Raw genomic sequence first — 63,552 nt, forward strand, 5'->3', positions numbered from 1 at the left:
AACTTTGTCATAGCAAGGACCTAAAAACCATGACAACTAGAAATGTCCATTGCAATTGTATTCCACGACACTAGCAACAGCTTTTCCTTCATCTTCACATTTGAGTGAGGGACAGAGATCCCCTCCCCTTCTTCAAACATAAAGGTGAATATTGTGAAGACCAGGCGCAGCTTCACAAAACAATATTTATGTATAAAGATTACCGTAAAATGGGGTGAATAGGGACAATTTTAATGTTCTCATGACTGTATTTTTTTTTTTTTTTTTTTTTTTTTTTTGGATGCAGCTCAAAGATTCAATCTTATGTTGGGATTTTATGTCCACCTAAAATACCTTTAATTTGGTATTGTGAAAAAAAGTAAATATTAAGCGGATAATCATTTAAAAAAAAAATAATAATAAAATGGCGTTGTCCCTGTTGACTCCGAAGTCGGGGTCAACAGAGACAACACTAGTTTTGATACAAAAAAGAAAAAAAAAAATCTGTATAGAGGCAGTTTTTCCAATCAATCCAAATAGATTGGATTAAGGGAACACCTAGAGAGTTTAAAAATAATATACAAACATTTCATTCTTTAATAAACATAAAAAAATAAAAAAATAAATTGCATCATGAGCTTAGTACAGTTGATTTGAATTTGGACAGCTGGTATTGGAATACTAGTACTTTACTTGTGTCCTCATTTTCTTGAGTGGGAGACAGCAGACAACAAACATGTGGTACTCTGACCCAAACATGTCCCATGTTTGAGTATGTGAGTCCTGCAATTCAAACCGGCACATCTTGTGGAGCTATTCAGACAACCTTTCCTTCCATCCAATGTCCTTGTGAGAAGAGATCTTATACATGATCAATCCATTGACAACTTTCTCGCCTCTCCGATGAAGGAAGTTTTTGCATTTTGGGGTATTCCTCTCTCATCCTTGTCAAGACCAAGAGCAGATTGTCAATGGGGCAGGTGTTTGTGAGGGTGATTTTTTTTCCCTTTGTACATAGCAGTGCCACCCCACTTTGGGAGACTGTGTACTTTGCCTGTCCTTTGATGTCTTTCCTCTGCTGCTCTGTGCTCAAATCCACACATTGGTTGGTAATTTTGGGTTGCTGTTGTTTGGGGGTGCCTCTATGTTTTTCCATACTTCTTGTTGATTGGGGTCATCTTCAACTGCTTTGGTCTGTGTCATCATATGCTTGGCTTTAGGCTTTGGCATCTGGGTAGGAGTAGAAAAATACTTCCCACTTTTCAATTTGTCATTTGTCTCATTCTTGAGGGGATTATGAGGCTTCAGTTTGGTTTCTGCGATGCGGTCTTTCAGATTGACATACAATTTCCTCACAAATTTCCCAGCTCGCAACCATTCCCCTCGGTAGGTGCCATGAAGGAAGGAGCTTTTGCACACTTTGAACCAATTTTCAATGCGATCATTTGTTAATCGGTTTGAAGTTTGTAGTTGGGTCTGTTAATGCTGGCCATCTTTGCTATAGCGATGTAAATCACCAAGCATAAGAGCACTCCAAAGCGGATAAACATGCATGAAGTTTTGAAGGAGCATGTTCCAGGGATGTAGTAGGGATGCTCTTCGTTGTCTTCAGCGTTCGTTCCTTCACTGTTGACAGCTTCCTCCACTTCAGCAGAAATTTTGGCAAGTGCTGAATGCCACGGTGATGAATCCCGGATTGTCTTTGAATGATCAAAAGTGTGATCATCTTCTCCAGATTGTGAAAGACATGGGTAGCTGCCAAGATCTTCGACATTATGTACTTCTTCTTTCACATTTCTCGTCTTGATAAGGCTTTCTAGGGCCTTAAGTGATGCGCACACATGTTCAGTTTCCTTCTTGGAGTTAAGCACAATGCACATGTGGCAAAAGATCATCTTGGCATCTTCAAAGGAAGATGCAGTTTGCAGCATGCCAAAGCAGTGGGGAAAAAACTGTTTTCCTCCCTTGTCGGATGTCAGAGCAGCGACTTTCCTTGAAGCATCCTTCAACATATATGCTGCACATATGTGTTGGTAAGTGTAACCCTTCTACCTTCTTCTTTGTTATCTTGAGCTGACTGTGTGACATGTGCCCTGACACAATCTTCCATGCCCTGGTCAGGTATACCTTGCAGTCTTCAGAATTGAAAGCAATGAGAACGGACTGTTCCGATTCGTCGAGATGGCATTGAGGAACCTGTCAAGAAAGTGATTAATTTCGGAAGCATGGTTGTCATTGGATAGCATCTCTGCGATAGGAATGCCTGCTCTACCTCTGCAGGGATTAGGCAGCAAAAGTGCCATCGTAGAAAACATGCTTCTTATGACCTGGAACTTTTTTGACCACAGAGCCTGTGGCATCTAGATGAAGAACTACACGTCCCTTTCGACGTTCTTGCAAGTACATCTGTTCTTGTTCATCCAAATACAGGTGGACCTTAAAGGGATACGCTGACATATACTGAATAAATCCACCATCAGTGAATGTGTCACAGCACACTGTGTCAACTGACACACTTCACAATTTTGGCACTACTAAAAATGATTCTAGTCAAACTTCGACATAATTATCTCACAAAATCTGGACAAATTCTTCAACTTTTTAATACTCCTACTACTAAATAATTGATGAAATTTAATAACGTTAGGACGACATGAGAAATACTTCTTAATATAATGCCTACGTGTTTCACTGAAGAAGGGACAAACCAACAAGTAATGAAATTCATCCCCTTGAACCTGCAAATTACATAAAGTACATAATTCAGGTGATTGATCAGGTAAATATCGACAATTAGCAATAGGCAGCTTGTGGTTCCCGCAATGAAATTTACACAGAGTTATTCTATCCACTACATCCAACTTTAATAAATAATTTTCCAAGCTAACCTCCTGTTTAAAAATTCTATAATTAAAACATAAACTGTTTCTATTAACTTCAGCAATCCAATTTTGCTTATCCATATCATCCAACCTAAGATTCAAAGATGATTTTCACCCATTTTAGATTCAATGGGTCATCCTCTAACCATAAATTTGACATACCACACTTATCTAAAACACCTCTAACTTTCTTGATCCACTCTGATTCAAACTCGCCACAATCATGTAACTGACGCAACAATTTATAAATAATGTATGAAAGCATAGACTTTTTTTCTTGACTAATCCTCGCCCAAAAATTTACCAAACGCTTCTCTACTGTACTAGTTAAAGAGAACCTGCCCAATTCCCCATATACCATACAATTTGCAGTACCATGCTGAAGCCTAAGGATACTCCTTAAAAACTTTTTATGAAACATTTCAATGTAATCCAGCTTACAAAAACCCCAAATCTCACTACCATACAGTAAAATTGGAACAACAAGCTGGTCAAAAAGAGCACATTGTATATCTAAAGGTAAGCATAACTTTTTAGCCTTCCAAATCAAATTAAACATAGCCCTCCTAGCTTGATTCACTTGTCTTTTAATAGCCTTATTAAATGATCCATTATAGTTGAACACTGTTCCAAGATAAATATAATCATCCACAACATCAAGCTGACTTTCACCAAAAGAAAAAACAGGGTATTTACGAACTTTACCTCTCGAAAAAATAACCACTTAAGTCTTACTTGTATTAACTGATAGCTTCCAAAAGTCACAATATTGCTAAACAGCAGACAAAGCGGATTGCAATTCATCAGCTGACTCGGCCATGACTATTGTGTCATCAGCATATAATACGTAAAGGCGTAGAAAATTTCCACATCATCATTACTGAGATGTTTCCTTATCTCAGATGCACACATATCAAGACCCTTATAATGTGTGCTAACAAAATATTCAAAATCATTTAGATACACTGCAAATGATAAAGGAGATAGATTTTCAATAATACTGTCATGTTGTCTGTCCTACTGGTTGATGATCTTTTTTTTATGTTGGCTAAGTATGTAGTGGCGGTACTTTCTTTTTCAGTGTTATAACACGCAAATATGCAATAATTCTGTTAAGAAAGAAAAGAGAACAACAAGATTAACTCATCTGTAAATATTTCAGTGTTGGATGTACAGTTGTAGTACATTTTTGGTTGTACATGTATGATGATTTTGTCTTTATCTGTGATGATAATGGAATTGGTTCTTTGCTCAGTGACAATATTTTTTGTACTTCTGTTATGACTGCAAAGGTGCCAATGTTAAGGAAGTACCTATATATACCACTGGTTCTTTTATATGTTTAATGTACTTTATATGTTTAATGTACTATATCCATTACCTATAGTTGTTCTACTCTGATAAATTAGTATAAGATGTATGTTAGATTGAGCTAAGTGTAGGGATCTCTGTCACAAGCATAAATTTGAGAAGACTTGGAGACATGGTGGGTAGCTATTATGGTACAGGAACAGTATAGGAGTAATGAATGTGATTCTTATTTGACAGCTTCACTCATTACACTGACACAGACACTCATCTCTGCGATGAACCAGTGCTAAATATTTATCAATTTACTCTCTTTTTGGGAATTCTTGTGCTGCATATTTTTTATCTCTTTGTCTGTTTTCAGAAGTGCACAAACATATATTCATTCTTTGAATAAGCAAAACTAACTCAGGGATTTTCTACTACAAAGATTTTGTTAACAATATGTGTATATAGTTTGTCTTGAAGTTGTACTTGCAACATGTGCTTTCAAGATTATACTTTGTTCATATATTCAAACCTGTGTAAAGTAAACTTATTCTGCCAGAAGAAAACAATAAGTTTTTCCTCTCCCCTCATATGATTATCCTGTGTGGCTCATTATCCAATGATATTTGTCTGACATTAGCCATTTTGATATCTTCTAGCATATGTTGTCTTTCATAATGTTCACATTTTTTTTCTGTGTAGCTAGTTGACAGAGTCATGAATGTACTGGAATTTGCTTTCTGTTAATGACAATTTCTAAGAAACTTGCCCCCATTTCTCTCAAGTAGATCATAATTGTCAGATGCTTTCTTTGTCCATGACATTTTGATTACTCAACTTTGTATGTGCCAAGTTATTGCTGTTTTTTGTTTGTTTGTTTTTTGGTCAGATGAGATATGGAAAGTGATAGTAAGTGGCAATCATTTTATTTTTAGTGGAGAAATAGGCTTTCATTTAACATGCATTAAACACATAGACTGCAGGTATTTGTGATGGGAACTACTGCCATGTGTGCTAAATTTGCTTGTATTTTACCCTCCAATGTCTATGACTAACATGAGCATAACACATGAAAGGTGATTGTTGGTTGATTTATCTTTAAATAAAATAAACTCCCATTATCCAGAGACCATGCTCAATGAGAATTGGGATCTATGATTGATGACAAAAATGCACACTAGCTTACATCAGACAATAGTAATGCTTACTGGAAGAAAGAAATTTCATAGAGTTGACAAAAGTTACCATTATCTTGATATGTACGCACTTATTCTTGAAACATAGTATACATGCTCAGCTGAAAAATACATTTTTAGTTACAGTGTTGTACTGTGAACTCTGCAGCACATATGACAAGTAATTGATGAATTAAAAAATGAAAAGTCCCAATTTACTAGTACATAATACAAATAGCCTTACATGTTTCTACCTCTCCACTGTACATGCAAAAGTCAAATATTACCTGTAAGTCGATGCATTTTCTTTGGTCCTGTCAATATTAACTTATGTGGAGTTGACTGTCGGTTACATTGCAAAATTAAGGACAACCTTAAAGAAATATTATGGCATATTTATTATTATTTTTTTTTTTTTTTTTGTATATGTGCTTGTGTCTACGTCAGGAAAAAAAAAACACAAAAACAAAACAAAACTGATATAAGTTGCTCAAATGGACTGTTCCAAGATGTATGGATGCAACAGTACGGCCTTGACATTTTTTGTCAATCATTTAATGTGTTTATACTTATTCAACATATTGTATAACTGTAGTTGTCGTTAGTTTTTATTATATGTCCATCCTGGCCTTCTTGAGAGAAGAAGTTTGCCTTCTCTAAAAAGAAAAGATAATGTCCTACTGATATAGGGCCTACTCTGTTAAGATGTGATGGAGGAACAATAAAAATAATCCAAAGGAATTCTGAAGACATTTCTTCAGGCCTCTGTTTGTCGAAGTACATGCAAATTCTGATGTGATGTGAACAGCTATAACAGCTGCCCAATGTGTTGTAGCTCCATAGAAAGACTACTGGTGATTATAGCTCATGAATTAAAAGATTATGAGAGAAAGAATAACTGTTAATCTTCCAGACATAATTATGATAACAAATCACATTTCTATAGTGCATATCACCACATGACTGTGTGACTCCCTTGTGCTTTGTAAATAGAGAAAAAGAAAGGAGCAAGAAAAATGGACATGAGAGAATCACAAGAGAAAACATGCAAAATAATTCAATTTTGGAAAACACAGATACAGTGACATTAATCAACACTGATTATATCTCCAGAGGAGCAAATATCTGTGGAAAGAGATGCCCTGCATTAAAGTAATGACAGTGAGAGATGAAGAAGTAGATAAGGAGAGATGAATGAAGTGAAAGAGGTGCACATGGATATCAGCATGGAAGCAATTATGTAAGAATCCCTGTATATCATCATTTGCTTTTGTAAATCACTTACTATTTGTAGTGGTGGGTTTTAACGATCGACTTTTGAATTAATTGGTCCATACACAAGAGACTTTTAGCAAAATACAGTCTATATTATAGTTGCCCTTTTTTCGATGTGTTTTTTAGTGTGTGTGTGTGTGTGTGTGTCTGTATCACATATCTGTCTGTGTCTGTGATGTAATGGTTGTTATTATATGATAATGTGCTTTTTCTGTGTATGTTGTGCAATTGGTGATGATTGATGACTGGTATATCAGCCATCTTGGTTGTGATATAGATGCCAAAAAGGATGGATGGATGTTTGAAGAGAATATAGGGATGAGTTGTTAATAGAAAGGCTTAAAATTTAAGAAATTTCAAGGAAAAGGAATTAGAACAAAAAGTTTATTTTCAAAATTTCTATCACACAAGGCAATGCATAGACGCCTACATGACTAAAACAGGGATCAAGTTAAGTGTGGAACTAATGAAAGAAATTTAGAAACCGTAGGGCCTATACCTGTGATCCTTGATAATAGAATACCATGCAAGCTCCAAAATTTGCCAAAGAATGGTGTGGAACAGAGATTTTCCTTGAGATCAGTGCATGCATGTTGTCAAACATCCTCAATTATCACATTATGTAGTCCAATTTGTAGTTATAGGAAAGCAAATTGTCACAAAATAGTATCAGGCAACCAAGATGACATATCCCAGAACTGGAGACCTACATTCAGACTAATCACTAAAATTAAGGAACGAAATACATGGCTAACTCTTCTCGCACATCAAAGCAATAATTTGCCCTAAACTACATCTTTAAAGAGATAAAATAAGAAAATATTAAAACTATTCTATTCAATTTCTGTATTCAGATTTATCAAATTCTCGAACAGTCTGCATTTTTTACATGCTTACTATATACGTCAGGTTTTGCACAGAAGTACAAGGTGTATCTTAATTAAGGAAGGGGGATGAAGGGATAGTTAACAATGAAGAAAAGGGGGAAGCAATGGGGACTTGGAAGAGGGCAGATTGAAGAAAATAAGATCACAAGAAAACAGATCCTTATACAGCTGTATTATATCCTCGCTCTGTCAACACGAACTTGCACCCCCGCCCATCCCCCGACGGTACCCCGCCCTTCTCCTGGATACATATACCAGTCACCTCGCTCCTCTCATCACAAAGCACCACCAGCTTTGAGCACCACCAACGGCCGTCCAGATAGTCTTATATCTAAGCCCCTGCATATCAATTGTGGTTTGACGCATGAGTCAAAACTGCAGAAAGCTGATTAAATTTATGATATTAAGTGATATGACAAAATTTACATAGCACAACGAACCATTTTTTTCAATAATATAGTTCTTGTAGATGTTCTGAAACACAACATTGTAATAATATTTCATGTAAAAAACAATCATTCTAGTCTATAGTAGACTAACATTGGCACGAGATTGACAGTCGATCGAGAGAGCGATCTGCGAGTCCAAGCTGTGACGTTTGTATTCGTTGACTTTTTGACTTGCTCGTTAGTCCCATAGTATAATAGGTGGCGTTTGAACAGCCGCGAAGCGGTAAATTCGAAGATGTCGCTAACTATAACAGAGGCTTGGATCCGAGAAAGAGTCCAGCTGACTCATGATAACCTGGGTAAGTAGCAGTTTATACGTGTGAAATAGGTGATCATTTGAAAGCTAGATGATACTGAAAATATGTTCGCTCACTTTGCCAAGCTGCCAGTGTAGTGCCAGCTGCCAGTGGCAGTGTAGTGCCAGCTGCCCTTTTTGCGCAGAGTGCAGTAGAAGAGTGGAGCTACGCAACCGAGCTACGACTAACGTTAGATCTAACGATAACGTTAGATCTAATTTAAATGATATACATGTACGTCGCATCGCAAAGCACAGCAAAAGTAACATAAAGTACTAAAGTAGCAGCACCCACTGATTGTGTAGTCACAGTGTCAGTGATGTCCATCCTCGGTAACGTTAGGGGTCTAAATCCGAGGATGCAGCTGCAGTAGTGCAGTGGGGTGGCAGTATCCCCAGTAATCGGTATACAGAGTCACAGCAGAGTGACATAACTATACACAGCCCAGTCCAAAGACCAGTCTGTGGTGTATTTTGTCTCGAGTAGATCTAAACAACTCTGCATGTTTGCGGCAGGGGCACTTTCAGTCATCAATGACATCAATAATACAGCTAAACAGGGTCAGGGAGGTAAAACAGATAAATCTCATTTGTGCTTAGTCCCACTTCAGAACACGAGCAGGAGAATTAGCAAGTGTTATTCCTTAATCTTTATGCATGTTAAATGTCAGTGACACCTGATTTTGACAGAAAGATACTTATCTGGCCGTCGGGGATATGTTCCTTGGAGACTGCGTCTGGCTTCACAGATCCCCTCCTGAGCCCGAGGAGAGCGATAACGTCCAAAAATAAAAGATTTCTCTGGACAGATGGATCTTTCTGTCTACTGACACCTGATTGGGCCTTTTCATCGATGAATAAAACGGCCCCTGCTGCAAATTGGCACCCTTTACAAAGCCTGCCTCATGGCCTCAAATGGCGTGTTTTTACTTTTAATCTGTCCATGTCATCGGGGATATTTTCCGCAGAGACTACCGTACGCCACGTATGGCTACATTGAATCCTCAGACTAGCTCAGAGTCAAAAAATGATTTTAAAAAGAAAACCCTCCGGGTAGACAGATTCTTTTTTTTTTTTTTTTACATTGTTAGATGTTTTCTACATATACTGTACTGTAGACTAAATCTATATTATGAGATATTTTGTCTGATATTTTTTCTAATCTGGCTTCAGAATTAAAAGCGCGCTTCCTGAATCTAATTTGTACATTGCATTTCTTTTAGACAGCCGTGTGTGGTGTATAGGTGCCTACTGCAAGAAATCCCTACACTACAGTTTGCAGACTCTGTAACCTAGCACTAAACAGCCCTCGGTTTGTCATACTGTTCTTCAATTGAACATGATGAGTGACTGAATCCTAGTATTCCTACCATCATGATGGCTGCTCAGCCTTCCAAGTAGGGCAAGCAAGTGAGAAATTACCAAAGAAGACTCAAGACAAGACAAGAAGACAAGAATCCTAAGGAGGCTGAAATCATACTGGGTCAATCCACGTCAAATCATCCAGTGCTTGTCACCCGACCCCCTCCGATTTTCTTTAAAATCGCACCAAATGTTCCCCAAAGTGTCTGACGGAAAATCCCAAAATATTTTGCCCCAAGGTCAATTGGTTGCTAAGATACAGCCTCACATAGCAACCAATGCGCATTCCAAAATATTAGTTAAAAGAAAATTATGCATTTTTGATTGATTGTGGTAGCATGGATATTTATGCAAAAGGGTTCATTATCTGGAAATTGAGAGAACTTTATAGTCTTTGCAAGAAAAACTGACTGTGACGCGAAATTGACTTTTCGTTAACGTGCACGAGGTCACCGAAAATGGTGTTAAATGTTAATTTTGAAAATTTTAATGCACATTTAGAGGCTAATATCTTCCACATTTCATCACCTTAGGTTCTTAAATATTATGCTGTTGAAGGCTTTGACTTGCTCAGTAATTTTGAAAAAAATCAGCGGATTTGTGCCCACCGTTTTTACGGAGAGCGCCCTCAAAGTTGACAAAAATGAAAAATGTGCCAAATTCAAGGTCACGGATCACCCTTCGTCCCACCTAGGAATGGCATCATTTTTTTTTTGTATTGATAGACATTTACCTATATTATCTTGGGTTACCAAAGAAATTTTGCTACCGAAATGTTCAATGGTAAATTTACCCCACTGAAAATGGTCGTAAAAGGCCAAATTCCCATGTAATATCACATATTGGGTTTAGAAGACATTTCAAATGCCCATGCTTTCAAGATGAAAAGCCCTAGCCCTGTGATATTTGCTGTAGGTGTAGTCTGTTATACATATTTTAGTAATATATGCCACAAAACACCTGTACTACATAATAATGACCTTGAAATTTAATCCAAAATTTGATAAAAACAGTAAGTCGCTCCATTTTCCTCATTGCACTGCGTGTAATATGTGTTTTGAAAGACTTTTCACAGAGCAATATTTCAAGAATTATGAAAGCTGACAGCCTACCTTATTAAGGTTCTAAACTATTTGTGCTCTTCTTTCAGATTTAGTGTCAATTTGATCATGAATGTTATACCCTTGACCTTGAAGTGCTTCTAAAAATAGCTGGAAATTTTTTTGTTAACTACAAATTACACACAATAGGTCATGACAGGTGTTTTATGGCATGATATACTTGTGATTCTTTCACAAACACAAAAGCTTTTTATAGTGTAAATGTTATATGCTGGTATTAATCTATACATGCTTGCAAGATATGTTACAATTAATTACTTTGTTCTGACAATGACCCTCAATTTCAATCACAAAAGGGGACAGTAATATTTTGTGATTTTGTGTGCATTTCCTATGGAAAACAGTGCTTTGTGGTGAAACGCATAAGAACTTGACCATTTTTACTATCTATCACATGATTGATTAATTCTATTCAAATTATGGTAGAAAAAGTGGGCTATGACAATTTCCAATTAAAAAAAAAACCCACAAATGCTGTAGAAAATAAAAAACAAAGAAATACATAACAAATATTCCAAAAACAAGAAAATACATAAGAATGGAAATGATTTTGCAAGTTGTCATAAGTTACAGAACAAATCCTCCCAAAAGAAGACTCTCAGTGCTTTTAATGTGCGCTTCACAGGCTAGAATAAGAATCTTATGTGTTGGGCGCAATGTCCATAATATCAACTATTATTATGTACTTAAATACAGGTCTTTATGGGCAGGAGTAGGCATTTCTCCTGATTTTGAAGGTCATAAATTCAGGGTCATTGTCAGAACAAAGTAATTAATTGTAACATATCTTGCAAGAACCTATAGATTTATTCCAGTATATAAAATTTACACCATAAAAACTTTTGTGTTTGTGAAAGAATCACTAGTACAGTGTATGTTATGCCATTAAACACCTGTCATGCCTGTTGTGTGTGTAAGTTGTAGTTAACAAATTTGCAGCTATTTTTAGAAGCACTTCAAGGTCAAGGGTATAACATTCATGATCAAATTGACACTAAATCTGAAAGAAGAGCACAAATAGTATAGAACCTTAATATGGTAGGCTGTCAGCTTTCATAATTCTTGAAATATTGCTCTGTGAAAAGTCTTTCAAAACACATATTACATGCAGTGAAATGAGGAAAATGGAGCGACTTACTGTTTTTATCAAATTTCGGATTAAATTTCAAGGTCATTATTATGTAGTACAGGTGTTTTGTGGCATATATTACTAAAATATGTATAACAGACTACCCCTACAGCAAATATCACAGGGCTAGGGCTTTTTATCTTGAAAGCATGGGCATTTGAAATGTCTTCTAAACCCAATATGTGATATTACATGGGAATTTGGCCGTTTACGACCATTTTCAGTGGGGTAAATTTACCATTGAACATTTCGGTAGCAAAATTTCTCTTGTAACACAAGATAATATAGGTAAACGTCTATCAATACAAAAAAATTGATGCCATTCCTAGGTGGGACGAAGGGTGATCCGTGACCTTGAATTTGGCACATTTTTCATATTTGTCAACTTTGAGGGCGCTCTCCGTAAAAACGGTGGGCACAAATCCGCTGATTTTTTTTCAAAATTACTGAGCAAGTCAAAGCCTTCAACAGCATAATATTTTAGAACCTAAGGTGATGAAATGTGGAAGATATTAGCCTCTAAATATGCATTAAAATTTTCAAAATTAACATTTAACACCATTTTCGGTGACCTCGTGCACGTTAACGAAAAGTCAATTTCGCGTCACAGTCAGTTTTTCTTGCAAAGACTATAAAGTTCTCTCAATTTCCAGATAATGAACCCTTTTGCATAAATATCCATGCTACCACAATCAATAAAAAATGCATAATTTTCTTTTAACTAATATTTTGGAATGCACATTGGTTGCTATGTGAGGCTGTATCTTAGCAACCAATTGACCTTGGGGCAAAATATTTTGGGATTTTCCATCAGACACTTTGGGGAACATTTGGTGCGATTTTAAAGAAAATCTGAGGGGGTCGGGTGACAACTTTTCTGAAAATTGGATGATTTGACGTGGATTGACCCTACTATCAACTCTTTGAGTTGATTCTGTGCAGGAGTGGCGTGTTATTCATGATTGACTAGAATGTAGTTGCTCAGGTTGAAGATGTGTGAATTGCCTCATATGTATTATAAATGGAAAAACAAACAAATAAGCAAAAAACATGCTTTTTGGCAAACCAACCCTTCCAGTATTATTTCTGGCTTGCTTCATTTCAAATTGCAGAGGATGTGAGGTCGCTGTCTCTCCCAGGAACCTACCAGGAGAAAATTGCCAACCTTGGCAATGCTCTGGCCAGTTTCTCCCGCCTGAAACAGCTGGACCTATCCCGCAATGCTCTCCAAAGTCTTCAGGGCTTGCAGTTTCTCACGCTCCTGGAAAAGCTTAACCTGTATCCTTGCTCTACTTCGTCGGGTGAGAGTTGAGAAGGGCGTTAAGTTGCCACTAAACCCATAGTGTTCGAGACAACTTAACTCCCTTCTTATTCTCAAAAGACGACTTGGTTATGTTGTTGTTGCTTTTTGTCGTGGTTGATGCAACTGTACACTGTAGATAGTAGACGGCTTTGTAATATCACACTGTTTATGGGAAATGTATGTCGTGTCATATTGACTCTATAGGGAATAACCGTGTGTTGGACATAAGGGCTTAGAACAAGCAAGAAGCCACTTTGTTATTATGCAGAAAAATGTCTTGTACCACATGGAATGTTTTTATCAACTTATCATTACTGCTTTGGAGTTTAGAAACTAGAGGCTGTTGAATGTTAATCATCTTCTGAATATTTTCTGATGAATAGAGATGATTGATTATAATCAGCAATAGCCGCCTCTATGATCCTATGACCATGCATACCTTATGAAAAAAATTGTGTGCATTTCACTGTTACACTAATCACACATGATGACACTAATTGATCAGCTGCTTTAGTAAGTGTATAGAGTTAATTTCATCTCTGAGCTGAGTGAATGCTAGTAGATCCAGTCTCTCCTCAATTCCAGTATGCCTTGAATGACCCTTGACCTTTGAGTGGCACAGGTACTACAACAATGTAAGCACCCTGCAAGAGCTGAGTCGGCTGCGACACAACACCAGTCTGCAAGAACTGGACCTGAGGCTCAACCCGGTAACCAAGAACGAGCCAGACTACAGGCTGTATCTCGTCCACATGCTACCCAACCTCAGGAAGCTTGGTAAGATGGGTCAGTGGCATGTTTAAAAGGCTCATTTGTCTCTCAGTTGGGGGTAAATAGTGACAGGTGGTGTCACAAAGTGACCAATCACATGCCCTCTCTCTCTCTCTCTCTGTTCTGTTTTGTTTGTTTGTTTGTTTGTTTGGGGTTTTTTTTGCTTGTTTGTTAAAAGTTTATTTGAGGGGTAGATATTGGGATGGATTAATCTGATAATAGCAGTCTAATGCCGCAAGTAGGCAATGCACTGTTAAACAGCCATCAATCTATGTTTGTGATAATTGATAGTACAATTGTATTGTAAGTATTGATATGTCTCTGTCACTGATAAGGATTATTTCCCCTTTTTTTTTTTTTTTATAAGTTAAAAAAGTCTGAAACAAGCAATCAAATAACCCATAGGATTTGTTATGGTCGTTTGAATGCTTGTTTCATGATTGTATTAGTGCACAAACACTTTGTCACAACCAATAGCCATTGTGAGATTTATTTCTGTCTTTATTCCAGTGAAAGGTGTATGTGTGTGTAGATTTTGCAGAACACCAGTGTATGGTACCAGTTATCATTATTTGTCATTTTCTTTCAGATGACCGTTCAGTCAGAGAATCAGAGAGAAAGTCAGCTCTACTCCATTTTGATACTGATCAGGTGAGATATATAGCTCTTTTGTTCATTAATTTGTTATTGACAAGTTGATCACAAATGGAAGAAAGTGTGTAAAAGATGTTTCTATATATATGTGGGCTGAATGCCCCTTTAGTTTGTGTGTGTGTATTTGTGTGTATGAAATATGTTCTACTGTGCTTTTGTTGGTTTGTCTTTTGTTGCAGGCAACCAGTATGACGGAGCACGCCTCCTCCCCAGCCAGAGAGACAGGGAGAAGTGAACTGCCCAGGACCAAACACATCAGAGGACTCGGAGGGAGATCAGGTAAGCAGGTCATACTGACACCTAGTACAACTGTCACTACAGACACAGGAAATGCCACCTTTACTTGTAGACTTATAGAAGTATATGAAGCCCAGACAGGAGTACAATCTGCACGAGAATATTAAGTAGAGGGGTGAAGGTTGAGTAGTACAGCAGTAGATGACAGGTTCAAGTCCCGGGTTTCCTTTTTCCGACATGTTTGTTAAATTACAGATCAGCAGTTGCGATCTAACAAATTTCATTATTTGTTAAAGGGAGACGAACTGAAGGAAATTCAAACCTCAGGAGTACAATCTGTTTCCTGATATGACTACAAAGTACAATTTACAAGTCAGACATCTATCCAGACTGGCGATCTTTCTCAATACACACTATGTGTGATTTGTTCAATTTTGTCATTTTCTTGTCTTCTCTTTTCTAATCCACTCAGCCATAGAGGAGGATGACAGTGACCTCCTTGACCTTTTGGCCAGGACTGACGGAGATCTGTCCAAGCCGCGGCCAATCACAGGCTCTGCATCAGGACTCCCATCAGTGGATGTACAGTCCAGTCAAGGTAGCAGTCACTTCTTGGGTTGATACTAGGGCCATTTTCTTTCTTGTCTGTCTTATCTTTAGTTCTTTTTAATTCAAACTTAACCTGATGAGGACGAGTCCCAAGTATTCTCGGGCAAATGTCTATGGGAAATGCATGTTGTAGCAAAAATCAGCCCGTCCTCAACGGGTTAAACAAATGGAATGCGCTTTTTTAGGATGAATTGATACTGATGAGCCAACCTGTCAAACCAAGTCATGTTGTTCTCGCTGCAAATATTCACTTTTGTATGCTATTCAAGGGAGTTCTGGTGTAACAGTGCTCACACCAGTCCTCCTGTGTTTGCTACAGAGATGCTAATGTACTGAAGTGTTTTACTCACATGATTAAAAATTAATTGCTGTATGATGCACAAAACTTTCATCGGTTAGGCAAAGTGTTACGACAAAATTAAGCTTCAACCAACCTTTATATTTGATTGACAAGCTTCAGTCCACTGCTGGAGACTTTCTCAGTCCAAGTGAAACCTTCACAATCCAAGTGATCCCTTTGTTGTCTGTCTGGTGATGCTTTGGGATCACTGGAGCATACCATGGTAGATACAGTAGGTGACAATGTGTATCCAGGGTTCCTATTCAAAGCAGGATTAGTCTGCCTGATCCAGATCCCTTCTTTGACTTGCCTTGGCCATAAGTAGGCTTCACTGTCAATTATGAGGGCATCATCCCACCCAATGTTATGGCTAGTGTCAATGGCTTGCACTGCAACAGCTGAATGGCTTGGCTAATTAAGTCTACATGCCCTTTTGTGTTCTTCCGATCTGTTGTTGAGCGGCCTTCCAGTTTCTCCATTGTAGGTTTATCACAATCACTGGCACAATCATGATGCATCATGATACAGTGATGCCATGCATACTGGCCAAAGAATTGATACTGGCACCATCAATCTTTGCTTTTAATGTACATCACTGGGCTGGTTTGAACTCTGTCATTTCAGATGTTGTATTATTCAATAAGAAATGGGCCCCAAAATATTGCCATCTCATCTGCATGATCATCTTTGATGTATGGTGTTAATTTCTCATGTCTCTACAAAATACTTATCTTCCTTCCATGTCAGTTTGTTTCTCCTAGTATTGGATGGACTACATTTTTGTTGTATTCCCTCTTCATTGAACAACCTGGTAATTCTCAAGCTCAACAGACTTTGCAGACTATTCCTTCTTCCAAAATTTTAAAATAAAATGTAAACTGTTCCATTCCTTCCCCCAGCCTTTCTTTTATCTTTAAAGCCATTACTATTTTTTGTTTTGTTTTGTTTTTTATCATAGCACACCTTTCATTCTTTCAATTAATTAATATTTGTAGAGGGCTTTATGATATAAGTTTTCTTCAATATATATTCATATAGTCCAGTGTGAAGAACATTTGATAGTTCGAGTACAGTGGACTACCGTTTTAACGAAGTCCTCGGGACCGGCAGTTTTCTTTCATTGTATTGAAATTTCGTTATAACTGAACAAGCAAACAATAAAAATACATAGAGTGGATAATGTTGCGGCCTGAATTTTTACTTCGTTATAACAGGAATTTCGTTATAACCGTGTTCGTTATAACGGGAGTGCACTGTAGTAACAATCCCATTTATTGATTGTTGTAAACAGACTACCCAAGACTGTACAGCCAGAGAACCCCACCCCACAGGAGTGTTGGTCATCAAGCACCCTCCGGTCAGTTTACTGAGAGGGACCGTGGTTCATACCATACAGGTGAGTCATCCATGGTCATTTTTGCTCTCACCTCAAATTTGCAAATTGAACCATGTTAGCATTTAGCTTGTCAATATTCATGCTCATACCTTGATAATGCAACATTAGGCTTATGAGGTACCCTCCCCCCCCCCCCTTAAACCATCCTTATCTACTAAACTTAACTAAAAAGTTGTACATTCAATATTTGATTTAACAGTCATAGTCTGCTGAGTGTAAGTTGCGCCATATATCATCAGTTGTTAATTTCAGTCCATTTTAGTCACTCATTCTGCAGAAGGCTCCCTAAAAGAGCTACCATTTTCTTCTCATCCTGTCAAGAGACCTGAATATAACATCCTCTGAGATTTCCGGAATTATTTCCACCTAATGAGATGCATGTAACACACAAGCATCTCCGCAATAGCTCTTTGGAATGGCGAGGCTGATATTGATTTGTGAATGTTGGCAGCCTTACAATAGCAAAGTCTAGAACAGCAGAGATTGTTGTGATGGTGATGAAACTGGTTTTCACCTTCATTTGCAAAATCACAACTAAATACAATGTTCCTTCTTCTGAATTTTTTGTGGGATATTTTTTATGGTTGTTTGTACTCTGGGTGTGTGTGTGTGTGTTTTTTTTTTTTTTCCTTACTCTATATTTGTGACCCGCCACAACAAAAAGATCCGAAAGTCGTTGACGGCTGAGCCAAGAAAATCGAGTTTAAGTCAGATCATCAAAATCGGTCTACACCATCAAATTTCTGTTGTTGGCATAATGTTGTAGTCTAATGTTTCGTCTATCATCTGCCGAAATTTCGAAGCTAAATGATCAAAGCAAAGGCAAGAAATTAACGTTTTTCTGGGCCATGCTTTTCTGACTTTTCAACGGAACAGAAACGTGTCCGAAGTTTTAGATTTAGCGCTGCAGATAGACTGCTTCTAGAAACGAGGGAGTGATCTTGTTGGTCAGTGCAAGGTATCCTGATTACTGATTGGTCGTGTGTAGACCGTTGGCGCTAAGCTTGAATGAACATCATGGAGGTTGCTAGGAGCATATCTTCTATTGTCAAGAGATGAAAACTGCCTTACCTCCCTTTGATCACAATTGCATTGGAAAGAAATCTTTAAAGGTGGTTTTCTCGAAACGTGATTTCCAAGACCACTCAACATGGTCTCATAAAAGCATCAATATCTCCACAACTGAGTACTATTATGAGTCGTGTTATACATGAAATGAAAGCAGAAGAGTAAGGGAATATACCATGTCATTTTCAGAAAATTGACCTCCCTGGACTTTCGGATCCTTTTGTTGTAGCGGGTCACTTTTGTTTTGAATTTGTAGAGTGACTGTTCAACCTGGTTCAATAAATCATACAACTGGGGTTTTTTTTTAGATCATAGATTACAATTAATGATACACTGTCCCAGTCAATGGCATTTCTTTCACACAATCAAGAGGAAATCTGGACTGGTGAGAGATTGTCAAAATAGCTTTATGCTGTGGGAGTTCAAGTGTAGCATTGCATGTAGTTTCACAATTAGTATTATAGATATGAATGTCCTGACATTATTCCTTGGTCATGAGGGTATACTACACTGAGAAACCACCATTTTTATTTTGTACCATTATTCAAGCATATCTAATCATAGTCACCTATTAGATTTACACATACATCGGACAGACCAAGGTCCCATTTCATAAAACTTGTTATCAGAAACAACTGCCACATTTCTATGACAAGTTTGCTCTCAGCCAATCATGTGCATGGATTTCTATAACTTGTAACAACTATTGTAACTTGTTATTGATAGCAAGTTTTATGAAACGGGGCCCAGATATTCATTCTTTCATAGAGTAGCATGCATACTGAATGATGACTTTCTACTAATCATTGGCTTTAATATCCATGCTTATCGCATACACTGTATCTCTACATATATTAACTCTTGTGCACACGAGAGAATTTACTCTGTGGTTTTTATATACCATGTAGTAAGATTCAGTGGACTTTAATGGTTATATTCACTATGTTGAAAACCATATTTGTTGATAGATTTATCAAGATTGAAAGGTAAATGCTACCTAAATTTTAAATTGACGCTAATGAAGAGAATATCAAACAATGAAACAGAAGCACCATAGGACTCCCGTAGTCAGGCATAAAAGTGACTCTACTTTCATGTTTCAATTTCACATGTTTTCAAGAAACAGTAGTGTTAGTCCAAAACCTCATACAGATTAGAGGAGTTTGTGATATTATGTCCTCATTGGTGTTCTACTGATCTGCCCACGAGTAGTCACTTAATGTGATATTTTGTAAAGTGCTAGCAATGAGTTCTGTTGCATCAAATGACTGCATTGTTGTAAAACTTAGCTTTGGTGTTTTAACCCTAAAAAGACGGGGGGGGCCTAAAAGGCCCCCCCCCTCGACATTTCGCGCGATTACTCTGCAACACACAATGCTCTCGCCGCGATGCTCTATGACTTTTTTCTTTCGAGTTTCCCGCATATTTTGACACCAAATTTGTGACGCCCGGGGGTACGGTTCTGAAGTTACATAACTTTTTGTATATGCATACGAGGCCGAAAACGGCTCAAAAATGTGATTTTGTGTACAAAGTCAATGCAAATTGAGTTTTTATGCCTCCGCCACGAAGTGGTGCCGGAGGCATTATGTTTTCGGGTTGTCCGTCCGTCCGTACGTACGTCCGTACGTACGTCCGTACGTACGTCCGTACGTCTGTACGTCCGTACGTCCGTACGTCCGTACGTCCGTCCGCTTTCGTTTACGCGATAACTTGAGTAATATTTACTGGAATTTTACCAAACTTGGTCCAAGTATGAAGTATGATGGGGCAACGATTTGATAAGATTTTGGGTGAAATCGGCTAAAGGTCAAAGGTCAAAGGTCAAGGTCAAATCATGAAATTGTATCCGTTTACGCGATAACTCAAGACTGTATGGAGCAAATTTCACCAAACTTTGTTGGAGGATGATGTATGATGGGACAATTACTTGATTAGTTTTTCAGTGAAATCGGACAGAGGTCAAAGGTCAAAGATCAAGGTCAAATCCTAAAATTTATCTGTTTATGTGATAACTCAAAACTGGATGAAGCAGCTTTCACCAAACTTGGTCCAAGGATGATGTATGATGGGACAATTAGTTGAGTAGATTCTAGTGACATTGACAAGAGGTCAAAGGTCAAAAGGTCAAGGTCAAATGCTAAAAATGTTGCCATTTCCCCCATATCTATGCAATGCCCGCAGTTATTTTCTTGAAACTTAGTGTAGACATGTACTACTGCGTAAGGATTCTCCAGAGAGAGTTTCATGTCATAAGGTCAAAGGTCAAAGGTTAGGTGAAAATGTTGCAATATCACTTTTCTCGCAAATGGTTCAATGTATCTTCATGGAACATGGTACATATGCATGTACTGACTGGCAGGGATTATCTAGGGAATTTAGGGGTCATGGGTCAATAGTCAGGGGTTCAAAGGTCAAGGTCAACTCCTCAAAATGTTACTACTGTATTTCCCTCATACATGTATACTAGTATATGCAATGATTGCATTATTAGTTTTAAAAGTGTTTAATATATGTACATTTATTACTTGATGGAGATTCTCTTGGAAATTTCCAGCCAGAAGGTCAAAGGTCAGGTTTAAATGAAAAAAAAAAATATTTTGTACTGTAATTACACTCTTTCTTCATACCTTGAAAATTATACTCAATGCATAAACTTATAATAAGGTCGGTCAGAAGTCAAGTAAAAATTTTCAATTCCCCAAATATGTGTACCTGCACTCTTTAATAGACAATTATAGCAAACCCAGTTCGTGGAAAGTGAACATTCAAGATATTTCTGACAAACCTGTTATTTCGATATTTTGCCAGTTATGTGAAACTGTCATCACACATTGTCAAGACATTGTACTATACACCTATTGGGAGAATCATGCATTATGGCGGAGGCATCAGTCGCCATAGCGACATTTCTAGTTTCACATGGTTCATATAAATATGCTTATTTTTACTCTCAATGGCTAAAATTAATTTGTTTTAGGAGTATTATGCTTCAAAAAGTGTCTGCCACAAATTTTGTTTAAAAAAACAACAAAATCAAAAGGTCGAAAAAACAAAGAAATACATAAGAAATTCATAAAACCATAAAATAAATAAGAAATTAATTTTGATACCGAATTTTTTTTCAAGTACATTTGCTAAGAATGCCACAAAGAATAATTAGACCAAAAATGAGCACTTTTGGAGCTTTATTTACTGATTTAGATCAAAGAGTCTGATTTCTCGCATAAATTAGAATAATTAATCAAAATAAAATAAAAGAAGACTATTTTGTAAAATTTAAATATATGATCTTGTAGATTACATCGCACACTACCATTGTGCAAATTTCTGCGGCGATAGCGCGATCCACGGCCGAGATCTTAAGGGGGGGCCCTTTAGGCCCCCCCCCCCAGTCTTTCGAGCTACCAAAATAGCCCAGTCTTTTTAGGGTTAAAGAAGAAGGGGCTTAAAGTACTAAATTGTCACCCCAAAATATGTTATTTTGGGGGGCACTGTAATATTTAAATTGAACAAATCAAAGCAGAGTTGTGAGGCAGTAACACCATCATTTCATCTACCATTTATTGCATAATGCATCACTGTTTTATGAGAACAAGAGAAACTATAGAATCCCACAAGTCTTTTTGGTGTTTTTATAATTCCAGTGAGTCTTCTACAGTTCTTCAGGTTATGGAGTAGTATTTGAACTTGTATTCTGTTAGACACTACCCTTAGTTTCACTTCATGCTACTGGCAAATTTCAATTCAAAATTCTCATTGGCACTTTTTATCAAGAACTCTAAACTGAACAAGTGAAAATTTGTAGACTATATTAACACTAGATGACAATATCAATTGATAAGTTATTCTATTGAGTTATTCTAATCCTCATACATTGCACGATTATTTTTGTATTCTTACCAACCAATCACATTAATTATATATGAATCATCAAAGTCTGTGGGACTCTTGGCCCACTCAACATTTTCACTGCATTTTCCTTTTCTTTTACCCATTTCTCTGTGCACTGATCCATTCTGTCCGTATTCGTTTCACTGACTTTCAATTTGCCCAATCAAAATGCTGATAATTCACATCGTGCCTCTAATTTTTCTTTTGTCTCTCTGACTCTCAACATGATGGAAAATTTGGTGTAATTGCTGACGTTCGGTCCAACTCTGGCAAACTGGTGTAAAACATTGCAACAATTAAACTGCTGGATGTGTAACTGGCGAAATGTTGAACTATTATAACAAAAATTGGCATCTTTTGTTCACTTGATGTTATGCTGGGTTGCGACTTTTACCACTGCTTCTGTGTGCCAATAAATTCTGCTTCGTGTGCCTGCCGTATTCCTTTCAAAACCTGCTTCTGCTGGCTTTGGTGCTTGTGAATCTCCCCTTGCCCATGAATGTGCATTGCCTATACTGAAGACATAGCGTTAGGCACTGTTCAGGCAGCCAACACCTCACTTGCCAGTGATTCCACAGGAAGTCTCCTGGATATGGACCCCTTGGACCCCCTTGGTGACTCCTTCCACAGCACCCACCTGTCCCCTGCAAAACCCTCCCCTCCTCTCGCAGTCAGAGACCCCCTCACCACCCTGCACGACGACCCGCCATCCCCAACAGACACTAACACTCTGGTCGAGGAAATCACTAGGAGCACTTCACAAAGTTGGCAACCCTCAGACTCCCTGCTCGAGGAGAGGAAAACCTTTGATGTTGAGCATCAAGACCTCCTCTCGCCCTCTGACACTATTAGCCTCATGGGGGAAGGCATCACTGACTTTGGAAATGCGAGGCTCTCCTTCTCTCCCTTGGAGGGCAGGAGGAAACTGGACTTTGCTAGTGACTCTGCGAACACTGCCACCTCTGGCTCTAGAGGGACAGTAACAAGCCCCAGTGGTGTAGGCTCATTAGATCAAGTGTCTCCCCCTCATAGCATTTCAACCCTTAGGAGTGACTTCTCCCTTTCTGGATTGAGTGATGTGGATTATGCTGAACTACCCCGCATCCCAGCTTCTCAGAGGGAAAAAGGTCCTATCAAAGCTGGCAACATCTACTCATCCATTCGCCTGCAAACTCTCAGCAGGGCCAAAGCACATAGCCAGACCACTGTACTAACATCATCCCCAGACGGGCAAGGTACTAACACGAATTCTTCTCCTCTTGCAAAAGAATCCAAAAAATCTGTAAGCTTTTTGCTTGGGGATGTGGCAGACACCAGAGATCCAGAATCAGATAAATTGAATTCATCTCTTGATAAGTTGGAGAAGCTGCTTGACTTAACATCAGAGAAGAGCATGCTAGAGCTACCAAGCAAGACGGCATTAAAAACAGAGTTTTCAAACTCAAATGTAGGCATGGGTAGCGCATCAAAGTACTTAAATTCTTCTAGATCTAATGAGAATGATTTGATTCACACATCAGCCTTAATATCAACTCCTCAAGAGGACAGATACTCTGGTCTAATCATTGGGACTGGGATGAGGTTGGGAAAGCAACTTTTCACTGATGACACTCAAACTCATGCCCCTTCTATTACACCACTTAAGGAAATTTCAATACGTAGTGAGGTTCAGCAAAAAGACCTAAAGACAGATGCACTAGCAAAGCTGGCTGGACATAAAGCTGAAAATAGAAACACAGCGGCTTCATACAGTTTCTCTTTGCATGATGATAGCACCTTGCCAACCTCTTGTGCTACTACCACCCCCTTGCATTTTTCTCCTCACACCCCTATCAGACCCCTGCACTCCTCCAAGAGTAACCTGCATGCCTCCCCTCCGCGCCCCACTCATCCCTCTTCCCTTTCCCTTCCAGCCACTGTCCCAGTCTCACTCACCCTCACTGACATCACCACTGCCTCTTCAGCTACTAACACTAGCCGCCCGTCGGCGACAGTGAGGGGGAACCCCTTAATGGACCAGCCTCCCATACCAGACTCACCTGGAGCGGGCGGGGCTGCACCACACCCCGTCGCCATGTCAGACACCTCACTTCATCACGTTCATCACCTATTAACCCCGTCCCCAGAACCATCCCAACATTTACCAGATGCGGAGAGGTCACAGCGGCAGCAAGGTCATCAGAGGTCAAGGGTCGAGTTGGATAGCAGAGGAAGGGTCGACCCCAATCTGAGATTCACAGATGAGGATGATGCCTACACTGCCTTCTCTTCCAAAGTGAACTTCACTCCAAACCCAAAATCAAGTAAGATTTCATTCTTTGTTGAGCAGAGAATTCAGAACCTTTAATGTAAGCTTCTCTTTTTTTTTCCTGTTTTTTTTTTCAAGCATCATGTACTTCAAAAGGTCAATGGACTAAAAACCTTTCAAGGTCTCATTTGCATTATTTATTCTCATTTCTGTAACAGAACTTAATAAATAAGCAGAGTAAAGGATAATATGCCATCACAATATATATATTGATGTTTTACTTGTTTGCACAACTCAGTGGTGGCTTTACCAAATTCTTAATTTGGATCTTATCCAACTATCAAGTTGTCATTGTCGCTTTCAAATTAATGTATGCATGAAACAGGAATGACTGGAAGTTATTGTGATAGAAACACAGCCAAGATATGAGGATTGGCCATTGACCATTGGCCTGGAAGTAATTTTGTGTTTGTTTGTTATTGCTGTGCTGTCGATTTCTGTGATGTGAGATATCACTCTCTTATGTTGCTGTATATTTTTGGTGTGTGGAGCTTCATGATGAATCTTCATCCTTTTCCGCCTCTCCAGGTGAGAGAGCAGAGACCATGTCTTCAACCTCCTATGACATGCATCCATCCAGTGGGTCAGGTGACCGATCTGGTGACACGTATAGTGAGCCACCTCCAGTTCAGAGAGTCTCCACAAAGGTATGCTACCATCCGTCATCTTCTTCCTTAATCTGGGAATTACTAATTGTACAATGCAGCTTTGTAGTTGCTTAAAGCTAAAATGTATTTCTCAGAAGGACTCAAATTTCATCTCCCAATATTTTGGAATTTGCTCGCAGTGCATCAAAAGGATCTACCAAGAAACTTATCTAGCTGATGTGATTTCCCTGGATGATGAGTTTTTTTGAGTAATTTGAGATCAAAGCTGTAGAATGATAAAGGTCAGTGTGCCCGACTTTTATTCCTGAAGAGTCCTCTCAGTTCAGTAAAGTAGGTAGAACATTACATGATTATCGATTGCGCCTAACATTCATATATCTCAACAAGCTGCATGCTATTCACTCTTGCGAGGAAGATCAATGTATACTACTGCGGCCTGATTTGTCTATTATCTGTAGTCGATGAGAAAATGTTAGGTAGCAACCACAATTAGATAATCCTATTACACTGCAATACTCTCAGCGTACCATTTTAGCTAATATTTCACATTTTCATCATTACCCAACTGAAATGTTATCACAGCATTATTTTCCATTTCTTACGCATACATGTGTATAAGTCCAGTTTAGAAAACAAATCAGCAGGCGTGTGGATACTGTTCTACAAGTTAGGCAATTTCATGTTTGTGTTCATCAAATTGCTGTAAGAGACTGTGGTGCCTTTACCATCAAAAGATTCATATAATCTGGGAAACTTGCAGTAACAAAGGCAAAATTCAAACAAATTCTTATCTTCCCAAATTTGTAATTACATGAAAAGCTTGAGCCACTTGTTCCTATCTGTGACCAACCTCACTTCCATTGTCCCTTCATGCAGCAGAATGCAACCTCCGCTCCAGGACCTGCTCAGAGTACCTTCATGGACAGTCTCCTTGGGTTGGTAGACAGGTACTGGAATGGAAGCAAGTCACTGCATGCACACTCAAAGTTTCAAGGTATGTTACATGAGTCCTATGACATGCTGTTGCTACAATGATTTCTTTGTTTGAACATTTATGGCCACCCTGGGTTGTTGTTGTCGTAGTGAGTATTGACTGGGTGATAAAGTAATTTCAATTACTTGGTGTAATACTTTAATACAAAAATGTACACCATGATCAATGACATGTGCTTTAAATGTAGCTAGCTAACTGAGTTAGCTGTTAATCCTATCTCTTTGATTATTCATAGGTTTTCTGCGAGTGCCTGTTCTGTTTTGTTGTTGTTGTTTCTTTTTTTTTTTTTTTGGTTAGCAATTGGTCTGAAGCTGAAGAGCAGATGTGATGAAATGCATCTGATGTATGATATTGCTTGTACTCTGTGCTGTTGCTTTTTTTTCTTTGTCTCCCTGCTTTAAATGGAATCTCTCATAAAACTACTTGCTACTGTGCAGAATATTCATTTGTGAAATTCCAGAAGTAATTGATAGGGATTTAGTGCAGATGTATTGTTCCTTCCACATTGATTTTATGGTCTTGTAGAAGAATACAATCCAGTATCATATTTGTTTGATGTTTTGTTGTTGTTGTTGTCATCATCCATCAGCCCAAGCTCATGGACTCCTGGAGAGGTTACTGGCTGAGGTCAGCACCACGAGTCAGGAGCAGCTGGATCGGTTGCAGCTAGATGTGGCCCGCTATGCACAAGAGAATGTTTCACTGAGGAGCAAACTTGGTCCAGCTGGAAGGGCGCCCTCACAGGCCTTTGGAGGAGCTGATTTGCAGACTGCTCTGGACAAGGCACAGAAAGATGTGGTTAGTACCGTAAATATAGTGGAGCTTTGCCCTAGTTAGCAGTGACAAACGGTGTAAAGATACCGACTGACGTGAGAAAGAATATATTGAATGTTCTGTCCGAAGGATTTGAAATGATGTTAAGTGAAGTTATAGGTCTTGAGGCTAAGGCAAGAGATTCATAACCTCTCCAAATTAGTATTTCAAACTCTGAAGTTAGAAGATTCTGCATGTTCCCAAAGACAAAGGTCTAAATCTGTTATATTTTACAGTTTGCAAAATTATTTTGAGATTCATGCATACTTTAATATCTTAAAGGGTGTGTACAGTTCTGGTTGAGGTGAGGATTTAGCTTTTAACGTTTTGCGAGATATTCAGAAACCACTCTATGAGATGTCAAAGAGCATGCAATTCTAATAAGGGGTATCAAAAGTTTTTTTGATGAAAATCGGTTTTGAAATGGCTGAGATATCCAGAAACAAGGTGAAACAAAGAGATCCTAATAAAAGGCGTGACCTGTCGCCTTTTATTATTATCACTTTTTTGGACATCTCAGCCATTTGAAAACCAATTTTCATAAAATAAACGTTGAATCCTTCTTAAAATTACGTGCTCTATCATATTTCATTAGATGTTTCTCATTATCTCACTTAGGAATGTTCAAAACATGAATCCCCACCTCAACCAGTACTGTACAGTCCCTTTAAGATATGTGTGAAAAAACCTTCTTTTTTTTTCCATAGTAACCATTTTTTACCACATCACCAAAAAGTCTGCAGCTAGCAAGCTATACACAACTATGTGCACATTGTGTACCAAAATAGTATGCCACAGTTTTATGCTACACTGCTTTCTTTGTGAACATCTGTTCAATCATGGAAGAATATCTCTAAAGATCGACATTGCAAATGTTCCAACTGTTCCGTTTTTTGCAATATGTAATCCTGGGGTGTTTTTGTTTTTTGTTTTTTGGCCAAAATTATTGCAGGTTTCATGAAAAATACTTTTTTTCCCAAATTATATTACTGCACATGACTATTGCAGGAAAAGGTCAAAATACTGTTTTCCAAACAAAATACTGTTTTCCAAACAAAACTATGCCCCAGTGTACTGCAGTACCATTTGCAAGGTTGACATCCCTGAATATGGCACTGTCCAAACATCAACATTAACATTCACTGCTAGGTTACACTGACATCATTGAAAGATGTGTGGTTAGTTTGATTGATGTATTGGCGCCATCCACTTATCTGGGGTGACAATATACATTGTGTATGCTAGCTGGCACTTGCTGTGCCAATAGATGTGATGTGGGTGATTGATGTACCGCAGAAACTGTTGTCATGGCAAGCTTTAGTCACTGGTACACAGTCTCATGAAAGGTTTGACTATTGTGGTTTTACTGTAGAAGGGGTAACATCTGAATATCTGTGGTGACAACAGATGCTTGGTTGCATTCAACTTCAGTTACTTAACTTGTGGAATCAAGAAACATTACATCTTTATCTTGATTTTTTCCCCTTTTTGTCTTGATAATCAAACCAGTATGTAGCACTTTTTTACTCCTTTCATCAGAATTTGTTATGTAAGTTTCTATATGACAGGACTCCACTGAATTTGAATGCTGAAAAGTTGTAGTAGTAAAACATGTATAACAGATGGAGTAATTCACACAATTTCAATTCTTTCATGGATAGGGTGGTCTTTTCACACGTAGTCTTAAAATGCGTGAATTAGCTTCAGGCTACGGCAGTGTAGGAGAAACTTGTCCAAACAGAATTATCTTTATAAATGAGTTTACAGTGTGTGCTCCTTTATCCCCTGTGTGACTGTGAAAGAACTGTCCAATGTATTGTTAATGTCACTGCATGTTAGCATTGGTTTATCTGTAAGAAACATGCTTGATGACTGTGTCTGTCTGTCCGTCTCTCTGTTGGTGCAGGAGTTGTTGCGTCGAGAGCTCCAGGACACCATGGCCCAGAACAGGGACCTCCAGTCCCAGCTGGTTGAGTCTAGGACCAGGTCCTTGGAACTCAGAAACCTCTCTTACAGCGAGACCAGAGGTGAACTGCGTAGACAGAAAAGATCCAAATCATTGAGCAGTTCATAGCTGCAGCTGGCAAAGCAGCAACTTGTCAGCAGCAACCAATCATTTGTAAACCTTTTAGCAAATGTTATGATGACTACAACCATTTTGAATTTAAGATTCTATGTTCAGTAAACCCCAGATTTCCAAGTTTCAATAATTGTACTGTAGCAGAAACAAATTGTCTATTTTTTTAGTATACTTTTAGTACACTTTATAATTGATAACCAAACATATTTCCTGTGTTGCAGTACTTACTGCAGTACTTACAAAGAGTAGAAAGAATAGCATTCTTGTTGTTCTTATAAATAATTGAATAAATGTATTCCACGGCAAAGACCCCTCAGCATCTCAATTTGATATCTCTATTGGAGAATTCTGTGGTAGGATGTTCGACTTCCAAGTGTGACCATGATTACAAAATCAGAGATAGATTTTGTATTTTGTTTGTTGTAAGCACAGAATCTCGTCAGTTTTGACACTGGAGCTTTTACTTGAAAATATGTCGTAGTGCCTCTATAGTGCAAAGAATGTTGCTACTATATATATATATATATATATATATATATATATATATATATATATATATATATATATATATATATATATATATATATATATATATATATATATATATATATATATATATATATATAGGCAAAATGCTGCATAAATGCAGTTCTTGCTGGAAGAAGATTTTTTTTTAATCTTTCATTTTCACATAAATGTACCTATTCATTTGGTAACTAGGCATCTCAAGGATCCATTTCATATTGAATATTGCAGTAATAACTTTCAAAACATCTTTTCTTGGATCATATTGTGGTCGTAGATTTTATTGTACAGTCAGTCAGTCCTCCATTCATCCACACATTTGTCATTATTTGTCTTCCAAATTTCCTGTCTTCCAGGTGACCTGTCAGGAGAGGGAGAGAAGCTGAAAGTGGAGAATGACAAGCTGAAGCTGCAGCTCAAACATTTCACCCAGCTCCAGGAGCTGGCCACGATGCTACAGGAGAGCCATAAGTGAGTCTGTTTCTAATTACACCATACCTTGAGGATCCAACTAAGCAGAACATTTCCAACTTGACTATTGGCACACTAGTTTGCTATAGAAAGTCACTTACAATAATGCACTCACCAGGCACACATGATGTTCAGTATATGAACATTTATAGCTGTGCACCTCACTGACACCAGCAAGTCAGAAAGATGCCCTTGCAGTTAGCATTATTTTTCAGTAATTGATGCTCCAGAATGTGATATATAACTCAGCAAAAGATATTATCAGTTACCTTGTTGATGACCATAGTGCCAGGATTATCCTTGGACAGTGTTTTTGTTGTTGTTGTTGTTGTTTTGTTTTTGTTTTGTTTTTTTTATTTAGATACAGGTAGTGTGTGTCGGCAAGTAAGGAAGAAGGCAGCATTTTAATTTTTAGCACATGAACAGTTATTTGTGCACACCTGTGGCAATCAAACATATGTTCACAATTAGCCCCAAAGGAAAATGCATACTTGTGAATTGCCGTTGAATGTGTTCTAAATGAGCGGTAACAACACCCATTCTGTTAATTTTATGAGGTGAAATTTGGATATGAATCAAATTTGACAGGAAATGCTGCGCATTTTCCAAAATGGATATTCAGTTATCAGACTTGAATGTAGTTTGTATTGGAACTTTTTGTTTCAATGTCCATGATAAAAAGATACAGTACCTAGTAAAGACATCTTGATTGTGCAGAGAATGAGAATGTGATAAGTGCGGGAGGATCAATTCCTATCACCACAACTTACTCCTGTCTCTTACCCTCTATACCCCCTTTCCCCTTTTCTTCTACCCCACCCCACCCTGACTCACGGTCCTCTTTCCCCTTTACCCCTCCCTTTTCTCATTCCCAATCTCTATCACTTTCTCTTAACCCCTCCTTCTTTCTTATCGCCCTTCCAACCTTACCTCACTCTCACCCCTCACCGCTCCTCCGTCTCACTCCTCCACTCTTACCTCCCTCTCACCCCACCCCCCCCCCCCCCATCCCATTCTCCCCTGCCTCCCTGCCCCAGGTCCTTGGTGACGACCAACGACCATCTCCTGAAGGAGCTGGAGGAAACCAAACAGCGCCACCTGGAGGAGGTTAAGCAGCTCCACTGGTCCTACTCCCAGCTCAAACAGACCGTTGACATATCCTCCGTCCACGCCCCATCCCACACCCCAGTCAGGGCCAACGCCCTCTCCGCCAGTAGTGAGGGGAGTCCCCCAGGGGGTGGCTACTCACCCGGCAAGAAGGTTAGGGGCTTCAGTTACAGCAATGGTACAATGTGAAGGAGTGTTTAATGAATTGAACAAATACATACATATGGGCGCTGACACAATATTTGATTGTGAATGTTATTTCCAATGTAAGGGTTTGCATTAAACAGGAAATGCAGTGCATTCAATCTTTAGAGCACACAATGTATTTTATCAAACTTCATTGAACACTTCATTGAAATGTCACATTTTTTTTTTCTTCCTTGAAGATTTTACTATGCCCCTTATGTGATCTTTGTGCATCTTTTTTTTTTCTAAAGCCATAATGATGAGGGAATGATATAATTTGTCCAAGGAACTTATGTGTTAGATTGAGAGGCCACTGTAGTCTTATCCCATTATCTGTTGTTGTTGCCAAGCCATTCAGAATGAGTTAGCTGAGATGTACATAGAGTTTTGGGTGTTTTTTTTTTTTTTTTTTTTTTTTTTTTTGGGGGGGAGCATTCTTCAAACAGCAAACTGTCAATTGCTTGTGAATGTTTTGTTTGATGTTGACAAAGGAAATCAGATTAGCTCTGTGAATATTTCCAACAGGTGTGTATAAGCTTAATCAAATCTTGTCAATTCAGGATTGACCCTGCCATGATTCACAGACACTGGAATGAAAACTGGAGTTAATGATATGATTTAAATGACAAACACACCAAATTAAGGCCCTGTGGGATCTCTCTTGCCTGTATTTATGTCCCCCCCAGCTGTCAGTGTTTGTATGTTTGTGTGATCTGTAAAACTCCTGGGTTGTGTAATGTCAGTGTCAGGAGCTGTGGTTGACGCCCATCCGTGTTTGTGTTCTAGCCAGACGTAGGTAGAGTTGTACTAGGAGTTGACTGCCATTGACATAAGAACCAGTGTTCTTAGGCTGAAGTGGACATCGTGATGTAGCTTTTAGAGGCTCGTTTGAAGATTTGTAGTGACCAGTAGACATGAATGAAGAACTGGATAGTGAGAAGTTCATTGATGTTGTGAAAAAGAATATATGTATGTCTTCAGATGATGTATTCAAACAGTAAAATTTGTACATTTGTATAATTATCTTAAGGGCAGGAATCTATGTCTGTTATGTGCAGTGTTAAAAGTAGAGTGTGTGTACACTACGTTCTGTCTGTCTTGCTGTTGTGTTGACTGGCACAGGAATTGTATGCAATCTCGAGAATTACGCATTAATGTAAAAAGTTTCGGATGAAGCAGTATTATTATATGCATAGGATGCATTGTACATGAGATTGTATGTGAAAAGAATTAGTGTTTGAAGTGGTGTGAGGCATGTACATAATTGTTTATGTTTGGTTCTTGTTTTTGAAAGAATATATACAGATAACCCAAGCCAACTATTTTGGAAGGGCTGAAACCCTTAGATTTTTAAGTTATATGTCATAGCTGGTTCCACTGCAATATGCTTGCAGTATAAACATTATTCTTGTGTTTGACAGGCAAGCTAACAAAGTGGAATCAGACTCTGCCTTCTCAGAAGTTTAGACAAAATCTATTTTCATGAATTTTCAGATATGATTTCCCTGGCATTGTGCTGTGTGTCATGCTTTAGGAATTTTAGTGTAAGATACATACAAGAATTTTTGTTAAATTTGTATCTGCTCCATAGAATGTCATCTCTACCTTTAAAGAGGTGTCACATATGTGAACAGACATTGCAAGAGGCATTAGCTATTAATCCCTACTCCATTAAATGGACATTTTGATAGTCATGAAATGTATTAAACAGGAAAATGCCCAGGATGTAGTTTATTAACCCAACAATGGATGTGGTTGCCCTAGGCAATCAGGAAGTTGGTTTTCCCCACGTTCACACCAGGTCCAGTGTCACAGGGATAGTCAGGAGAGATCTTAAATCATTTTTACAACTGACTGTCCACATTATTATCTCAGCTGTCCCTGATCCTTGGGGGCAATTGGGGCTTGGGGCAAGCCCTGCCATGTGATGCCACCCTTTGCGCATGTGCACATTTGATGAACCAACTGGGTGCTATCAATTACGACCCCAGGTCACTCTCCCCTCCAAATTTTGTCCCCGTACCTGACTTGCTTTGCATGGACAGAAGAGAAGTCCCACTGAGTGTACCTCTTAAGTAGTTTCTCATTATTTCACCTAAAAGAAAATAAAAATCTGAATCCCAGTCTCGACCGAAACTACACCCTTACATTAAACCCTTACCCACCTGCAAAAGAGTCTTGTTTCTCAAGTGTATTTTGCATAGTTTCAAATCAGTTATGAAAAAGTGATATTCTCAGACACGTGTTTCTTAGAGACATTTGTAAGATGATGTGCCTGGTTTCAGTGGGTTTGATTCCACCCTACCCCTAGGGTTTGTTTTCTCTGTTGAAATTACAAAGTAAAAACTCTAAAATGCTATGCACTATCTCTTTAAGGTTGTCCTTGCTGATCAAACAATGAATGACAGACTAGAAGAAAGGCTGTTGTGAGCCAGGATGTGTCCCTTTTCCCATTCCTGTCATCTTTAATATGTTGCCATTGTTGACAGTTGTATGGAGGAGCAGTTGCTGCAACATGTGTTTGATAACTTCATAACTGAAGAAATGCTCTCCCCTGACATGGTGCATATCCCTTCAGTGTCTGACTGTACTTGAGACTGTCACCCAGCTGTCAAGTTGATGACATAAGGCATTTTTTCTTGAATTTCACAGAAGATTCATTCACTATTTTGAGGGACAGCGCAATGTCAAACAGGAAATTGGTAATAACAGAAATGACAGATTCAAAACACATGATGCCTCATATTCAATGAGCTGAGTACAAGTTGAAGAAATTGAAAGAGTCACAAGGCATCTTTTCACTGCCTTGTAGCGAATGCAGTCACCAAAAAATTTTAAAGTGAGCACTTCAGAGGGTTGCTGATAGCGATGAAACGATTGTTGTTCTGTAATGTCAAATTCATTACGTTTAATTCAAGAGTAGCAACTCTGAGATATACCAGGGAAGCTGTACTTTGTACTCGTGGACAGTACATGTATATTATGTTAAGAGTACAAACAATTCTTTAAGTCCTTCAGCCCTTCTAAAACTTGTTCAGAGAATGTACTGTACCACAAATCATAGCTTAATTCTGCTTTTTGTAATGCTATATCAAGTGAGATATGTGTACCACATTGATTGATATCCAAACATTTCCTTTTCCCTTTCAGACAGGATTTGTTGTAATTGACTGGGTTTGGTGGAATAGTAGTCCAAGTGTGCAGAGGGTGTTGATGGGTGGTGTGAAGCTACAGCATAATATGTTTCATGGGAGATCATCATTGTCAAATGTGCAGGTAGTCATCTATGTGAAAACATGTAGACAAACGGCAGAGACATAGGTTAACGTTGGTCAAATGGAGCTTGCAAACTGATAACCCTGTAGGCATTCATCAAGGGTGTGAAGATTATAACGGATGAAATAGTTTTCACATGCTAAGGACGGTCTTACCTCCTGTGTCATACTCGTATATCTGGTGGTACTGGTAGTCTAAAAGTATGCGATGAATTATGAAGGGTTGCATGGTTTTCTGTTTCATATTATACCATAGTGTTGCAGCCATTGATTCATGTGCCATAGATTGTAGTCACATAGGGAGAAAGGGAGACTCTAAAAACACTAATATTTCATAATATTTGATTTGTTTCATACCAATCACATAACTAGATTTGAAAATATTCCATTCATCTGCAGTTGTAGTGAAGCTGCTTATGTTCATCGCCGACATTTATTGTATCGTGTGTAGTCAGAGTCCCTCCAGGAATTCACAATCCTTCCACTGCCCCTTTTAAGAGTTGTCTCAATAAAAATTGCATTGTGACGCAAACAGTGATTGTCATTTCAGTTTCTGAGAATAAAAAATGTGGAGCATTGAGTCCTGTGTAATTGAGGTTTTAAAAGTACAGCATTATCCCCAAATCTGTCGGTAATTAACCTAGGATCGAATGTAGAAATTTGCCTGTCTTTATATTCAGTATTACTACCACATTCCACTCGTGTGCTGTTGATTTATGCTGCACTTCACATCTCCTCAAAAAGTCCTGTCATCAGAAGTCATTATTTCTTTATGATAAGATTTGAAAAAAAAAAAAGCTGGGAAATTTGTTTGTTTGTTTTTTAATTCTATTATTAGGTTTGATGTTGAGGGCAATATTTTACCATCTTGTGTGATATTGTGAAGACATACATGTATATACCGGGAAAGTGGGTCTGTGGAGCAATCATTCCTGTAGCCTAGTAAGCCTGTAATCTCCAATGTACATTGTGTAATATATCTGTAATAGGAATACTATGTGCCGTCCATTCAGTCAATATAACACCGAGTGTCGTGTTAAGTCACTTGTTTTTGCCATCACTGGGTTTTGAAAGACTGTAGAAATTAAAGCAAAAATGATATGAAAACATTAAGAGTTGTGTCATCCCTTCTTTTTGACAGAGGAAGAGAGTTGCGCTTGTAAACTTTTGATGGTGTTATTACGTGACTGTTTTTCTGTTCTTTAGAACCTTTTTTTATCTGGCATGGAACAATGACATGATACATGAAAGTAAAATGTAGCTCGATTTCCTTTGTTATGTTGATTTTTATGAAAACTCCACAACTGTGCAACAGGGCACAAGATATACTGTAAAAGACAAGTCCACTTTCATAGACATATGGATTGAGTGAATGCAGCAATATTAGTATAGCACACCAGTGAGATTTTGAGCAAAGTTGGACAATCCATTCAAAAGTCATGAATGATTGAGTGAATGCAGCAATATTAGCATAACACACCAGTGAGAGTTTGAGGAAAGTTGGACAATCCATTCAAAAGTCATGAATGATTGAGTGAATGCAGCAATATTAGCATAACACACCAGTGAGAGTTTGAGGAAAGTTGGACAATCCACTCAAAAATCATGAATTTTTGAAGTTTCTGCTCAGTCACTGCTGGATGAGAAGACTACCACAGCTTGTGATGAAACATGTGTACAATGATATAAAAAAACAAAGAAAATTCAACATATTTTCACTTTTCTTTCATAATAAAAGAATGCTTTACTTGGTCTCTTTCAGAAGGCAGGGGGAATAATATTACCCGTAATATACATCAGTGACAGGTTGAGGAAATGTGCACTTAAAAAAAAAAAAAGAATTACATTTTGTATTTTATATTTTCCTTATATCGTTGTAAGCATGTGACATCATTGTAGTAGTCTTCTCATCCAGCACAGATAATTTAAAAATTCATAACTTTTGAAGGGATTGTCCGATTTTCCCTAAACTTTCACTGATGTGTTCTAATACTAGTAATATTGCTGCATTTACTTAATTTACATGTATATGAAGGTGAACTTGTCCTTTAATAATGTGTCCACGGCTTCACGCAGAGTGAGAGAGAAACAGAGTTGGTGTGCACGTAAATTGGTATATTAACGACACTACAATTTGGAGGGTTTTTTTCTGCGACTTTATTGCTATAAAATACAGGTTTACTTCGTTATTCTCCATAACAAACAATCCCTCATTCTAAAATAGACCACATCGTTATTTACTATCTACTCACGATTCGCAAACAAAATATGACACAAAGGTCAGTCACCTGTGGGGTCATCATAGTATTATCTGCATGAATATATTGCACTAGCCTTCGACTCGTGCGGCAAGATAGTAGGGGCAATAGATTCTTATACATTGTTTAATGCTCTAGTAAATACTGGTCTGTGACTGGTCGAAATGCAATCACGTGACTAATGCAACGATGAGTGAAATTGTTATACAATGTATTGCGAGCACTGACATCATGTCAGGGTCGTCAGGTACACGTAATAAAATTTCAGAATTTGACTACATGTACTAGTAGCTCCCGACTGGCTAGAATAAGTGATGTGTACATGTATTACAATGACATATACACCATAAAAATGTAAGAATATTGCCATGTCTATCGTTGTATATGAATTAACACTTGACGGTCCCTTTGGGGTTGCATTTTCCCCTCGAGAGACAACGTTTTCTATTTTCTCTTGGGGGAAATATAACTCCAGCGGGGATGCCAAATATTACATTACACCTCTAAAAAGGCAATATCTATACATGTTTAAGATATGGCCCTGAGAATGAGCCCCATTTTTCAGCATGGATGCGCTCGAATATACGACAATCTTTTTCAAACAATTTGACATCAGCCCTCAAAGAAAAGAAGAGCTTAGATCAGCTTCAATCAATTTGTTTTAAATTGCTATTTAGATAATATTTTCAAGGTATATGTGACTCTGAGCTGCATTTCAAGCCTAAACGTCTTTGAAATTATTTCAGTTTTCATGGAAGCAATATCGAGTTGTGGAAAATGTCCTCACTTACTTGCGTAAAAAAAAAAAATAGAAATGTCGCTATGGCGACTGGTATACCTTCGCCATAATGCATGATTCTCCTAATAGGTCTAGATAGTACATGTGGACAATGTGTGATTACATTTTCACAAAATTGGCAAAATATTAGAATGACAAATTTGTCACAAATGTGTTGAATGTTCACCTTCCTTGACCTACGGTGTAGGTTTAATTGGATGAATAAGAGAGCATGGGTAAGGACTGTAACTTGACCCATTCATACGTTTATGCATTGAGTAATTTTCAAGGTATGGAGAAAAAGTGCAATTTCTATATTGAATAGTAAATTGTTACCATTTTCATCTGGCCTTTGACCCTTAAATTCATAAAATAATCACTGTCAGGCAGAACATGAATAAATATGTAGTACATTTCAAGATAATTTGAGCCACTTCCGAGATATGGAGGAAAAACTTTCACTTTATCTTTGACCTTTTGACCTTTGAGGCAAAAACATAAGAAAAAAAGACTTTCCAGAGAATCTCTATTAGGTTATACATGCATACACCAAGTGTAAAAAAAAAGAAAATAATCCTGCTGGCATTGCATAAACATGACGGAAATAGTAAAATTTTGAAGTGTTGCCCTTGACCTTTGACCCCTGACCTCTGACCCCATGAACCCTAAATTCTCTAGATAATCACTGCCAGTCAGTACACGTATATATACTATGTTCCATGAAGATACCTTGAACAATTTCCAAGGTACAGAGAAAAAATGTGAAGTTTTAATATTTTACTTGACCTTTTGACCTTTGACCTCATGACCCAAACTTTCACAAGAGAATCTTAATTGGGTAATACATGTATACACAAGTTTCAAGAAAATATCTTCAGGCATTGCATAGATATGGTGGAAATAGGGAAATATTATGTATTTGACATTGACCTTTTGACCTTTGACCTTCAGTTGAGCAAGTGCACCCAGGTTTGATAGGCACAACTTCACCCCCTCATACACATACATGCCAAGTTTCATTAGGATACCTCAAAAGGTTTTGATAGTTACCCTGTCCACAAAATTCATTACGGACGGACGGACGGAAGGACGGACGGACGGACGGACAACCCGAAAACATAATGCCTCCGGCACTACTTCGTGGCGGAGGCATAAAAAAAGAAAAAAAAAATGTAATCCTACCAGTCAACCATTGTGGATGTAGTCTATTAGTGATTCCAGCCAGCAAATTGTAAAGTGTATACATTAAAATAAAATTGCTGTATATCATTCCGGTTAGGACTAGGGGATATAACCGGACGCTGTCCAGACGTTAGGAACATAACATCCACTAATCACTCTGATTTTTTTTTTATATTACTTCTGTTGATCACCAAATATTCCCATAACAGTACACAAATTCGTAATTATGTTTTGTATATCGTAGAAAGTGTTGGACGTAAAACGATGTAATATGTCAGAAGCCTTTAAAAAAATCAACAAACCAATGGCGGTGATCACCAGAATATCCCTGAACCCCCTCCCCCCATATTGGTCAACTGCATGCCCCATTTCCATTAAGTATCTCTTATTACAGCATTGTATACTAAACGAGGTCTATGCATCCAAAGCAGAGCCACTATTCGGAAGCCATAACTGTTATACACTAACGAACTACTTCGTCACGTGACTACAGGCAGTTTTTTTTTTTTAAAGTTTTAAAGTTTTTTAAAGTTTGTTGCGCGCCTAGCAACGAGTACATTAATCACAATGCGTAGGTAGGCTTGGCGATACTCTTTCTATCAATACAAAATTATTAGTGCTATGTTTCTTACTTTCAGACAATAAATGTTTGTATTTGCTTTTTTAGTGGATCAAAATGATAAGATATTTGGCATGCTGATTGATCGCTGCATAAAACTTTTTATAGCGTCTAACACATATATCTCTTAGCAATGTATCAAACCTGTTATGATAATGCAAGGAAAATAGTATGAAAACGCTAAATAGTCCAATATTGCTTAACAAGCAATAATGATTCTTTATACGCTTACACAAACGGCCACATACGTGATGTACGCGTTTTAACACAGAACAAACTTTGCTTTTATACTGTACAAAGACTAGGTTAGGTAAGCATAAGGTTGTTTCCACTTAATCCTACAACTAGTGGGTACTTTTGTTGTCGCGAGTGTATCAAGTATTATTTTGACTTTTGAAACACCATATTTTGTTTATTGTTTTAGAGAAATCCGTTATTTGAATGGATCAAAGCAAAAGGTACATTGAAATCTGAGTAATGGCGCATACGAAGTTAGCGGCACAGCATTTTCATTTTAATATGACAATAGCACAGCTCACTGAAAATACATGCATGAAAGTCATCGTTACATCCCATTGTTTCTAAAATGACAGGCATCTACCATCTACATTTCATAATAATCATTTCGTAATAACGATCAAGGCTTTACCTGAATATAAAATGTATATTCTCAAATGTAAACGTTTATGTAAACAACGCCTAATCCACCCTTGTTCCACGAAGTTGAACGTCTGTCTGCACGTAGGGTATACTTTCTCGCATAGCACCATTCTTACTTCTTCTTTTTTTCATGACGCAAAAGCGAGAACAATATCAGAACTCATGCACGGTTGTTGTTTTCTTTTTTACAACTTGATAACATTTTTTTTTTCTATCCACGTCCGATATAAAAACCGTATGAAATTCCTGAGTGCTCTACATTTAATATTATTTCTTTTGGAAGACCTTTTTGCGATTTAAAGTGATTCGACCAACGACACTCTGAACGATCAAAATATTGATAGACCATGACCCTGCATAGAAGGTGTTGATGCTGTAGCTCTTAATTATTTTGGCAAAACTAGTGATACAATTTGTAATACATGTGCAAATCCCCACACTTTTTACAACTTCTAACCACCCATAAGGCTTTGCGTGGAGATCATCAAAATATACTTTGCTGGTGCCAAAAACTGACTACAATGCTTTTCATTAAAAGAATCACATCCGTGTTGACTCAACAGACTATAGCACTCTCAGAGACGCGCCCTTTCCGTGCATCATGACAATCAAGAGCAATTTGGATGGTGCTTGTGTTCGTTAGGGGAATCACAAGTTAGAGTAGACCAAGTGATAGATATCTTGGTGAAATGCTACACATATACTATCTTCTTTATTCATGTTTTCAATGACGCAGTGGCTAATTGATTGCAGCATGCATACTCGAATTCTACTGCTGATAGGCGATCATGGGCACGTAATTTGCCTCAGACAACATGGCCACAGCTTTTTAAACTTTCTTCCATCATTACGTCACTACGTCATATCCGTTATATCAATACGTATAGCATCCCATGGTCCTTCCCGCTGATATTGCTCATCACCATGACGACGGAAAATCTCATGCAACTTTGAAGGTTGGCCCAAGGATACATCACCTTTGTAGACAAAGTCTTTGTAGTGATTGACCGCCAATTAGGAGATTTTCACATTGTCCAATATAGCAGTCGACGTCATGATCGCTCTGTCCGTGTCTTCTAAAATGTTCTATAAACAGAACTTTATGTTAGACTACTATGCACACGCAGTCTGTCGAATCTGCCTCATTTGGTCCGTACATGTACTGTGGTTCTGGTCCGACTTAAAAAAAGTTTTGATCAGTGACTCAATCTTTTCCAAAAGATTATTCGAAAAGGCTTCCAAGTTAGTGCTTGTCGGTATAGGAATCCTTCCCCTTGTAGCCATGCACGTATCCCGTCTTCTCCACTAGGTATTCCCGTCCGGCTCGCCCCTTTCCCGACCCGTCCTTGTCGAAACGCTCCCTGTGCAGTCCCGTGTATTTTGACACGTCCGTAAAGTGGTCGACATTCCCTTTAACGGACTGCTTCTGCAGGGAGGACACAAAAAGGGAAGACAGAATATTTTAGAAATGGCAGGACGCCGCTACAGACAATTCTCTCACAAAATATCAACATACAGTTTGCCTGTATCTTCCTTTAAGGGATTGTCATCTTACTGTCACAACAGTAACGATGTTTACCCTGCTGTTTATTATAAAATAACAATCCAATGATCACTTTACAAAATCACTTAGTATGCATTCATAACATTCCTTCACAACTTTTATGCTTTTGACCTTTAACAAGAAGACGGGGGATATAGATACCAGGCATGAGATATGTGGCTTTCAAACTGTGCTGAGGAATTTCTTTTCTTGAAAGGGCAGTTTTCATCTTAAGATGTCATGACAAGGAACGTTGCAAAACGGTCTCTCTATGTAGACATGCTGATGGGGCATAATTATCATTAAAGAGAAAGCGAAGAGGGCCATTTCTCAAGACAGAGGGGACTTGCAGAGGAGAAAGGTTTTAGGGACCAAAAAAAAAAATGTAAACGAATTATTGTAGCAGGCGGAAAGCATGAGGCCTATGTATTAAAATAGTTTAGTAAGTCTTAGCAACACTGATGAAAGCTATAACGATCATCCTAAATAAGATGTTGATGCCACTGTACTCCTCATTAAGCCTCATCGGAACTGGATTTCGTGCTTTAATGGTGAGGAGATGCTCATACAAATGCCATCGGTTACTACTATTTGGAATCCGTTCTGTATTGTAAAGGTTTTGTTTTACAAATGCTTCTCAGTCAGGAGACCATGCAGCCGCATTTTGAAAAAAAAAAAAGAGAGAAAAGCCAAATAAATCGAAATTCCATCTCAAGTAGAAGACTTCAATTCAATTCAATTCAATTCAATTCAATTCAATTCAATTCAATTCAATTCAATGCAATGCAATGCAATTCAAGACTGTGAATACAAGCTGTTTTTTCGGTCTTCACTCACCGTGGTGCCTGCCGTGCTCGGCCCCGTCGAGCTGCTCAAGAGACTCTTGATTTTTTGGACATTCACGTCGTCGTCGGTGCCGTATTTTGACTTGGCGATCATCTTCAGACTCACGAGAAACTTTTCGTAGTTCAGCACCTTCACCTTGGGGTCGGCCTTAGCTCTGTTTGTTTGGAAGAAGAGAATAATTATGAAAACAAACATATAGGAATCTCATGTAGGCTTTGCTTTTATCTATACCCCTGCTCACGTGAAATATCCGGAAAATGATAATAATATTCTGTACATGCAGAAATACCATTCTTTCTATCTGAGAAAAGCATGTTAGAATAATGTTAGATTATTGTATAGATTTCTCTACTTCTCTACATTATACACTGAAGGAAGAAAATTGTAATAACATAACAAAACGTCTTCATTCCATACGCCGATACTCAAAACTGACTATATTTTAAGAAAAGTTTTATCTACTTTGACCATGTTGCAACAGCACAACACAATCCCTATAAATCTGAGTCACCATATACTTCATGTTTAATAAAACTACTGCAGAGAATGAACGACAGCATGAAATTCAGTCTTGATATCAATTCGTCATGTAGGGCCTACGAATGATATCTGCGACATGCACATGAAAGAGATACATAACATTTGAGTAGTTGATAACGAGGAAATAAGTACATCGTACTCCCCAACCAAGTATGCTTAGTTTCAGTTTAGTTTTAGTTGTTGTTTTTTCCAGTGGTCAACAAGTACATTGTGGTAACACAAAATACATAAAATGCAAAGAAAAGACAAAATTTTCAGATTTTACAATATGCAATAAATGTCCTAACATACTCATATCAAAGATATAGATGTGAAAGAGCAGAGAAAGAAATAAAGGAATCTACGAAAAACTAAAGCTTGTAGCTCGATCTAAGTTAGAAGACGGAGCTCGATTTGTACGCAAATTCGTCAACGAGATGTTATTATGTTTTCTATAGTAATATTTCATGTTTAAAATTAAATTTTTAGCGTACTGCACTAGGCTGATGATGGCCTCTGTCTACTCATGTGCGATATACTTCTTTCACTCAACACTATCGTAACCCTTTGTTTACATTCGTCTACAGTATCCGTGTCTTTGAAAACAATCCATCTCTCATCAACAAATCAGTCTACAAGATCATATCTCTGTGTCTACAAAAACCCGACGCGTTTGACCATCTCCTTGTCCAGCAGTGATTCATCCATCCTTACCTGGTGAAGATGATATCCACTTCCGTTTGGTTGACCTTCTTGTCCATCACGCCACATTCTTTCATCATCTTGGAGAAGTTCTTACTCGTGATGTCTTTCGTCTGTCCAGGACGACCGAAGGCCGCGTATTTCTGGAACAGCTGATTCAGCGTCAACTTCTCCGACTTCTCCCCGCTCACTTCGGCCGACATCTTGGGTCTGCCAGAAGAACAAAATAATGGGCGGAAAAAATAATAGCAGGCGACAACTGGTATTGATAACATCTGTATACAATGCCATCTTCCTTTAAAGCGTATGATGTCTCTGCACAACAGCAACGTTAACAATGTTCATGCTCTCAGAAGACATGTTTGCCATACGGAAGCAACCATAATACATGTATATTTCTCCACCGCGAATTCGAAGTTTATTTGATGAAAATTGGATGACTGAGATATCCATAAACAAAAAAAGTCATGATTAAAGGTGAGAGACCCAACTTTTATCAGAACCAATTTGCTCTACTTGTTTTTTTTTTTATTTCCTTTATATCAGCCATTTCAAAACCGATTTTCATCACTTTGAATTACTCTTAAAATTGTATGCCTTTTCATAAGTAGTTCATAAGCGGTTTCTTATTATCTCCACAAAAGTTAAAACCCGAATTCCTCATCTCAACCAAAACTATGCCATCCCTTTAAAGGGATTGTATAGTTTTAGTTAAGACCTAATTTCAGGTTTCCAACATTTTTTGGTGAGATAATGAGAAACCTCTTATGAAATGTGAAAGAGCATGTAATTCTATGAGGAATTCAATGTTTAATTGATGAAAATTGGTTTTGAAATGGCTGAGATATCAAAAAAAAAAAAGAGCGATTCTAATAAAGTGTGAGACCCGCACTTTATTACGATCGCTTCGTTTTACTTTGTTTTTGGATGTTTCAGTCATTCCATACCCGATTTTCATCAAATAAACTTTGAATTCCTCTTAAAATGGTATGCTCTGCACTATATCATAAGTGATTTCTTGGTATCTCGCAAAAGTTAAAAGCCCAATTCTTATCTCCACCAATACTGTACTATCCCTTTAAGTTCCGTTGATCACTCTGCCTGCCAGCCCTTCCCTCTTTCCTTCTTTCTTTCTTTTTTTCTTTTTTTTTCTTTCTTTTTTCTTTCTTTCTTTCCCTCTCTTTCTCTCTCTCTCTCTCTCTCTCCTTGAATTAGACATCCATTAAGATGCTATAATGTAAGAATAGATTATGCAAGGGTATTCGATTTGTCGACGTAAACATCGGGTTGGGGTTGAATTTTCATCGGCATGTAGGCACTAAATCACTGTACATTCCTTGGGCTATAAGAGAACGATCAGGATCCTGAATTTAAATTTCACATCATAACCAGGACAAGATTAAGCTTATGTTTCTTTCTCTCAAATTCCCTTATGTCGATGTATCATGATTTATATCTAAAAAGCAAACACAACTTTGGGTTTTTGTTTTCGTAATGTAAGGCATTACCGAAGATAATATAGAGCGGGTGCGGCACTCTTTCATCTTTGGCATTACTATTTCCTTGTAGAGAGCTCTTTATTACAATTCGACGGACATCATGACATATTGATTATAAATGCAACGATTATAAAGGCAACTTTCTACTTCCCTTCCCAGACGTAAATGAATGTCTTCATCTGAATTTTTTCAGGATTGGTTATGTTCTCTAAAATAAGATTTTTCCTTTTATAGATAACTGAGGGGGAATGCTTCACTGACGTGCTTTGAGCTTCAGAAGGCATTGTCCTTTGACTCCCTACGAACAGCTTAAGACGGAACTTGCATAAAAAGATGCGGTATTAGTCCATGGTTCCACGCTGGCAATAACACGTTGGATCGGATTGCTTCTCTGTTTTAAGGACCTGGGATTTTTTAGACGACTCGTGTCGTGAATATTGCTTAATCCCGTTCTGGATGGTAGCGCATACTTTTCATTCTATATCTTTTTTAAGTGAGGGGAAGTGGTGGTATCAAAACAAGAATAACAATAATATTTGTTTACATTTATATACAACAGTACAAATTCTAAGTTTTGCACACATTCTTTATTTTCTTCAATAGTGACAAACAAATTCAAGGGTATATCTATTAGGGACTAATGTGACATGCAGCATAAATCCTATTTCGAGCCAAATCTGTGTCAATGACGTATACATTCAATACGGGTAGTTCCTCGAAAAGACCTTCAGAAGATATACTGGTAGAATGCACCGAGTGAATACACTTACATTAAATTCTACGACCAAAGTAATCAGAGTGCGCCGAAATGTTTTGTTTGACATTGAGTTTATACCCCATTATAGTCGCGGCACAACAAACACGGTCCACAATTAGAACAGAAGTCTTACTTTTTTAAATGATATTAATAATACGATCATCTATCTTTATGTGCACGACTTGGCAAACACCATGAAAAGATGCAGAAGTATAATGCTCCGCCTGTCCTTTTCTTCCCTACCTAATTAACAACCCAACCCGTAACTGATTTCGAAATTAGATGAACCCCAAGGCTTGTAACGTTTATCTCATACACGTGTACCATGTGTGCGATGTGCTATACATGATAATCGAGAATTTTTGTTCGCTGACTTGTTACGAGATATTGACAGATGCCACATAAATTATGCGAGATTTGTGTATAATAACAATTTTCAACAATACATTTTTTATCTCTTTGTACTCCGTCGATTTACGAACGACCAGATTGATATGACTATATCAGGCTCGCGATACTGATAGAATGAAATGACAGAGTATGATACACCCTGGTCACTCCTTTTTGAAATAGATATAGTTGATGTGTCCCTTTAGAGCTCTTGAGTGTTTACATGGATAGCGGCGTCTGAAGTACAATGAAGTACAGGATATCACTGGGGAGAGATTTCCTCCAGAGAAAGCCAGCGAGCCGCCTAGCGAAGGAATAAAAATAACCATTTGTCTAAATATGGATATTCCAGTCTTCCGCTATCTGGTCCCGATGTAATGGAGCGGCTCGCTGATCATGATATTCCATCATTGCACAGGGGGAAATGGCAAGCGTGATGATAGAAGCACATATTCAAATACATACTCATAATACACTCAGAACACTGCATACTCACATTCACATACGACGCGCGCTCATGCACACACACATACACACATACACACACATATACAAACACAATCACTATAATATTCACTTAGATTACACAGCATATAGAAAGACAGAAAGAGAAAGAGAAGAACAGACAAACATAATAACAAATAGGCAGACAGAGCCGAGACAGAGGTATTCATTACGTTCCCTCTGGATGCCCTTGTACGTGTGCTGAATCTGTACGATTTATAAGCAATAAATAAACTGTAAAACAAACGAGGTACACGACCTATTCCTGAGCAGAGAAAGTCCACCTCACTCGGGTAAGATCATGGTAGAAGTGAATATTGACTGTCCTGTGTCAACGGTGATTATTTTACAAACTCCAAATTCAGGCCAGGAATTTACACCAGCCTTATGGCACATTACTCATGTCATGTTGTCATGACTGATGGTACGACGCGGTGCTTTGATCATTAATTATTGCTGATAAATTTAAAAATGTAACATCTTTCACAGTAGATACGCATTATTTTCGTGATCATTATCATCATTCTTTAGACTATGTGCTTCGTTGTGATGTAAAACATTACAGAATTCGGAGAGCAATAAAGAGCAACTGAACATGTTTTTATTTTCATGAATCTAGAATATTAGAAAAAATGTATCACTTATTGACAGTCTAGGATCTCACCAGTAATAGTTCACCATTGATCATGAAAGAGCCTCTCCAAATAACACACAAAAAGGAAATAAAGATGTACAACATGTGTCTGTACAGATAACAGTATGATACAGACTATAGAGCCTACTATGGGCCTTTAAGACTTTGAAAAGCGAAAGTATGAAAGTGCTTGTACCTGTATTATTATCTCAATCTGTTTGTTTGTCTGTCTCCCTGACAATCCTTGTTTATCTGATATCCTTGAACAAATTCAATGACAAGTCAGATCTCCTTAATAGATAATAATCTATCTCGCCTTTGAAACCTGCGTTGATGATCTTCCATTGGCTGGTTTTCATTCCCACCTCAAGTTTCAATCTAATCTATATAATGTTTGGATGTTTTTTATGAATACGACTAGTATGATTTTAGTTCAATCTCGGTCGTTTATTCCTATAGAAGCGGAAAAGTTTTCGTAAAATCGACATGACAAACAGGAAAGAAAATGTTTTAAGCTGTATACAAATCTATACCCCCCACACAGAAAATTAATGTATAACGAAAGGCAGCAATGCTGCTTGTGTTAATAGTTCGTGCATCATTGTAATTCTTCTATCTGTTTTACATATACATTCCGTATTTTCTTGCCTGCAGGGTGTCCTCTTACCCTTACATTTACTACATGCGTTGCTTTGATTATTATGAAGATTGCTTTCATCGGGTTATTAAGGCATTCTGAAGCAATAAGGCGTACTCTATGTGATGTAGAGATCTTAGCTTCTCTGGTTGCTGATTTAGAAGTTATGGTGGCATAACATATCCGTCTCAACGTCACTATCGAAAGTGAATTAATGTGTGTAGGATTATGCGCATAGTAAACCGCAGAAGTCTCAATGGCGTATACAATGACTACCAGCGCATTGTATCTTTTCATCACTGTGTATACGAGCTACCATGAGATGGACTAGTGCTCTTTGTCGGCTTTGTTGACATGAAAGAGACATGTCATTTTCTATCATGCCCACACATGAACATGATTATAAATCAGTTATGAAGATGTGTTTCTTTTACTTTCATTTGTAGTATTTTAGTGCATCAGTTCAGATGATGCTCTCGATGTCTGTGTGCTAAGGTATAATTGTCATTAAAGGAGACTGACTTCTACGCCATGTTCAAGCTGACATTTTAATTAACTCGGTAGAGTAGAATAAGATATATTAGAGTCGTATAATATTCATCAAAATCAGAATTACAATAAAGAGATTATAGAATTCTAAAGTTTCACATCATAATTATTATGTTTAGGCAGAATGTTGATAGGCCAACATGGTTGTAATCACATCATACATATAAGGATATGCAAATCAGCCGAAATCGCGATGTCACTGTGTCACAACTTTCAAAACAACCATGACAACCTATTAAGTTCTTGCTTCACCTCGATAAAAGAAAAAAAAAAACACTTGTGTCGAAAATGAAGCAATTACAATCCCTCGTATGCCGTAAATACTAGGTTCATTACATCACAAACTATCAACAAAGATTTGACGATACAATATACATGGATTATATTTGGTTTGCTTCTTTGATTTCATACTTTAAAAGAAAAAAATGAAATGTCAAAATGTGTGTGTACGTCAATGCAACATCTACCGAGGCCATTATGATATCATCAGCATGGCCTCATTAACATGTTCACGTGTTTCTACTATAAACATGCGCTCTTTCGCGAAACTTCATGTGAAACTAGACTTATGTATTCCATAATCCTTTGGGGTCCGATTTTGATGAAACCATATCATATACCATTTTGTTCGTTTTTCACCCAAATCCATTAGAGCCAAAATACACATGTTTTTTACAAAGTTTATAGCCTTATAGATCTAAACGTGAAATAACATGGCGGTATACAGATTACTGTGTTTAATGAGCAGAGGGATAGAAGAAGTCCAGCTAATCTGATGAAAGATGAAATATTATGATGAGCTACGCCTTGTACTTAGTGGGATGATGTGTATCTATATTTTGTACACAGTGTATCCGCGGAGATCCGGTACACGTATCTCTGCATAATGATCAACCCGCTACAGTAATATACAGAGCCAATTTCTCCGATCGAGAGTGAAAATGCACGTTCCTATAATCACGAATAGCTGCTGGTAAAATATGGCGAGCAGCATCTTTGCTTGAATTCAATCGCCTTGACACAAATACATAAGTGACGTGGAGGGGATCCCTTCAATGCAGAATAAGTGCATTAATGTCGCCTCGCGCTATAGATATACTTACATGCTAGGTGCGTGTACAGCCGACTGGATACGTTCCTGGATTCTACACTCTTTTAGCTCCCTTTAAACTGCGGCAGGGAATTCGAGTAATGCTTGTTCTGCCAATCCCCTTGTCGTCTGGGAATAAAGCTTGAATCCTTGGCGGGAAATGGACCGAGTGAAGAGAGGAATATAAATGTTTCACACCAGCGAGGAATGCAACATTAAATTCAGAGTGCTCACTGATATCAGGGTTACGCCATTTCCTGACCCACTTTATCTGACACACTCTTTCTGACACACTTTTTTTGCCATTCACTTTGTACACGGGGCAGTTTTCATGAGACGGCGTCTGTTATTGGCTACTGTGCTAATGAATATTCAAGACTATGGTATGGCTTGTCGAACGTCGCGCTCAAGGCCGGCCAATAAGAGGCGGCCAGGAGCTGATGAGCTGGAGGCGCGCGGCAATTTCTAACCTCATACACGTGTAGGCCTTGCTACTACGTGGGCTTCCAGTACCTTTTTTTTTTTTCAGCTGCTTAACCCATCCACGTACGGGCCTCTGTGTACTAGTAATCTTCGTGCCTGCCTAGTAAGTCGGCAGTGAACTTGGGCGCGATCTTCCCTACGGCGCGATCTACACGCGAAGGGTATTCATGCTCCCAACCCCCCCCCCCCCCCCCCCCCGAGATAGCTCTGGAACATTCCATTCAATGACGGGGGTTTTATTTTGCAATGTTATCAAATAACTCTCATGTAAGCAAATTCTTGCCATAGCTAATCTATTTTAGAATAAAATCGTAATCCATCTATGATTAGATAACCTAATTCAAATTGGCAGAGACATAGAAAAATATTTGTTTTACAATCGTGATACGTTCAACTACTCATCTGTGCTGAAATCCGCATGTCTGCTCCACACATGTTATCGCTATCGCTCAAACTTCGATCGCGGTGCCGGTGGCTTGTGTGTGTTTACAACATGTGTGCATATGGAGGAAGCATGGGGCTGAAAAAACAGTACCACGTGGTGAGGTGAAAAACAAATCGGACGTAAGAAGTCGTACATTCGAGAGCTAAACAGACAAATAGCGAAAACAAAGTCCACTGAAAAGGTCTTGACACTGTAATGTATGTTCCAAATTCATGTCTGGCTTAGTTTCGAGAGAATTTTCTACACTTGTAAAGGTTTTCTTTGCAAGAGATCAGGAGTGAGATCGGTGAAGTAGCTAAACATGTACTCTATGTGACTGTTGGTGACTGTTGCATGCATGCTTGCACGTGGCTGGGAGAGTGCGGCAAGAACGCTAGGAATGCACCACCAGCACGTACGGTGGGCTGCAAATTCTTGGGGCAAAATTAGACTTCATTGTTCAGCCCGTCTAGTATTTATATATTCATAATAATTCTAATTCTTCACGAAATCACGATAAAAATTCTTCATATTTATATTCATAATACATTAAAGAAGCGTAATATGAAATATTTTGACCTTTTTTTTGAAATCCAAAGAAAAAAATGTTTTGAATAAAAAATTGATAATAAATAATAGTTCTTGACTCAAGTCTAAACTTCGTGCGTCTTCTTCCAGTTACCCCGCAGTTGCCCATGGATACGACGCATAAATAATCAGCTGTTTGCTGAGTCATTCCTACCCTACTGCCTCTGTTCAAATTGAGAGCGATTGTGATTTTATCGGTGGCTATAGTTTCATGACCTAATCCAATAAAACTAGACAAATTTAAACATCAAATGTTGTGACAGTTTTTGTCAGAATTTCCTATCAATATCACTTGTTGCCACGATAGTTTTGAGATTTCACTAGCTTCATTATCGAAGCTGTTCTGAGGCTGTTGGACATTTGAAAGAACTGCTTTGTAAGAAATCACCTTTTATTTATTATCTATTTTCACACACAAGAATTTTGATGACTTACATAATCTTTTAAAACTATTCTAATGTCATAATATTTCATGATGGTATGTGTTCTGTCTTTACATGGCAAGATGGGATTTTTTTTTTTCTTCCGTCCAGGGTCAAAGAAGGAAGTGACAGGAAGGAAACCAACACGATAGGAAGGAAATGAAAAGGATAGAATGAAACACCTGCTCAGCGGGCTCTTTTTTATTGATTTTTACAATGGTGAATGCAGTACATCAGAATTTAAGTAAATTTACAGTTCTAAATAATTTATCATTTGAAAAATGAGCAAAGAAAATGGGATATAATCGAGTTCTTAAAATGAAAACTAAATTAGCATCGCCATTTAGATCTAATATTTACTAAAGAATAGCCCTGAGGCAACCTTATTGTCAAGCTTTTGGTTGAGTTTCTTTAGAGAAACGAATTTTTGGAGCACTAACCCAAGTGAACAACCAAAAGGTTAAAAAAAAAACTGATTAAATGCAGGTCTATAGGTCTAGACCAACTCCTGTGCATGAGCGAGCAACAGCCCCCGTGGACAGTGTCACTCTCGTCCTTGGCCTAGGCTAGGCTACTCGTGTCGTTCTCGCCATCATCAATGATCAACGTCATGGTCACACGAAATAAATTGCATCATCAAAAGGGTTCGTATATCATCACCAGAATCATTATGATCATCATCACTATCATCTCAACCACAGCAAAACCCTGAATATCATTCCCACCATAGTCACTCCCAGCTCACAAAAACACATCAGCATACAGACATCGCAGACTTTGTAGCTAACTACATGTACGTTAGACTTTAGATCAATGTTAGTTGTACACAAAATGAAACGGAGGTGGAAAACTAGTAATGAATACACGGAGATCATCAACGATGGCATTTTACCGTAGAAAAACTACACTGAACATCTTGCACCGCAAAAAAAAAAAAAAAAAAAAAAACTAGACTTGGAATTTGTCAACACTGACAAATTAGGTGATCCGATCTGTTCGTAAATCAACGATTTGAGTCTCCTGATCCCAATAGGCATGACCATACAGGTAAAAAACTACGTTGAGGAAAACTAGGGTGAAAACTCGCTGCTTGGAAGACGAACGATGAAGACACTGTACGGTAAAAATGCACACGGAAACAAACGAGTGGGTACCATGAATGTTCTCGCACACACGTAGATAATCTACATCGTGTTCAATCAAAAAACTCAACAAACACTCGAACAAAAACTCACCTCTAAATTGTTGCAAACGAGATAATCACTTCAAAAAATGGGGGAAAACACTTGTGGTAGTACGATTGTACTCTAAGAATAACAGAGATAAGATGACACGAAAGCAAAAGAGAGAAAAAGAGAGAGAAATGGACAGGAAACCTGCAGAAGTTATGCCACACTCACTGGCACTAAAACGCAATTCAACACACGCACACTGGTAATCAGATATCGTCATGGACCCCCCTTGAGGAGATCGATATCACGCGTAAGTCAATAGCTAAAAGCCAATCACAGACACAGAATCAGACCGAGTGACTCATTATGAAAAAATTATCGCAAGGCTGATGAATATTCATTAGCACAGTTGCCAATAACAGAGGCCGTCTCATGAAAACTGCCCCGTGTACAAAATGAATGGCAAAAAAAGTGTGTCAGAAAGAGTGTGTCAGATGAAGTGGGTCAGGAAATGGCGTAACCCCTGATATCACGCGAATTTTTGTAAATGTTGTGATGAATCACATGGATTCAGCTGCGAGTGTAAGACGGGGATAGTTTCAATTTATATCCGGCTTCACCGAAACCAATCGAATGCAGCGAAACTTGCCAACGCTTGGGAAGGATGTGTCGACACTCTACGACAGCATTAGCTGAAGAAAGCGCCGTTTAGGCCGTACGAGTTATCTGCTCACACCACGGGCATTGGGTAATAAAGGAGCTCTTGGCAGCAGTTCTGCTGGTGTTATTCGAGGTGGTATTCCCACACGTGCTAAATATAGCCACGTGACTCGCCAGATGATATCAAGCAAAATTGTAAACTCTACTTTCACCACAGGAAGTTCGAATCCACGAAGCTGCTAAAAGAAGAAGGAAACTATTTTGTGAAATACAGCTCATATAAATCTTATAGCGATTTTTGTTTGTTGTTGTTATTTTACACGACGATTCTGACCCGATCTCTTGACAAGGAAACTAGCGTTTAAAAATGGTTTGTAAAATCTGTCGTCTGTAAAAATTGTTCGGTTTGCAGCAAAATTTGATATCCCAGAGAAGATTGCAATCAGCTACACGTGTTATTATTCCACAATGAGGCAATCTTCCTGTACAATGTCATTGCACAGGCGATATGAAGGGAGAGAGACTCAAATACACGTCACGAGAGATACACTTCACTTTCAATAACTCGCCTTTCGAGCCTGCTTGTTTTGGCGAGCGGAGCAAGAGGGCTGCCAGGCGTCATCCTGGGGAATATTAGAAGGGAAATTGGTATTAGGCTCTCCAGCCTCGCTCGGCTGTCATCGCACTCTTGGAAAGCAGTCGTGTGTACGCGGAGTTATGAACTTGACTGTGACGTCAGCTCGTATGATAGTTATGAAACGGGGAAGCTACAGACACACCTTTCCCCCTTTATCAGGGGGTATACCTACAGACACAGCCTTGCCTCTTTATTCATCATTGGATAATCACTCACTTTCATCCTGTCTGATGGTTACCAGCTTTTATCTCATTCCACACATTGCACTGTTTCACTTATGGGATGCAAAAATGAAAGGAAGCTTGTCATTTGATAATAGACTGATTTAGGATAAATAGGGAGTGGATAGTGAATGAATTGATAAATTATATAAGTCCAGGCCTAATCTTTTCATCAATTGGTGAGAGAGAATCCTAATGTCTAAATGTGATTGTAATGGTGACTTTCCTCTTCCAACCTCAACCTCTATCTTTCTCTCCTCTCTCATAAACTACTGCTCTTTTTGTCTACCTATGTGATTCCCTGCTATAAACCATTTATATTAGGCATGAATACACACAAAAGACAAAACATCCTTCCAGCTGAAAAAAGAATAAGATTATTAACATATCAATATACGCGTTAGAAACAAGATATTATGCGAAATATATTTCATACATCGTATCGCTGTAGTATCAGGTCATTGACTTTGTGCAGTTCACTGTACAGAGCGTATCAAAAAAAAAAAAGGTAATCCAACTTTGGAGGGCTGCCATTTCTTAACTGTCAGTTATAAAGAGCACAATGTTAGTTATCGAGAAAAAGAAACTCTTCCTCTTTCCATTGATACCTAATTATGTTGACAATTGTCATGCATGACTGAGCACATGGACTTTAAAGACAACAATGACAAATTGCACTTTTTCCAAGTTTGCGTGTTAATGTGAAGGAACAATGCATGTCTGACTGCATGGATGAGATCTGTCAATGAAAGTGGTCAAATCATCAGGCCAGCCTGCACGACTGCAGATTCGTGTTTTAGGGTTTCTTCTAACGTTTTATGCTTCATAACCATCAACATGGCCACGTTGTCGATATTTTTTCCTTCCCATTATGGCGAAACCATTATCCATTTTACTCTCTTCATATTCAAGACATGGTTTGCCACTGGGTTGAATTTGAACAGAGAAAAATGGATTGTGTGGGTTGGCCTCTGTGGGAGCGACCAAGTTATCGGACAAAAGGCCATGTTAAAGGTTATGGACCATAAAATGTTAGGAGAAAACCTAAACACAAACCCTAAACACAAAACCTTAACACAAACCTGTGTTCGTACAAGCTGGCCTACTTGGCAACTTTCAGTGGCAGATCTCATCCATGCAGTCAGACATGCATTGTTCCTTCACATTAACACGCAAACTTGGAAAAAGTGCAATTTGTCATTGTTGTCTTTAAAGTCCATGTGCTCAGTCATGCATGACAATTGTCAACATAATTAGATATCAATGGAAAGAGGAAGAGTTCCCCTCTCCTTACAACCAACATCGTGCTCTTCATAGCTGACAATTAAGAAATGATAGCCATCCAAAGTTGGATTACCTTTTTTTTATACGCTCTGTATACTTGAAGCCTTTGGCGATTGACTGTGTTTTACCGGGGAGTCACCTCCCTGGTTTTACTTTCAACCGGTCTGCGTGTTTCTGTGCTGTTTTTCTCGTGTTGTTTGTCCTTGAATGAACCAGTTCAATATTGAGCACCTCTGAACGCTAATGGATATACTGGTGGCTGAATTCCGCTCTGTAGAGGCAAGCGAAAAAACAACAACAAGCAAACAAACACAAAATCAACCAAAACACCCGGGATGCCAGAAGATCACCTGCGCCTCATTTTTAAATTATTGTAGAAATAAACGTGTATATATGCATTTACACATATTATGTAAAGATGAATGAACGAATAACGATGTGTGTGTCAGTGTATTATGTGTGAGTGTGTGTCTGTTTGTGTGTGTGTGCAGTCAGATAAAGATAATCATAAAGGATGATTAATTTTGCCAATTTTAAACATTTTTGCAGCCCTTACGTTTTAACCGTATACACAACCTATACATCACACACAAGAGGGCAAAGTATAATAGACGCTTGACAAGGAAAAGATGTGAAACAAATGAATTTCTGAAAATGTTACCATCTCTTTTTTTTTTTAATGAAAGTATCGTGCGTGTGCGTGTGACAGTTTTTAAGTATATAGAATGCTGATCTATTTGAATTTGGAATGGAAATTATTCTTTTCGTGGCCGCTATAGGAAGCAATAAGTGTTCGCAAATAAAGCGCCCCTGGGAGCCTGGGACTGACGGCTTATCCCCTCCGACAATGTCCGAGGGAATAATAGCAACGAGAATACAGTGCCTTACTTAGCATGTCTAGGGGTGCAACCGCTGCAGCTAGGGTCTCGAATCAGGGACCTCGTGATTGGTAGTCCAGGGTCTTATCCACTGAACCACAACACAGCTCCTCAAATTTATCCTTATACACATCAAAAATTATTCAAATAAAAACATATACTGATGTTAACATTAGTTTAGGCGAAAAGGTCTGTAGAGGTCTTTCCCTTTGTTGTCATTCAGAACTGTAGTCAACCACGGATGATATATATATATATATATATATATATATATATATATATATATATATATATATATATATATCTTTGATTTTCGACGATATAACGATGTATCTATATGTTATACTGGCTGAATATCTTGACGTAGTCATTTTTTTTTAAGTTACTTTCGAATGGGTATTGATTTGATAATGTTTAAGGAGAATACCAAAATAGGTATGAAAGGCAAGTATCTTTAATTTCCTCACTTGAGTTCTTGACTTTGTTTGACATTGCATTTGAGGCCAGCATAGGCGTGGTGCTCCTCAACTTTCCTATTAACATTCCCGGGTGAAATAAGAACGCAGCTCGTCTGGCAGCCAGAACCGCAGTGCGAGGCCTCAGGTAATAATCGGGTAAGGTCAACTCCGTCTAATGAAGAAGGATTTGCCATAGGTTATCAAACAGCAACTTCAAACCTGCCAAACATTAGAGAATCGTCGAAAAACGAATTTGCAAAACTGAATAACGAAAGGATTGGTAACGAAACGATGCTTAAAGGGAAACTCCAGTCCAAATATAGGTTAGTTTAATAAGAAAGAATAAATTATTACGAGTTCAATGGTAAAATTTTGATCGAAATCGGATGAAAAATAAGGAAGTTATGACATTTTGAAGTTTCGCTAATTTTTTAGGAAACAGTTCTTGAACGGTCAATATGAATATGCAAATGAGCATGTCATTCCCTCACAATTTGCCACATAGTTCGTACATAAATTTTGATTTTTTTTTTTTAATTTTAAATTTTTCATTTTTCATTCAAACGCAATTATGCCCGAGGCTCAAATCCTGATATATCTAACTGATCACTATTCTGAAGTTATTCAACCAGGAATAACATCATGTTTCAGACTTCAATGACAGAAACATTGAATTGTCGTCATTTTTGCACACACTATCAATCGAAATTTGTGAGGTTATGACATAGTCAGCTCACTCATTTGCATATTCATATCCACTTTACAAGAACTGTTTTGCAGTAATTAGCAAAACTTCAAAATTTCATAACGTCCTTATTTTTCATCCGCTTTCGGTCAAATTTTTACCGTTGAACTCGTAAGATTGTACTCCTTTTCATCAGACTAACTTATTTTTGGACTGGATTTCCCCTTCAAGATGAGAAAATTGTCCGTCATCAGTCTGTGCAATCAATGATAGCAAAAATAAGAAATTTTTAGGTTGCATTACAACCAGTGTAAAATTATATCGGATTTGATTTAAAAAAAAAAAAAACAGCAGTGTTATCTTCAGCTACTTTGATATTTATGGTAAAAAAAAAACCCGTAATGATAAAATATAATGAAACTGTCGACAGAAACAGCAACAGCATAGCGATATAAATCGTTTTAAAAAATCAAAATTATATTCAAGTGTTAGTTTGGCCTCATTTTGTGCCAGGGAGAAAAAGTTTGCATTGATAAACATTATCATGCTCCTGTATTTCGCTAACATTGCCTTTAAAACACCCTTGCGACAAATCCTTAGCAAGGAGGTAAAAATTACTGTGGCAAACTGTCATAATGAAGCACTCATTGTCCTAATTAATTTATGATAATACAGGGCGGAAAAAACACGTATCCAGTATCACTGCCGATAGGGGTTGCTTTATCATTAGATGAAAGTAATTCCGCAGACCCTGCCGACAGCCCCGATTTTCGTATCATCCCCAGCCAAACATATGGCTACATCGTTGACGACATGACTAAGGCATGTGCGTGGACCGATGAGAGAGAAGGGGCCGAGATAATGAGGGGACGATTGGCAGCAACGACATTCTCAGAGGAGGGCGTAGCCAGGCGAAAATTGTCATCAACTTGGGATTCGGGGCATGGGGGGAAGGGGTCACTCGATGTTTTGCGCGTGCTTCAAAAGTATCATCACAGTCTGCTTGGTATAAGAAGACGTCCAATTACGATGAATGGAGACGAAATATCAGGGTTTATTAAAATCAGCACTGAAAACGATTAACAAAATATTGTGAGAAAGATTATAAGACAAAGGAGGCGCAAAGAAAGAGGAAAATAGAGAACAAGCAGAATGAGGAGAGGAGAGAGGAGGAGGAGGAGGAGAGAAGCATAACAAGAAGAAGAATAAATCGAAGAACGGGAGAGGCCCATCAAGCGATGTTCCTGCATTTATTTATGTATTTGTTTTATTTTGTTTTCCTTTTATTTCCACGGACCAGTTGAAGAACAGTCATTGGCTGAAGTAGGTCCCATAATAAAGTGACAAACTGAACTGAACTGAAAGTAAGTGGTATTATGGGGCGGAGGGAGAGGAAGAAAGTGACGAAGGAGACAATGAGGAAGAGACGGAATCGAAAAAGGACAAAAAGGAAAGTATAATACGGAGAACTAAGAATACACGTATCTACGAGGGCTTATAATAAGTCATGTTTTGAATGGTTAAGGTGATGCATTAGGAAGAGTCCTATTCTATCATTGAGCTACATGTACACTGTATATACAACACAGTTCAGCTCCATAGTTCTGTCTAGTACCAGGGAGGTGAATCCTCCCCGAATCCTCCCTGGTGCTACCAAGGATAGGTCGCAGTATCAAGGGATGGTCCTCGTCACGACTAATATCAATCATCAAGCTATAGGTCAGACGTGTGGAAAACATGGTGATGACTAACCGGTCTTGCTCTTCCTGTCTTCTTGAAGATCATTATTATTATTATGCGCTTTGTTTTTGTTCATTTTTTTGTGTTGTTGTTGTTGCTGCTGCTGCTGCTGCTGATGATGATGCTGTTGTTGTTGGGGGGATTTTTTGTTTGTGTTGTTTATGTTTTTGTTTTAGGACAGACACTCTTTTCAACTTTCATATAAAAACAAAATTAATCTTTCGAACATGCACGAGGAAATTAGTAATCAAATGCGAGTTATATTGTCCAGTTCACCTATAACACACTCACAATCATGGGCGTAAATCCCGGGGGGGATGGGGGGGATATATCCCCCCCTGAAATGGAGGAGGGGGGGATGGCCTGTACAATCATCCCCCCCTGAATTTTGAGGAAAAAATGGAGGAAGCAGAAATGTAATTGTAACAATTTTGACATAATAAAAATATTGCATGACGTTTGTACGCCGGCCTTCAGACAGGTAACATAGCTGAACAGTATTCTATCTTGTAGGAAAATGTATACATAATTTTCTCAAGCGCTCGCTCGCTTCGCTCGCTCGCGAAGAAATAACATCGACATACAGTCACTGTAAGGTATGGCTCAGACGTTGACAACGTCAAATAGTATAGGCCTATATGTAAACATGCTATGACGCGAGTAACTGGGAACCATCTGCAAAATATGTACGAAAACAAACAAACAAACAAACAAACAAACAAACAAACAAACAAACAATAAAAACTATATCGTCATAATTGAACCCCCTCCATTTCCTGAATCATTCCTGAGAAACGACAGTGACTCATTACTCAGTCAGGATACATCTATGGGCATTCCCAGGGAAGATCAGGGGCGTCAAATCTATCTCGGGGGGGGGGGGGGGGGCAAAGGGGCATTTCCCCTCCCCTTTGGAAGTGTTTAGGCAGACAAATCATTTATCCCCCATGCAATTCCCGAGATGAGGACAAATCTCGAACTTTCTTAATGGAAAACTGTCCAAATATCCCCAGAACTATGCACCAGATCGTTGTATTGCAATCACAAGCATGCAAAAGCTCCGCTATACAGGACCCCTTTCGATAAACTTTGTACACTTTTGACATTCTTATCCCTAATTCATCAAAGAGGGTGCAGCAGATCTTTCACTTAACAAAAGCACCCTCATATGCAGAGGCGTCGATCGGGGGGGGGGTGGCTCTCCCATAAAAGTGGGACAAACAAAAGCGAAAAATATAGCTACAAACGGCAGTTTTTGGAGTGTAAAACATCAAAATTTTAAAGCTCGCTCGCTCCGTTCGCTCGCATTCAACCATTATGCCATTCTCCTGATGCTGCTGCCAGTGACTGACAGCAGTTTTCGGCCGGTGCGCCCCCCTCAATTTCCAAAGCGAAAAATATAGCTACGAACGGCAGTTTTTGGACTGTAAAATGTGAAAATTTTGAAGCTCGCTCGCATTCAAACATTATGCCATTCTCCTGATGTTGCTGCCAGTGATTGACAGCAGTTGCGCCCGGCGTGCCCCCCTTAATTTCCAAAGCGAAAAATATAGCTACGAACGGTAGTTTTGGGACTGTAAACCAATGTGTTTGAAGCTCGCTCGCTTCGCTCGCTCGCATTTAATCATTATGCCATTCTCCTGATGTTGCTGCCAGTAATTGCCAGCAGTTTTCGCCCGGTGCGCTCCCCTTTATTTCCAAAGAGAAATAATACAGCCACAAACGGCAGTCTTTGGACTGTAAAATGTCAAAATTTTCAAGCTCGCTCACTCCGCTCGCTCGCATTTAACCGCTATGCCATTCTCCTGATGTTGCTGCCAGTGATTGACAGCAGTTTTCGGCCGGTGCGGCTCCCCTTAATTTTCAAAGCGAAAAAGTATAGCTACAAACGGCAGTTTTTAGACTGTAAAATGTGAAAATTTTGAAGCTCGCTCGCATTCAATCATTATGCCATTCTCCTGATGTTGCTGCCAGTGATTGACAGCAGTTGCGCCCGGCGCGCCCCCCCCCCCCCTTAATTTCCAAAGCGAAATATATAGCTACGAACGGTAGTTTTGGGACTGTAAAATGTGAAAATTTTGAAGCTCGCTCGCTTCGCTCGCTCGCATTTAATCATTATGCCATTCTCCTGATGTTGCTGCCAGTAATTGCCAGCAGTTTTCGCCCGGTGCTCTCCCCTTTATTTCCAAAGAGAAATAATACAGCCACAAACGGCAGTCTTTGGACTGTAAAATGTCAAAATTTTCAAGCTCGCTCGCTCCGCTCGCTCGCATTTAACCGCTATGCCATTCTCCTGATGTTGCTGCCAGTGATTGCCAGCAGTTGCGCCCGGTGCGGCTCCCCTTAATTTTCAAAGCGAAAAAGTATAGCTACAAACGACAGTTCTTAGACTCTAAAATGTCAGAATTTTCAAGCTCGCTCGCTCCGCTCGCTCGCGAATCGCTATGCCATTCTCCTGATGTTGCTGCCAGTGATTGACAGCAGTTGCGCCCGGTGCGGTCCCCCTTAATTTCCAAAGCGAAAAATATAACTACGAACGGTAGTTTTTGGACTGTAAAATGTGAAAATTTTGAAGCTCGCTCGCTTCGCTCGCTCGCATTTAATCATTATGCCATTCTCCTGATGTTGCTGCCAGTAATTGCCAGCAGTTTTCGCCCGGTGCGCCCCCTTTATTTCCCAAACGAAAAAATACAGCAACAAAGGACAGTTTGGGGGACTGTAAAATATCAAAATTTTCAAGCTCACTCGCTTCGCTCGCTCGCATTCATTCGTTATGCTATTCTCCTGATGTTGCTGCCAGTAATTGCCGGCAGTTTAGCCCGGTGTGTCCCCCTTAATTTCCAAAGCGAAAAAATACAGCCACAAACGGCAGTCTTTGGACTGTAAAATGTCAAAACTTTCAAGCTCCCTCGCTCCGCTCGCTCGCATTTGACCGCTATGCCATTCTCCTGATGTTGCTGCCAGTGTTTGACAGCAGTTGCGCCCGGCGCGGCCCACCTTAATTTCCAAAGCGAAAAAGTATAGCGACAAACGGTAGTTTTTAGACTGTAGAATGTCAAAAATTTCAAGCTCGCTCGCATTTAATCGCTATCAAATAGCGGTCATTTTCCTGATGTTGCTGCCAGTGATTGACAGCAGTTGCACCCGGTGTGCCCCCCTTAATTTCCAAAGCGAAAATATAGCTACAAACGGCAGTTTATGGACTGTAAAATGTCAAAATTTTTAATACAAAAAGATTTATACCCCCCCCCCCCCCGTTTGCTTCGCTCCCACACATAACCGCTCCTCCTATAGGTCAAATCCTGTCTACGCCGGTGATAGGCCCTAATTTTAGTAGACCTTCACAGTGATGTCGCACAGGCGGAGCAAGAGCTGAAATACCACGATTTAGTCTTTCAATAATTTATTGTGAATATTTCATTTTCTTATTTTTCTTTTAAGAAAAGAAAATAAAATTTTCACCAAAAGTGTGCACCAGATCGCTGAATTTCAGGTCTGAAAATGTAAAATCTTCCTCGCGTGGGAGAGGGATACCCCCCTACACACCCTCCCCCCGTTCGGTCGCTCCGCTCCCTCTCACAGATATTTAAAAAACAAAAAAATGTCTTCATACTTTTAAGGTCTGATTTTCCGCCGAAAGTCATCTGACAAGCAAAAAAAAAAAAAAAAAAAGCAACAAGAACAAAAAGTCTTCATATTTTTGCTGCCACTTTCCTCCCACTTTATATTGATATATTCAAGCAAAAGAGTGGGACATCCGGTCCCTGTAAAGTGTGTGTGTGTGTGTGTGGGGGGGGGGGGGGGGGCACCAAGCTTCTCCCCCCCCCCCCCCCCCCCCCCGGTCCAGTTATGGGCTTGTAATCGTGGTGATGGTGCCCATCCCCCCCCCACTCCTCAGTACGGATTTACGCCGTTGCTCACAATCGAAGTGTCGCTCCATCACCGTGTCCATGCAGGTGTATTCCGCTATCGTTCATGAAAATATTAATGGTAATACATGTTTAGTCGAGCCATTACAAGCCTATTTACATGAAAGATAAAAACGGTATGTACGTGTTACCCTTCTAAAGCGCACACAGTCTTACTTACGAGAAAATAACCACCTTTATGGCATTTCTATTGTGATGGCGCTGTTGTCCAACTGCTTACAGAGGTTTTGAACGAATGATATCATTGACATTGATGGAGGTTTGTAATATGACTTGGAACATAGCATTAACTAAAATATTCACTGGCAGAGACGC

The 63,552-nt window shown here is 38.6% G+C and overlaps 2 protein-coding genes across 2 annotated transcripts; one reads left to right on the forward strand and one right to left on the reverse strand.

The window, feature by feature from the left end:
- The first annotated feature begins 8,140 nt into the window (after window positions 1-8,140).
- Window positions 8,141-31,534, forward strand: LOC140233378 (uncharacterized). The gene is made up of 15 exons (XM_072313484.1): window positions 8,141-8,242; window positions 12,963-13,128; window positions 13,776-13,930; window positions 14,514-14,575; window positions 14,758-14,857; window positions 15,288-15,413; window positions 17,056-17,164; window positions 18,485-18,501; window positions 22,644-24,425; window positions 24,959-25,077; window positions 25,915-26,032; window positions 26,622-26,830; window positions 28,752-28,872; window positions 29,807-29,921; window positions 30,959-31,534. Exons 1-15 carry the CDS (start codon window positions 8,179-8,181, stop codon window positions 31,215-31,217), a joined length of 3,522 nt encoding a protein of 1,173 aa, XP_072169585.1. The 5' UTR covers window positions 8,141-8,178; the 3' UTR covers window positions 31,218-31,534.
- Window positions 31,535-41,229: 9,695 nt separating this feature from the next.
- On the reverse strand, window positions 41,230-49,810 carry LOC140233491 (tubulin polymerization-promoting protein family member 2-like). The gene is made up of 4 exons (XM_072313609.1): window positions 49,670-49,810; window positions 43,609-43,806; window positions 42,367-42,529; window positions 41,230-41,412 (listed from the first exon to the last, which is right to left on the reverse strand). The coding sequence occupies exons 2-4, from the start codon at window positions 43,797-43,799 to the stop codon at window positions 41,230-41,232; spliced, it is 537 nt and encodes a 178-aa protein (XP_072169710.1). The 5' UTR covers window positions 43,800-43,806; window positions 49,670-49,810.
- Window positions 49,811-63,552: the final 13,742 nt, after the last annotated feature.

This window comes from Diadema setosum, chromosome 9 (assembly GCF_964275005.1).
Source record: "Diadema setosum chromosome 9, eeDiaSeto1, whole genome shotgun sequence".
Lineage (NCBI taxonomy): Eukaryota > Metazoa > Echinodermata > Echinoidea > Diadematoida > Diadematidae > Diadema > Diadema setosum.

Excerpts from the sequence above, each read along its gene's own strand:
- LOC140233378 (XM_072313484.1), top strand. The coding sequence starts at position 8,179 with ATGTCGCTAACTATAACAGAGGCTTGGATCCGAGAAAGAGTCCAGCTG. Across the intron at positions 24,426-24,958 it reads CACTCCAAACCCAAAATCAA|GTGAGAGAGCAGAGACCATG; the intron begins GTAAGATTTCAT and ends CCGCCTCTCCAG. Across the intron at positions 26,033-26,621 it reads TGCACACTCAAAGTTTCAAG|CCCAAGCTCATGGACTCCTG; the intron begins GTATGTTACATG and ends ATCATCCATCAG.
- LOC140233491 (XM_072313609.1), bottom strand. The coding sequence starts at position 43,799 with ATGTCGGCCGAAGTGAGCGGGGAGAAGTCGGAGAAGTTGACGCTGAAT. Across the intron at positions 42,530-43,608 it reads GTGGATATCATCTTCACCAG|AGCTAAGGCCGACCCCAAGG; the intron begins GTAAGGATGGAT and ends CCAAACAAACAG. Across the intron at positions 41,413-42,366 it reads CGAGCACGGCAGGCACCACG|AAGCAGTCCGTTAAAGGGAA; the intron begins GTGAGTGAAGAC and ends TCCTCCCTGCAG.